At 40.0% G+C, this 70,498-nt stretch overlaps 8 protein-coding genes and 1 pseudogene across 8 annotated transcripts in view; 4 read left to right on the forward strand and 5 right to left on the reverse strand.

The window, feature by feature from the left end:
* Positions 1–188: 188 nt before the first annotated feature.
* On the reverse strand, positions 189–3,396 carry LOC121797622. The gene is made up of 4 exons (XM_042196260.1): positions 2,751–3,396; positions 2,604–2,650; positions 1,970–2,046; positions 189–697 (listed from the first exon to the last, which is right to left on the reverse strand). Exons 1-4 carry the CDS (start codon positions 2,880–2,882, stop codon positions 330–332), a joined length of 624 nt encoding a protein of 207 aa, XP_042052194.1. The 5' UTR covers positions 2,883–3,396; the 3' UTR covers positions 189–329.
* Positions 3,397–5,256: 1,860 nt separating this feature from the next.
* LOC121800392 lies at positions 5,257–6,332 on the reverse strand. The gene has a single exon (XM_042199965.1). The coding sequence runs from the start codon at positions 6,171–6,173 to the stop codon at positions 5,394–5,396; it is 780 nt and encodes a 259-aa protein (XP_042055899.1). The 5' UTR covers positions 6,174–6,332; the 3' UTR covers positions 5,257–5,393.
* Positions 6,333–14,801: 8,469 nt separating this feature from the next.
* LOC121800686 lies at positions 14,802–16,715 on the reverse strand. Its single transcript, XM_042200204.1, has 2 exons — positions 15,819–16,715; positions 14,802–15,023 (listed from the first exon to the last, which is right to left on the reverse strand). Exons 1-2 carry the CDS (start codon positions 16,713–16,715, stop codon positions 14,802–14,804), a joined length of 1,119 nt encoding a protein of 372 aa, XP_042056138.1.
* Positions 16,716–29,214: 12,499 nt separating this feature from the next.
* Positions 29,215–32,170, forward strand: LOC121801548 (protein NCA1-like). Its single transcript, XM_042201059.1, has 8 exons — positions 29,215–29,372; positions 29,924–30,180; positions 30,286–30,517; positions 30,602–30,747; positions 30,871–30,958; positions 31,063–31,209; positions 31,633–31,782; positions 31,862–32,170. The coding sequence occupies exons 2-8, from the start codon at positions 29,930–29,932 to the stop codon at positions 31,907–31,909; spliced, it is 1,062 nt and encodes a 353-aa protein (XP_042056993.1). The 5' UTR covers positions 29,215–29,372; positions 29,924–29,929; the 3' UTR covers positions 31,910–32,170.
* Positions 32,171–32,261: 91 nt separating this feature from the next.
* LOC121801570 (metal tolerance protein C2-like) lies at positions 32,262–35,583 on the reverse strand. Its single transcript, XM_042201090.1, has 10 exons — positions 35,040–35,583; positions 34,509–34,617; positions 34,265–34,304; positions 33,983–34,059; positions 33,629–33,717; positions 33,266–33,335; positions 33,124–33,162; positions 32,885–33,035; positions 32,707–32,796; positions 32,262–32,605 (listed from the first exon to the last, which is right to left on the reverse strand). Exons 1-10 carry the CDS (start codon positions 35,467–35,469, stop codon positions 32,495–32,497), a joined length of 1,206 nt encoding a protein of 401 aa, XP_042057024.1. The 5' UTR covers positions 35,470–35,583; the 3' UTR covers positions 32,262–32,494.
* A 1,338-nt stretch (positions 35,584–36,921) lies between these two features.
* Positions 36,922–41,468, forward strand: LOC121798696 (annotated as a pseudogene).
* A 366-nt stretch (positions 41,469–41,834) lies between these two features.
* LOC121798697 (putative germin-like protein 2-1) lies at positions 41,835–42,941 on the reverse strand. Its single transcript, XM_042197827.1, has 2 exons — positions 42,501–42,941; positions 41,835–42,392 (listed from the first exon to the last, which is right to left on the reverse strand). Exons 1-2 carry the CDS (start codon positions 42,613–42,615, stop codon positions 41,857–41,859), a joined length of 651 nt encoding a protein of 216 aa, XP_042053761.1. The 5' UTR covers positions 42,616–42,941; the 3' UTR covers positions 41,835–41,856.
* A 22,738-nt stretch (positions 42,942–65,679) lies between these two features.
* On the forward strand, positions 65,680–66,426 carry LOC121800497 (putative germin-like protein 2-1). Its single transcript, XM_042200064.1, has 2 exons — positions 65,680–65,750; positions 65,874–66,426. The coding sequence occupies exons 1-2, from the start codon at positions 65,681–65,683 to the stop codon at positions 66,410–66,412; spliced, it is 609 nt and encodes a 202-aa protein (XP_042055998.1). The 5' UTR covers position 65,680; the 3' UTR covers positions 66,413–66,426.
* Positions 66,427–69,858: 3,432 nt separating this feature from the next.
* Positions 69,859–70,498, forward strand: part of LOC121799303 (putative germin-like protein 2-1) — a 930-nt gene continuing 290 nt past the window's right edge. The window contains exons 1-2 of the mRNA XM_042198625.1: positions 69,859–69,985; positions 70,091–70,498. The exon at positions 70,091–70,498 is cut by the window's right edge and continues 290 nt beyond it. Of these exons, the coding sequence (XP_042054559.1) occupies positions 69,865–69,985; positions 70,091–70,498 (529 nt within the window). The 5' untranslated portion in view covers positions 69,859–69,864. The remainder of the gene's footprint in view (positions 69,986–70,090) is intronic.

The raw sequence follows: 70,498 nt of genomic DNA on the forward strand, positions 1-70,498 counted from the left end.
TCTAGAAATGGATTAGTAATTTCTGGTAGTGATGACTGACCTTTACCCAACGTTGGTTTTCTTTGCTTGTAGCTGACGTAAATAACTTCATTAATGGTATACAAATTGAATACATTTTTGTTTCCTCTTATTTTGGCCTTGAAAAAAAATTTAAGTGTGTCCACCCAAACACGACTTCAAGCTCGTCCTTATAATTAGTAGATGTTCTAATCATACAATATAACAAACATAGCAATATTAAATAGTAAGAGAGTGATTCAACATGAAATAATTAGGTTTAAGCATCTTATAATATCACTATTACACATTATCCGCAAGATTATTAGGCATCAAATTTGGCGAAGCAAACTGCTGATGGATCTAGCTTTGACAAAACCAACCTTGCGGCTCTTGTTGTGGTTTGTTAGCAAGTTCTTGCTCCTCAACCTCCCTTTCCCCAAGTGATGCTCGCAAAGGGAGTAGCCCACCAGCGTGGCTTGGCAGCACCGCCACCCGCGCCCGTTTACCCGGCTGCACCGAGACCCTTCCATGATCACATTACCCCTCTTGCTCTTCTTCCCTTTTTCTTTCCTAACAATATCGCCATATTTCTTGTTCGTTTTCGACTTCATTGCGCCTTCCTCGCTCGGATTTCGCTCGAAAATCCCTATCCTCTTCTTTAATGGCACCAATTTATAGCTTTCGACACAACACCTACCTACAATGTATTACCAATATAATCACCATCATCCATGGGCAGAAGCAGAAAATTTTGATTGTAGGGGCTTCACTATACTATCTCCGTCTTTTAAATATAGAAACTATTTCTATTTTGGTTCGACACTTAAAATTAGAAAGTTTCTATTTAAAGAAATTTTATTTTTCTCTAATGAAATAGAATTCATTCTCCACTAAAAATACTTCAATCGCTTTTTCTTTTTTATCTTTTCTTTTCTTTTCTTTAATAATTGTTCAATAAAACATGTGCGGTTTCAAAAATTTCAATTTTTCACGAAAGTAGTATGCACTCCTATATAAATTTAGTTACAATTTTTATACTTCATCCGTCCAATAAATATGAAACATTTGCTTTTCACCACGAGATTTTATGTAGTGTTGTCTTGTGAGTTAAAGAAGAAAGAGTAAAGTAAGAGAGGGGAAAAGTAGAGATAAAGTTATTTCTATTTTAGGAAACGTTTCATTTTGAAATGGGACAACCTAAAAAGAAAAACGTTTCATTTTTAATGGGACAGAGGGAGTACATAAAACTAGTTCAAAACATAAATCAAAATCTTACCATAAAGTAGTAGGTAAAATTAATTCCATATAATAAATCACAATATCCTATTTAAATTTAGTTACAATTTTAATGCACAGTTTTTCATATTTTCATTTACTAATTTCACATACTAATTATTTACTAATTTCACATAAGTACACATGAAAAATTATGAAAACTAAACAAAATTTTCCATAATTTAATCGACAATCATTTAGTTAAAACTAAGTAATCAATTTAAAATTTTAAGCCCATAAAACAAAAATCTAAATTAACAAATCACATTTTACTTTCTTTAACTAAATTAACACAACACATTTATTTCTCCATTATTAACCAAAGCCACATTTAAAAAGTACGACACGACAACTCCCGAGATAATAAAGAAAGCTTTTATTATAATAATATTATATTAATTTGATTAGAATTGTCTTCTTCTGTCGCGCTGCAGCAGCCATTGTTATTTTTTTTCCTCTGCAACTTTTTGTTCCCATGTTATTTCAGCCCTCCCCATCATCTAATTTTCAAAGATTTAGTCTTCAACATCATTAATTTAGTGAGGGCTGGTGATGGTTATCCAAAATTTTGAAAATTTTCAAAGTAGAAAAAATGGTAGAAATCTTTTTTGGGTAAGGGCTTAAGCCCTCCCCAACCTCTTACTGGGTCCGCCCCTGCCATCATCACAACAATATCAATTAATATTAACCTAACCTTGAAGAGAAGAAGATGATGGCTGCATATTTGTGTTGGAATATTCTTCTCCATGACAGACGATGCTAACTATTTTCCTTAAATGAGAAAAAAGTTGGAATTAGCAAGATATAATAAATACCAGCATTAGTGCAAGTAGCTAGCATGGAAAATTATGTCTGCACGGAAGAATATATACAAGCTGGGGACCATATATATATATGTACATGTGTAGTGTATTATCCCATGCTAACATGCACCACATGGGTGGTGTACATGTATCATGTATGCATTGTTTTTTCTCCAACAAAGATAAGAAATAGTCAAATAAAAACAATACTATCATGATACTTTTTTCTACTTCTTTAATTGCAGATTAGACGGAAGGTAGCCAAAGTTGATACAATGACACCATATAAAAATGTGAATTTTTCTCTCCCACTTTTAGTAGTATACGTATTAGTACTATAACTAATAAGATCACTCCAACACCCCTCTTTCTCTCTCTAGCCTTCCTACACTTTTAACAAGCTGCAAGAATTCATCTTTATCACATCTATTCCAAGCTGTTTCAATTGAGTATATGAATATACATGAAAGAAGTTAGCATCAATAAATATTATCAATTCATTCACTTTTTACTTTCCACAAATACCTGATATCATTATTAGTATTCATACGATCATCACGATCTCCAAACTCCTGCACACAAAAATCATATAAATAAACCAGAAACTCTAATCATAGGCAATAATCACTAGGTTCTCCAAGAGAAACTTTTAAATTTGGTGAAAGATTTTACCTTTTGTTTAATTTTTTCTTCAGTTTTGAGATCACACGGCGGCTCTGATCGTGGGAGGTGGAGATCTGAGAGAGGTGTTGGTGGTGGTGTAGAGATGGAATCACACAGCGCCAAACGCTTTCGGATCCTCATAATTTAGTGATAAGACTAAGCTCTGAGAATATTGTCTCTCGCACGCACGCACACACACACACACACACACAAGCATGAGATGAGATGATTGTGTGTTGATGCAAGAAAATAATAATGGGATAAAAGAGGACAGTTGAAAGGCCAAACTTTTTAGAGAGAGATCACAAAGAAAACATGCCCTTCCAAGAAAATGTGTTTTGGATTTGATATACATCTTTCTCTATAATTGTATTGGGTGTTTTCTCTCTCTCTCTCTCTAACTTTAATTTGTTGCACCACACACAGTCACACACACTGCACCACACACATGAGGATATATTTGTATGAGAATCAAATGAGAAATACTCCTAATAGGATTTCTTGTTGGTGGCACGTGCGAGAGCTGGTGAGGCACGTGTCGGGGAGAGGTGGGCGCCACCTGCTACCGGAATTGGGATTGGAAGGAGAGACAAGTACGGATGATGACAGCGTGGACTACTGTGTGTTTTTCGGAGGCGCGTGCGTGCGACTGAGATTAATATTATTGGAGGCGCAAATGGCAAGTTATTATTGAAATTAAATTTTCTAATGCAATATGTCTTGCCGTATGCTGAATTATTATTATATTTATTATTATAATGAAATTCACTTATATATAGAGAAAGTGAGTTGATTGATTGTTTATATTCGTTGCCTCGTTGGGAATGGGCATCTCTAGTCAATTTGTTGGTACCTTCTAATTCATGGTATGTAGCTATGTTGGATTTTTATATATAATTGCAATATTTATTTTTAAGATTCTCAAATTGATAAAATTTGTCAGCAAGCCCATTTGGGTAAGCATTATCATAAATATGTCAACTAATACAAATTATGAAATAATTTTTATATTTATTCAGTGAAATGTGACAACTTGTCATTTATTCAAGCAACTACACAATTTAAGAAGAACACCAACTTCAAAAAATGAATTTACTTTCAATATATATAGTTACATGCTTAGTAATATTAGGCACATGCCAAGTTAACTGGGCTAGTACTATGGGTTCAGGTAGAATTGTCAAACCGGGTTGGATCTAATTCGATCCGGCCGATCTTAAGCTGGGCAGTTTAATTTGAGGTGCGACTTAGCCTAATCCATGACTAAAACAAGCTCGACCGGAATGATTTTATTTCTTTGAATCTGGACTAAACCTAGCTCAGACTCACTTGAATTAAGTAGAAAATTAGGAGTATTTTTGTACGTAATTTGAATTTTTATAATACTCCTAATAAGTTAAAGTAATACTAGTATTTTTTAGATTTAATTATTTATAATATCTTATGTTTTAAATTATAATTCATATATATTCATTGACTAATTTTAAATTAACATTAACTATATCATTTATTTAATAATACGTATATTAAAATTTATCTTATTGCAATTATAACAACTGAAATGGTTAATTCCCAATCTCTCTTCTTTTTGGATGATGCTGAGGTATCCACTAATTGATCTAAAACCATGCAATGGCCGCCAAAATTGAAGTCAGACTTTACGAACACAAAGAGATAACACTTGAAGCCCAAATTCGAAGAATGAAGATGAGGCAAAGTGGTGAGTTACTTGGATGCAGGAAACGATGCTTATAAATTTCGACCAATTTGGTTCGAAAATGTAACTAGAAAGGGTGTGATTATTTACCAGGGTTTGGTTCGTGCCTTCGTAACCTTAAGGGATAGATAGCCTAATTGTGATATCGAACATGAGAAAATGTTACTTTTTCTAGCTATACCTTTTATAGCCGTGGTCCCGTGGATTAGTTTGGTTGGAGATTATATTCAAACGATAATTTTATGTATACTGGAAGATCTTTGAATCAGGGGGAATTGTAGATAATAGAACTAAATTTATCAGACCATTTGTATTGGATACTTTGTGAATTTTTTCCCATACTTTATTTCTCGAAGTTATCTAATCCCTTATGTGTTTGTTCGTATTCATTACCTCATTCATTATTATAGAAACAATATTCATAACATATGATTCATTCCCCTAGCTAACTATTCATGCATCTCTTATTTTAACATATGCGGTTTGACTGCGGACAGCAGTAGCAGCTGCCCTCGGAGGACAGCAGGCAGCCCGTAACAATGAAGAAGAGGCGCCGAGATCTTCTTTTGAGCGAGCAGATCATGAGGGAGGTTGAGAATCTAGTGTGCCGGACAGAGGACACAATCGTGTTAAGACGGAGGAGAATGAGGGTGGAGGCGCCAGTGATTAGTGGTAATTTATAAAATTAGAGTAATTTTTTTTTAATTGTAATGTAAATATGAGGGATAATTTGGTCAATTTGTAAATATTATGGAGTAATAGAAATAATATGAGAAAAGAAGTAAAAATACATAAAAATTCCAAAATTCCTTTTTCCGAAATCTCTTAAAACGAACAAGGAAAGGTTGGTGTTTGATTTGAAATTATACATAAGCAGATAACAAAAAAACATGCCAAAAAAAACCCGACGTGAATAGAGATAGACTAATGAGTAATCAATTACCCATTGCACCTTGTATCAAAGCATTCCCAATTTGATTAGCCGCTCCTTCAAATAAACCTTCAATCACACTGTTGACAACGTTGTGCACGGTGTCGTTCCTCCTCGTCGGCTGTTGCACCTGCACGTAACTCGGCGCCGCATAGACCACCGGCGGTGCAGTATTATATCTCTGCAGCTGATGCCATGCTTCGCACTGCTGATCATACATCGCTGCTGGACTTGCAACAGCAACTCCTTGTTGGCTTCTGACACTTCTCGATTTAGAATACTCCTCGCACTCCTCGCACCGGTAGAGCCAGTGGTTCGACCCGGACCTGCCGCAGACGTCGCATACGAAGGCCTTGTCTGGATAGGGAGGCTCGAAGCAGAGCTGGAGGGGGTGGTGATGGGCTCCCCCCTTCACCGAGGAGCGCGTGAACGCGCACGCCGGATGCAAGTCGAGCTCGCACTCTCCGCAGTGATAGCAGAAGCTCGTGCCAGCCATGCCGCACGCGTTGCAGTGGAAGGTTCCGGTTGAGTAAGCGGGGGACGGGAGCAGGGTCAGGCTGTGCTTCTTGTCAGCCTTGTGGTTGAGTTTCTCGGGCATCTCGGAGCAGATTTTGTGGAGGGTGTAGCTGCAGGAGTCGCAGCTGTAGGCGAGGCCCGAGGCTGGTTTCTGGCAGGCCGAGCATTTGGTTGTGTTTGGATCGGAGATGTTGATGGATTTGAGGTTTAATGGATGATGAGGGTGGCTGAAGTGAGTGATATGAGGTTCGGCCTCAATCTTGCCCATTTTCTTCTTTTTCTTGTTGTTGTTGCAAATGATGCCGCTGCTGATCCCCTTATATCAAGTCCAAGTTTGGGATGTACTAATAGAATGTGAACATGTTTCCAAGGCATCCTCAAAGTCAGCCAAGAATGTTATGTCGTTTGCAGATGGATCTTTCTTTAAACAACATTTTAGGTGGCTGAGTTTTCCATGATTGAAAGAGACATTGATGTGATCTTGTGAGTATTTAAAAGTTTGTTTTTGGATACATATACATAATATGGCTGTCACTCATCGTTTTCATTGTTGGCACCGTGCATGAGACGTTGAGCTCTTACACAATACTCCATGAATTTAATTAAATTTATAGTAATGATTTCTGGCCGAATCTTGATGTATCTGTAACCATGAATTGATATCTTCTACAAAGAAAGGTGGAAGTCCGTCTTTGAGAAGTGACATACAACATCTTCTCAATGTGCAATTCTCCTATCTAAGTTTTCTAAGAAGACATAACCCAATAACAAACTGGGATGTCAGTTTTCTTGAGAAGATCATTTTCATAACTTATGAAGGCTTACACATAATGACGGGTTTAGTTTGATTCTCATGAATCTTATTCAGAGAATCAGATTTTCAAACTTATTTTGCTCTATATTATAGTCTTTTATAGAGTAATATATTGATCCAACTTGAGGATTAATAGGGCTCTTGAGTGGCTTTTGCACATTTCAAATGAACATCAACTTTCACTCTCTTCATTTACTGATAATGCCCTTATATGTCACTGAATCGATGTGCTTGTTGAGCATAAGTTGATAATAGGCCACAATTAAGTTGAAAAATCACTTTAAGAAGAGTACATGAAAACATCAAAGTTAAGAAGGCTTAAAGATATGAGAATATCAGAAATTCAAACATATTTTTGGTCTGTGATCATTTTATATAGAAGCATGGTCTTGAGTCTCTTTTGCGCATTTCAAATGAACATCAAATTCACACTCTCCACAACGGTAGAGCCAATGATCTGAACCCGGCTTTTCACAAATATCGCACCTGAAAACTTTGTTTTCATAAGGAGGTTCATAGCAGAGATGGAGGGCATGGTCATGAGCCTTAGACAGCAAGGATGGATACATAAAGGCGCAGACGGGGTGTAGGTTGATGAAGCGGCGAATTTCTGATGTTAGTGAATGCAGGAAGATGCAGATCACGACACAGAGATTTTTACGTGGTTCGATTTACTGAGGTAAATCTACGTCCACGGGAAGAAATGAGGGCAGAGTTGTATTGCTTGATCTGTTTTCTTACAGCTTACAATACAGACTTGCTATTTTGTATTTTATCTCTAGGGATCGAGAGAATGTAACCCTATCTATCTGATCTAGGTTCTATTTATACAAAGGACCAAGATCGTGGCATGCAGCTATTTACTAGGTAGTGGATGTCGTGGAGATCGTGGCGATCTTGCATGGGTCCACTATCCTGCATGAGTTAATGACTGCTTGACACCACTAAATAGATCGTGGGTGTAGTGGAGGTCGTGGAGGTTCTGCATGAGTCCACTATCTCCCAGTTCGGTCGAATACTGAGACCGAACTGCTGAATTATTGCCGAGCAGCTTTTGCCGATCTGAGAGTAGAGCTTGATGCCGACCTGAGAGCAGAGTTTGATTGGTTGGCTTTTACCGAGCTGTAGGCTGAGGCCGAACTCTTTGGTTGTGCCGAACTGAACTCTTTAGTCATGCCGAACTGATACTCTTTCTTGGGCTTTACTGCTGTTGGGCTTGTTTAGTACGTACTCCATCACTACCCCCCCCGGAAAGCGAAGTGAATCACTTCGGCATTCTGGATAAAGGTACGGGGTAAGTTGATGTTTGTCCTCGGTCTGATGAAGTGAACTCTTCTTTGACCGGACTTGGTTTGCGTCCTAATTTGGCGAGGTTTATCGCTCGGATCGAACTTTCCGTTGTCCTAATTTGGGGATCGGACTTTCCCTTGTCCTAATTCGGCGAGTTTTATCGCGTGGATCGGACTTTCCCTTGTCCTAATTCAGGCAAGTTTTATCGCGAGAATCGGACTTTCGTTGCAGTTCGTTTCAGACGAAGTGCTTGATTTTTAAGCCGAATTGTGGTCTTGTATCCTCTTTAGAAGCTTTGACTTCACAATCGTTGGCTTATTGCAGCTCGTTTCAGACGAACTGCTTGTTTAAGCTGAATTGTGGTCTTGTATCTTCTGTAGAAGCTTTGACTCACAATCGTTGGCTTGTTGCAGCTCGTTTCAGACGAACTGCTTGTTTAAGCTGAATTGTGGTCTTGTATCTTCTGTAGAAGCTTTGACTCACAATTGTTTAGCTTGTATATGTTCTAAGAAGGGGATCAGCCTTCGAAGAACAAGATACCCCAGTAACATTTGTAAGAGACGACACGCACAGAGACAGACAAAACGCATATAGACAAAACGCACAGAGACAAATAAAGACCAAGTAAACCAAATAAAGCACATTGACTGAACAAGACTCAAGACTGACTGACCGGACTGTCTCTTACAAATGGAACTTTTTGAGGTTGGAAATGTGCCATGTTCGGGGTACCTGTTCTCCTGACATGTGAGCCAATTTGTAAGACCCTTTGCCGAGGACTTCTGACACCCGATACGGACCTTCCCATGTGGGTTCGAGCTTGCCCAGCTTTTCTGCTCGGCTTACTTCGTTGTTTCTCAAGACGAGATCTCCCACTTGAAATTGTAGCTTCTTCACCCTTTGGTTGTAATACCGGGCTACTTGCTCCTTGTACTTGGCTGCTTTTATGCATGCCAATTCTCTTCTTTCTTCGGCAAGATCTAGCTCGGCTCTCAGTCCGTCGTCATTCATTTCTGAGGAGAAATTTAGAGTTCGGGGACTGGGTACGCCGATCTCCACCGGAATCACGGCTTCAGTGCCGTACACAAGACTGTACGGAGTTTCACCGTTGGAGGTTGTGGGTGTAGTTCGGTAGGACCATAGGACTTGAGGGAGATTTTCTACCCATTGTCCTTTGGCTTGTTCTAACCGAGCTTTTAACCCTTTCACCAGGATACGATTTGTTACCTCCGTTCGTCCGTTTGCTTGTGGATGAGAGACCGAAGTGAACCGCTGTTGAATATTCAGCTCTTGGCACCAATTCTTGAACGTCTTGTCGGTGAACTGAGTCCCGTTATCCGAGATGAGGATGTGGGGTATGCCAAATCGGCACACTATGTTCTTCCAGACGAAATCCAATGCCTTCGAGCTCGTTATCGTAGCTAATGGTTCAGCTTCCACCCACTTCGTAAAGTAGTCCACGGCAACGATTAGAAATTTCATTTGCCGAGGAGCTTGAGGAAGTGGTCCCACTATGTCTATGCCCCATTGCATGAAAGGCCAAGGGCTTTGCATAGTGAATAGATCGGTCTGCGGCATCCTTGGGATATTTGCATGGATTTGGCACTTCGGGCATGTCTTGACGAGCTGCACTGCTTCTTGTACCAAGGTTGGCCAATAATATCCCCATCTTAGAACTTTTTTAGCTAAAGCTCTAGCTCCGATGTGGCTGCCGCACGATCCTTCATGAACTTCTCTGAGGATGTAGTCCGTCTCTTCTGGTCCTACGCACCGCAATAACGGCTGGAGGTAAGACTTTCTAAAGAGGACTCCTTCATGAAGTTCGTACCGAAGTGCTCGGCATGTGATCTTCCGAGCTTCTCTCTTATCCTCGGGCAATTGTCCTTGATCCAGATACTGCAAGATCGGCGTCATCCAGTTCGACGAGCTGGATACTGAATGTACCTCGGCTTCATCAATGCTTCGATGCATTAATTCTTCCGCCTTTGAGCTCGGATCTGAGGCCAACTTACTTAAGGTATCTGCTCGGCTATTTTCCGCTCTGGGAACACGGATTATCCGAAAATAGGAGAAACTTCGGCTGAGGTTTTGCGCTTTGTCCAAATACTTCTTCATTCTCTCGTCACGGGCTTCACTTGTACCCAACATGTGATTTACTATGACTTGTGAATCACAATGGACTTTGAGAGATTTGACGAGCAGACTTTGCGCTAACTGGAGTCCGGCCAGGAGGGCTTCGTACTCGGCTTCATTATTAGTAGTGGGGAATAGGAACCGAAGTGAGTAGGTTACCTCGTGTCCGTCGGGAGCGACGAGTAAAATACCAGCTCCACTTCCCATCTTGTTTGAAGCTCCATCTACGAATCCGCTCCAGCAGTCTGGCGGCTCTACTTCGGATTCCAAGGGCTGTGCTAGTTCGGCATTGGCAGAATTTTTCTGTTCGGCAATGACAGGGATTGCTTGATCGAACTTGGCCTCTGTAAGAAAATGTGCCAAGGCTTGTCCCTTGATGGCTTTCCGAGGTAGGTACTCGATTGAGTGTTCTCCCAGCTCTATGGCCCATTTGGCGATTCTGCCTGATGCTTCTGGCTTGGTCAAAACTTGCCGAAGAGGCAGATCGGTTAAGACGCATACCTTGTGAGCATAGAAGTATGGCCGCAGTCTCCTTGCTGCATTTACTAGCGCCAGAGCAATTTTTTCCAGAGGTTGATACCTTGTTTCTGGACCTCTTAATGCTCGGCTTGTAAAGTAGATGGGAAACTGCTTTAGGCCTTCTTCTCGTACAAGCACCGCGCTGATGGTTTGATCTGAAGCCGCTAAGTATAAGAATATTACTTCGGCTTCGGTTGGAGCAGATAGAATAGGAAGCTCGGCTAGATAACTTTTGAGCTCGTCAAAGGCCTTTTTCTGCTCGGCTCCCCACTCGAACTTTGGTGCCTTTTTCAACACCTTGAAGAACGGCAGTTGCTTTTCGGCTGCTTGGGAAAGGAATCGATTCAGTGCGGCTAGACATCCGGTTAGCCTTTGCACGTCATGTATGGACTTCGGCATTGCCATGTTCTGAACGACTTGAACTTTTGAGGGGTTTGCCTTGAGTCCGTCCTTTGAAACCCAACAACCCAGAAACTTTCCCGAATCTACCAAAAAGGTACACTTTTGGGGATTAAGTTTGAGGTTGGCTTTCTTGAGCACGTTGAGAGTGGACTTGAGGTTGTGCTCGTACTCCGAAGTGCTTTTGCTTTTGACGACGATATCGTCAACATACACTTCGACCTCCTTTCCGATCAGGTGCCGAAAAAGCTTGTCTACCATCCTTTGATAAGTGGCTCCGGCATTCTTTAAACCGAATGGCATCTTTTTATAAGCGAAAATGCCGAAATCGGTAATGAAAGCTGTTTTCGGAGCGTCACTCTCATCCATCAATACTTGGTGATATCCTTTGTACAAATCAAGAAAACAGAAAATTTCGAAGCCGATCAAAGCTTCTACTTTTTTATCTATATTCGGAAGGGGATAGCAATCTTTAGGACAGTGCTTGTTTAGATCGGTAAAATCTATGCACATCCGCCATCCTCCTTCTTTTTTCTTGATCATCACAGGATTGGCCACCCAGGAAGGATATTTCACCTCGAATAGTACATCCGCTTTTAGTAATTGGCGGACTTCGTCATGGATGACTTGGCTTCTTTCTGCCGCAAAGAGTCTTTGCTTCTGTTTTATCGGCCGGACTGAAGGATCAATATTTAACCGATGAGTGATTACCTCGGGGGGCACTCCGGTCATGTCCAACGGAGACCATGCAAAGACGTCTTTATACTCCTTGAGGAGCTGGATGGTTTTTTCCCGGAGTAGAGGCGTTCCTGCGAAGCCGATCTTGACCGCTCTGGATGGATCATCTTCGTATAACTGAACGGTCATTGAGTTCGGCTCTGAAGTGACTTCGGTCATCTTGCTTGCCTCTGACTCCGGTTGCTGTGATTGCTATGCTTGATGGTGCCGAACTGATTGCTCGGCACTTTTAAGCGCAACCTGCAGACATTCTTTTGCTCTCTTTTGATCACCTCGGATGACCGCTATCCCACCTTTAGTGGGGATCTTGATGGTGAGGTGATAAGTAGAGCAAACGGCCCGAACTGTGTTGAGCCAGTCTCTCCCCAGGATGATGTTGTACGGGGACCGAGCTTTCACCACAAAGAACTCGATCATCGTATTGGAGCTTGTAGGCGCTTTTCCCACCGTGATCGGAAGGCTGATAATACCTTCAGGGCGGGTGTCCTCCTGGGCGAAACTTTTCAGAGGAAGTGGAGCCGGACTGAGCCGAGCTGGATCCACTTCCATTTTATCGAAACATTCTTTAAAAAGAATGCTGACTGACGCTCCTGTATCCACAAATACTCTGTGGATCAGTTTGTTTGCCACTCCGGCTTGAATGACAATAGCGTCTTGGTGAGGAGAGATGGCTGGGACGGGATCGGCATCTGAAAATGTAATCACTTCGTCTTTCTTCAGCCTTTTATGTGTTGGCTCCTCTTGATTGGAACCTCTGCGTTCTGCTTTTAGGGACGACTTAGTCTTCCCGGCAGGGAGAGCATCAATAGTCAGGATTACTCCATCATATTGCGGCTCGTCGTCGTCTTCGGGATCCTCATGCCTTTTCGGATCCTGAGGATTGCAGTTCGCACCTCTCTGCCTTTTGTTCTTTTTCGGCTGCTTGCTTTGGTATTTTTTTAACGTTCCTGTTTTCACAAGAACATCAATACCTGCAGCCAAATCTCGGCACTCCTCGGTATCGTGACCGTGGGTTTGATGGAATGAGCAATATTGATCCTGAGGTCGCCGCGCGGCTGATTTCGTCATCCGCTTTGGTCTTTCGAACATATCGGAATGTAGTTCGAAAATTTCCGCTCTTGACTTGTTCAGCGGTACGAACTGAGCGGGCGGCTTCTCGGGATTGAGACGGGGTCCCAATCTGTCTTGCACCGGAGCCCTTTGAATTCTTTCAAATGGAGTCCGGCGAGGATGCCCCTGATCGCTATGATCGGGCTTCCTTCTGTCTCCTCGGGACGATGAGCTGTCTAACGACCGTTTGCGACGGTCTGCCTCATCGGCCCGGGAGTACTGGTCCGCAATGTCCCACATCTCTTGAGCTGTTTGCGGACTGCATTCCACGAGCTTTCTGTAGAGAGCTCCGGGCTGGATTCCATTTTGGAATGCCGAAATGACAAGTAGATCGTTGAGATCATCTACTTGTAGGCATTCCTTGTGGAATCTCGTCAGGAAGTCGCTGATCTTTTCGTCGCGACCTTGACGTATAGAAAGCAGCTGAGCCGAAGTAATTCGGGCTTCCGCTTTCTGAAAGAACCTCCTGTGGAAAGCATCCATTAGATCTCGGTAGGATCTAATGCTGCCTTGAGGAAGGCTGTCGAACCACCTTCTGGCGTTCCCGATGAGCAGCTCGGGGAACAGCTTGCACATGTGGACCTCGTTGAGACCCTGGTTCGCCATGTTATATTGATAGCGTCCCAAGAAATCATGAGGATCCACGAGTCCGTCATAGGTTATCGACGGAGTTCGGTAGTTCCGCGGCAAAGGAGTTCGGGTGATATCGTCCGAGAACGGAGTCTTTAATGCTCCGTACATGGCGAACCCGACATCTCTTCGGTACGGAGGAGATGAAGTTCTCCTGTGGTTCCGGTACCGAGGAGGAACAGGAACATGTCGGGGTTGAGGATTCTTTCTCCTGGAAGACACGTCACTACTGCGGTAGTGACTTTCATGCCTAGATGAGGAGGGAGAATCCGTCGTTGTCTTCTCCGGCTGTTGGCTCTTCTGCAGGAAGGTTAAGAACTCCTCCTGCTTCTCGGCCAAGAACAGCTTGACAGCTTCATTTAAATCGGGCTGCTGGGAAGACTCGGTGCGATGACTCCTGGAGGGGCTTGTTCCTTCTTCGTGAGAACCGGAGGTAGATGTCTCCCGAGGCCGTTTTTCAGACCTGCGAGCTGGACTAGCTTCCTCACGGTTATCACGAACGGTATTACGGGTAGTGTGTGATCTGGTATGCATTTTTTTTTTTTTTTTGGGGTGGAAAAAGGGTCAAAAATTCGCTTTTATCACAAATTTAGTTCTCTGTTTCCCACAGACGGCGCCAGTGATGAAGCGGCGAATTTCTGATGTTAGTGAATGCAGGAAGATGCAGATCACGACACAGAGATTTTTACGTGGTTCGATTTACTGAGGTAAATCTACGTCCACGGGAAGAAATGAGGGCAGAGTTGTATTGCTTGATCTGTTTTCTTACAGCTTACAATACAGACTTGCTATTTTGTATTTTATCTCTAGGGATCGAGAGAATGTAACCCTATCTATCTGATCTAGGTTCTATTTATACAAAGGACCAAGATCGTGGCATGCAGCTATTTACTAGGTAGTGGATGTCGTGGAGATCGTGGCGATCTTGCATGGGTCCACTATCCTGCATGAGTTAATGACTGCTTGACACCACTAAATAGATCGTGGGTGTAGTGGAGGTCGTGGAGGTTCTGCATGAGTCCACTATCTCCCAGTTCGGTCGAATACTGAGACCGAACTGCTGAATTATTGCCGAGCAGCTTTTGCCGATCTGAGAGTAGAGCTTGATGCCGACCTGAGAGCAGAGTTTGATTGGTTGGCTTTTACCGAGCTGTAGGCTGAGGCCGAACTCTTTGGTTGTGCCGAACTGAACTCTTTAGTCATGCCGAACTGATACTCTTTCTTGGGCTTTACTGCTGTTGGGCTTGTTTAGTACGTACTCCATCATAGGTCAAACTGGCACTTATCACAGTGATAGCAGAAGGCAGCACCAGAGGCGCCACACGCGTTGCACATGAACTTTCCATCTTCATAGGCGGGTGAGGCAAGCAGAATCAACGCATGCTTTCTGTCAGAACCATGATATAGTTTCTGTGGCAGTTTCGAGCAAGCTTTGTGGAGACAGTAGTTGCAGGTTTGGCAGATGTAACTCCATCCCTCGGCTTCCTTCAAACAAGCAGCACATGAGAATTTTTCTGTGTTTGAATTTTGAGAAGAAACCAGTTTGAGAGAGTGTTGGTGGCTGAAATGGTTAAATTCTGGTTGTGCTTCAATTATGTCCATCTCTTGTATTCTTGGTATAAAAAATGGACATACGCAATGGTTTGTGGAACTTATATTCAAGGCCGGACTGAGAGAATATGGACTCATATCATGAATGGGACAGAGTGAAAAACGCGTAAAGCTGGTCTGCAGACTTGGCCTCACCTCTGATCCTCACATCAGCTGGCCAAAGAAAATTACTTGTTTGTCTCATTGGCCTATTATAAAATTATTTCTGTCAATGTCCAAACCAATCTGAGGATTCAATGTCATGAATCGAGAGTTAGTTGATCTTATCTAACTACTGCAGAATATTCATACTTCAATGAGTCATGGTTCAAGACCCCCTTATTCTGTTAGTCCGGTGTGCAAAAGAAATCGTTTTACTTCTCATGCAGAAAGTTTGTTGATCCATAAATAATGAACTTACATTATAAAGTAAGTTTATATTAAATAGATAAGGATTCAAATTACAAAGTTTTTCCTACTGTTTGTGGACTAAAAGACTATTTCCTTATTTCAGTTTCATATCTCAGATCTGTCAAGACTGCAGCATCTCTGAATGCATCAGAAACATGTGAGAAGTTTCGACCAAAATGGACGTCTCAGATTCACCTAAAATGCTCGAAATGATCAGCCTTCTATGTACACAAGACCAAATATTGTAGGCAAAAAAAAGAAAGGTAGAGAAGTTCTTACAGTTTCTGTTTCTGTAACCTGATCCTTAAACAGCATTATGTTATTAGTTGCATTCGCGTTTCTGTTTTCATTTTCTCTTCCCAATTCATCCCATACAGGCGTGCAGATGCCGGTGGAGGGCGCTAGATTCACCTCCCTCTTCAAGTCCTTCATGCCAAAACTGAAACTCTGCCTTTTGAGAAGTTGAAGCTTTTCATTATTTTGCTTAGAATCACACTCAATCCATTCATTTCTGTTTCTCTCAATAGGAATAGACTTTGATACATCAAGGGAGAAACAAGCATCACTAAACTGACAACTTGGCAAAGTGAAAACTTCAGAAATTGCACTCAACTGATCCAGAGACTGAAGATGATGATCACGATCAAGATCAAGATTGTCTGCATTCTTCACCTCAACATGCTTCATCTGCTCAGAGAGCAGCTCCATCAGTTCATGCTGGTGGGATTTGGACTCATTCGTTCCGTCCTCCTTCAATAGTGGCTGAGCCCCTTTAACAGCACACAAAACATGCACATCGAACTCACACAATCTACAATGGTAATGCCATCCATTGTATCTAGGCCTGTCACACACATCACACTTGAAATCATAGAGAGGTCTGAACTCTAGCTTAAGCACGTGAGGATGGGACGACATGATTTTGACCGAGAGAGGCATTGCCACACACAGCATGTGATAGTAAAGGGGACATTCGGTGCAGCTGTAGTAAAATCCTGCAATGTGCCTCCCACACGCCTCACACTCGTCTGATTTTTCTGGGAGAGTAGACGGGGTTGAGAGCTTGAGCCAGTGATTCGGATCAGCAGGGTGCATGACCTTTTTAGGCATGCTGTAGCAGACCTTGTGAAGGGAGAATCCGCAAAGCTTGCACTGATAGAAGGAATTTCTCGGCATTATAGCAAGTTTGCAGGCTGAGCAGACACGGCCTCCATCAGCACTCGACTCAATATATTTTAGTGGATGTTCGTGACTAAAATGTTTCAACATCGTTGTTGGTTGTTCCAATTTTGTTTGAATCTGAACTCAATCTTGCAGAAGCTGAAATGAGAGAAGGTTGCTGTGAAAACAGAAGCAGCTTTCAAGTTTTATATATGTTTTCATCTAAATTTTGGAATGATTAAGTTATGATTATAAAGTCAACAAAACAACCATTTGGCAAGCCTATATCGATGGAATCAAGAGACTCCCAAACAAGCAACAACCAAGTCTTTATTTCAGGCTGGCCAGCATAAAATATGTTGAGATTTTTTAAAGGTTGTAGCTTCTGCTGGCCAATGTGTCTAAGACGACATCGATTATCGTAAAATTATATTCCTAGCTCAGCATCTAAGATGGGACATGAGAAAAGATGGATCTTTTTGTTGTATATGATGCCAAAACATGCTTCATTTTTCTCTACTATGCTTTTATTCTTCCATGATCAGTAAGTATATTTTTTCTATGAAATAAAAAGTAAGCAAACTTGATCAAAGTCAACTAACTACACATGTTGTTTTGTGAATCTATCTGAAAGTCAATGCCAAAATTCTAGAATAAGATCTTGTTATGTATAAACAGCTAGGCCCATTATCAATCAAGCTGTCACCACCAAACTCCAATCTTCAATCTGCATCAAAACCTTGACTGATCCAACTCCTCAACTAGTTATATAAACTGGAGAGAGATAGATAGATAGAGAGAGAGAGATGGAGTACAAGCATTTCAGCCACCAGCACACCTTGACCCTATACAAAGTCCAATCCGGGCAGCAGCTCAACTACCATGGCTGCCACCGCCTCTGCCATGACTCGATTTTTGCCTGCTGTAGCTGCAAGTTCTTCCTCCATGAGCACTGCGGCAATGCAAACAGATTTGTGAAACACCCTTCCCACAAGCAGCACCCTCTCATCCTGATGCCTAATCCCACCTACTGCAGCAGCTCCTTCTTGTGCAACGGCTGTGGTGTGGCCGGCAGCACCTTCTCCTACTGCTGCGCCCTCTGTGAGGTCGATCTCCACGTGCCATGCGCCTATCTCCCGCCAAAAGTGAAGCACCAGAGCCATGAACACGAGATATGCATCAGTTATCAAACAACACAAGAAAAAGACTCCACCCCTCAACACTGCAGGATTTGCACAAGAGAGCTGAGCTCTAAGCATTGGTCCTACCTCTGTGATGCCTGGCTGCACTTTTCGAGTCCACACCTTCTGCGCCACTGCTGAGGTTAAACTGGGCTTGCATCAGGACGATGCACCGGATCAGGCCCAACCTCCCGTTGTCTTCTACATCTGATTAAATATTATTGAGCCAATTTTTTAGTAACATCTACTACTATTAATCTTGGATGTGCATTTGTTTTGATTTGGTGCATCATTTACTCAACTCCAACTCTTGTTCTTTATCTTCAAGCTGTCATATAATTTTGGGAAAATCGGGTTTATGGGGGAGTTTACACTAAATATTACGTAAATGTACCCATTTTGTTATCTATTCCACAAATGGGAAAAACGCCAACCACATTGGCGTTTTTATTAGTAAATACGCCAACGTCATTGGCGTGTTTTAAGGTAAATACGCCAACGATGATGGCGTTTTATACTTGTGCCGTATTTTGGGTGTATGCTCTCGGATTGTAATTACGATTAAACACGCCAACTTGGTTGGCGTGTATAAATAAAAAAACGCATTTGTAAATGGCGTGTTTTCTTTGTTGAAACGCCGAACATATTGACGTTTTGTAAAAGACGCCAACCGGAGTGGCGTATTTACTTATGAAAAACGCCATTCTGAGTGGCGTGTTTAATCAGACTGATATACCAGGCGTTCCTCCCCCAAATCGCGAAAACCTCACAACACACAGCCTTCGCGATTTCTCCAGCTGCGCGCCTTCTCTCCGTGATTTCGGCCTACATTCATCAATCGGTGCTATTCTCCCCCAAATTCATCTATTTTATTCGGTTAGTATGCTTACCTTTTACATAATTATAGTAATTGGTGGATAGCTAGGGTTTGTAATGGGTTGTGAATTGAGTAGAAATATTATGCATTTTGGATTGGTTGAATGATATTATTGTTGATTATTATGTTGGATTGTGTTGGGTTTAAGTTAATTTGTGTATAAATTTGATTATAAGCCTAAACCCTAGGGTTTTTATAGCTAAAAAATTGGCAAATTGTTTTGATTTATGTGGGTTTTGGTTGATTAGTTTAGATTGTTAAATTTGTTTATATTGTTAGGTTTGTCAAATTGAAATTGGACAAATTGAAAATGTTAGGTTAGGCAAAATTGAAATTGGTAGGTTGGGCGAATTGTTAATTGAAATTGTTAATTTTGTGTAGGTGAATTGGTTTATGATTTTGAATGTGCAATGTTGTGTAACTTGCTTATTTGATGTTGGTGTTCAATTTTGTGATATTGGATTAAATTGTATCTAATTATTGAAATGGTTTATGGTTGGTTATTGTTGAATTTGGTTTATGAAATTGGATTAAATGTTATGGTTGGTTATTGTTGAATTTGAATTATGTAGGTAAATTATGGCATCATCTTCAACCTCTCGTCGTCGGCTTGCATGTGGTCCTGCGGATCCATCTGTATTATATTTTCAGAGACAACACGTCTCTAACAACATATGGGCAGGAGTTCCATCCGAAGATGTACGCTGCCGACGATTTGAAGGAAAAATTTGGGATGTTCCCATCCAGCAACATGTCTTGACAATAGTGGACCAGATGGGGTTTGGGGGTATGTTAAGGTGTGGTAAACCAAAAGAAATTGACCACCATCTTATCACAGCTCTGATTGAACGTTGGAGGCCAGAGACTCACACGTTTCACTTTCCAGTCGGTGAAGCGATTGTGACACTGGAAGACGTGGAGGTCTTATGGGGCCTGAAAGTTGATGGAGAGGCTCTGACAACTTACATCCCCCCGACGGACGCGGGATATTGGACGGACAGGTGTATGGATTTTCTAGGATTCATACCGGAAGCATCCGAGTTGAAGGAAATGGCTTTTAAGCAGACGAGCTTATCGCGCCAATTGAGGATTGAGCTGTCTAATGACCACGAACACTACATATATGCTCAGCGGGCTCGTATCTATTGTTTGCTATTACTTGGTGGTCTGATGATCCCCAACGCCACCGGAAATAAAATTCCGTTCTTCTACCTACACTTTTTCATGGATATAGAACGGTGTTCTACATATAGCTGGGGTGGGGCGACGCTTGCTTGCTTGTACCACAATTTGTGTGAAGCGGCCGTTGGTCAGAGGACGGATGTAGGGGGAGCCTTAACTCTATTACAACTTTGGGCTTGGGAGAGAATCCCAAATATTAGACCGAGGATGCTAGATCCCGTGCATACAGACTATCTACCATGTGCAAGCGCGTAAGTTGTTCATTAATTGCGTTTTTAAACTTAATGTTCATCAATTTTCGTGTTCTTCGCTCATAATTTAAATTTTTTAGATGGAATGGCCCGGCGTCATATGTAAAAGCACCCGGACATTGTGTTGAAAATTTCCGAGATCAGTTCTCCATGATGCATCCTAATCAGGTACTTCATATATTTATAAAATGTTTTTGGTTTTTTGTTTTTTGTTTTTATGGAAATTATTTTGAAAAATTTGTATCACATGTAGTTTATTTGGAGGCCTTATCTCCACCGGGAGTTGCCGGAAAGTTGTGATGCCGGTCGTCCTATATGGATGTCGATCACAACGCTTATTTGTTGGAATCTGGCTGAGCCACACCTGCCACACCGAGTATTGCGCCAATTCGGGATTGTCCAACCGTATATCCCGGATCTCCCCCGGTTCCACGGTTCTGATTTTTTGAAACAGGATCGCCGTGGAAAAGCTGGTCGGAATTGGGTTCAATGGCACGCCAATTATATACAGGAGTGGGACAACAGACACTTTACGATATGGACTGATCTGGAGGACAGTACTGAGCCTGTTGCAACGGAAGAATATATGAATTGGTTTCGCCAGATCACTGTGGTGTATTTAACCAAACCCGGCGTGCATGCTGAAGAGGGATTCCACGAAACCGCATCTTCTCATAACTTTACGGTACATTATTTATACTTAACTAAACTCTGATTACTTATTCAAATTCATATTATGATATGTACTTAACTTTGAAAAATTGTAGGTGGAGACGCTTCACAAAATACGTCACTATCTAAGTGGCCGAGCTGCGACAGGACATTTCTGTCCGGATATGGAAACCATTTCGAGGATGGTTGAAGAAGGACTGCAGATATCCGGGGAGCCTCAGCTGATGGACTACCCTCCTTCGCAGCGCTCTGCAATGGACGTGGACGTACCCATAAGGCAAAAGGCAAAACGACGAACCAAGCAGAAAACCGTCCGCGGAGAGTCGTCATCTCAGTTCGTACACGACTCCGATGACGATTTTGAGGACCCACCTCCACCGAGCTCTGCACTTCGAGGCCGTCATTCTATTAGCCATACCGGTGGTACCGGAGAAGATATTGGCCTCAGTGATGTCCCCGCTTCTCCACCGCGGTCGTCTGTGCAGGAGGATCTTGAGAACGCTGTTGTTCAAGATACTCCTCCCTCAAGGATCCCTAGATCTACATCTACTATTGGGAAGGGGATACGGCGTCTGTTTATGCGGAAACGTCGTGACGATTGAACTAATTTGAACTCTTGATATTACTGTAATTTGATATTGATGTTTTTTCATTTGATTTGAACTCATTGATTTTAAGTCTTTATGATTAAGTATTTGGATGTCTGAATTATTATTTCCTAGTAGAAATGAAAATGAAAACAGGCAAATAAAGAGATATTGGCGTTTTTGTGAATGTAAGTCTTTGTGAAAAACGCCAATGCTATTGGCGTTTTTAAGTTAGTTTATATTTTGCCCGTTTTTTCTACAACGAATGCGGACATTCTGAACAAACACGCCATTCCCGTTGGCGTTTTTAATAAGACGCCATTCCCGTTGGCGTGTTATTTAAAAACGCCAACGCTATTGGCGTTTTTAAGTTAGTTTATATTTTGCCCGTTTTTTCTACGACGAATGCGGACATTCTGAACAAACACGCCATTCCCGTTGGCGTTTTTAATAAGACGCCATTCCCGTTGGCGTGTTATTTAAAAACGCCAACGCCATTGGCGTTTTTAAGTTAGTTTTTTCGTTGCTCGTTTTTCCACGCCGAAAGCGGACATTCTGAACAAACACGCCAGTCCCGTTGGCGTGTTTCAGCAATAACACGCCATTCACGTTGGCGTTTTAAAGTGAAAAGACGCCAATTAAGTAGGCGTCTCTTTAAACACGCCACTCACATCGGCGTGTCCTATAAAAAAACGCTCCCACAGTTAAGAGTTTTTAATCATTTCATCATTATTCAATATATAAGTACATACAAATATTACCCTATACATTAGTCCAAATCTTGCTAAATACAGAAATCCAATATTACACAATGCATACGTTCAATTGTCTCGCCTTTTCCGCGTAAAAAAGCTACGGATCCCCTTCCCGATTCTGGCGGTTGAGAGTCTAGACGGAGGAGTCTCTCGCACAAAGACATTCTCTAAATCAACCCCAAAATATTCGTCTCGCACAGAAGACCGAGGTGGAGAATGTGGGACATCACTGAGACCGATGTGTTCGCCTGTACCACCAGTGTGGCTGACAGAGTGACGACCTCGAACTGCAGATCTTGGTGGAGGTGGAGGCATAAAATCGTGATCGACATCATCAGTGTGACTGACAGAATGACGACCTCGAACTGCATATCTTGGTGGAGGTGGAGGCAAAGAATCGTCAGCAGCATCATCTATCAACTGAGTATCCATCCTTGGTGGAGGTGGATGCATAAAATCGTCAGCGGCATCATCTACCAACTGAGTATCCATCCTTGAATGAGCATTCGGGCAGTTGCGCCTGTCGTGACCTGGTTGACGGCAATGTTTACATCGGCGTCGGGCTCGTGGCTGGTCAGCTTCACGGACATCCATCTGATTAGGAATCCTAGTAGTACGGTATCGACCGCGACTTTTAGGCATTAACTGAGCTCGTGAACATTGCAAAGTCCATTCAGGCACGGCCCAATAATCTTGGTGTCTGGGTGGATTGAACACCGTAGAATATTGGTGTACCCAAACACTTGTGCGGTATACGGGATCAACAAGCGACAGCATGTTGTCGTTTCTAAAACGCGCAACTGCCGCTGCATGTGAACATGGAAGTCTCCACATCTGCCACTTTTGACATTTGCAGTGCGAGTCCAAGTACTTTACCTTCCACTTATTAGCGCCGTTTCCACCAATTCGACGCTTTGTTCGAACCACATAATGCCCTGCAATTGTGTTGGGTGCTCTCACATTATGCAATTGACCTTTTGCATCATTTTTGCACACCTTTTCATGCGCCCACGGGGTAAGTGGTGTGGCACACTGTGTTGATGCAATTGACCGGTCATTGAACCATTCTATTGTCCTCCAGAATATCATATCAATGCAAGCTTTAATTGGGAGTTGTCTTGCGCCTCTCAACACATTGTTGTAAGATTCCACCATATTAGTGGAAACCTCACCCCATCTTTTGTGTTTGTCATACGCCAGATTCCATTTTTCTAACTCCACGGCATCAAGGTACTGCAAAGCCTCGTTGTTGACGTTTCGAAGTAAACGACGTCTGATCTTAAACTTGCGCTTCTTGGTAGCAATACCAATTTTCCAAACAAGTCTTTTGACCATGATACCTTTGTGATTCTGCAAAACATTCTTTCTAACATGTACCAAGCAAAATCTGTGATGACCCACATTGGGTTCTTCTTTCCATATGGGAGAATTCATTGCATCTATGATTCCCACATGCCTATCAGATATGACACATATTTCATGCTTTGCTACATGAAGTCTAATGCGTTCCATAAACCAATTCCAACTTTCTTTGGTTTCCTCATCAACAATGGCATATGCAACAGGCAAACATTTCTTATTAGCATCAAATCCAACGGCAATAAGAATTTTACCTCGACATCGTCCACGTAGATGAGTTCCATCAACCGTTAAAACTGGTTTGCATAGTTGAAAAGCCTCCACAGCTGGTCCAAAAGCCCAGAATACGTACTTGAATACCTTGTTCATACCATTGCTTAATATGTCATCGTGCATCCATTCCACAATTGTGTCAGGATTTTGTCTTTGCACTTCATTCAAATAAGCTGGTAAAACTTTGAACGACCACTCCCATCCACCGTATACAAGCTCAATCGCTGTCCTCCGAGCATACCATGCTTTCTTGTAACTAACTTTGACATGAAATCTATTTTCAATATCCGCCACAATTGCTTTTACCTTGTAGCAAGGATCGTTTTCTATCTGATGGCGAACACTCAACGCTATCATACCCGACGAAAGATTAGCGTGGCCATTATAGTTACGATCCCCCATGCAAGTATGAGCAGTGCTGAACACTCTAATTTGCCAGTGTTCATCATGCTTCCTCAGTGTTGCTCGGCACTCCCACAAACATTTAGGTAAGGACGTATCTTTCGGATTTCCCTGTGGCCACTTACAAACTGCATGCCATCTCTTTCCTTTACTTTCAACAACTGTATATTGTCGGATTTTTTCCAAATGCCAATGAGTCACAGCTGCCTTCAATTCCAACTTCGTTCTAAATTTAGTATGCAAACCGACATTGGTAGGATCCTTTTCACTCCAATAATGCACACTGGGATCATCACGCTCAAAGTTTTTGGGATCAAAACTATCATATGGACCTGGTAAGGTGCGAAAGTAGTTGATTCCAGGCTGTGGGAACTGTGGAACTACTCTTCCTCCAACTGCCCTTCCACCAACTGATGTTTCTCCAACTGCTGTTTCTCCAAGTGGAATGGATGGTCTTGAAGCAACAAATTGTTCATCATCCGACGGATCACCATCTGAGTCTGTACTAACCGTGTCGGAATCTTCAGAATTATAAGGTGATTGTGGATCAAGAAAGTCGGCTTTATCAGGACCTATTATGTCCTCCACCACATCACAATTGTCACGATCCCCTAAATGCACGCCTCCAGCTTCAAAATCTTGTGTTGCAGCTAAATATGGTTCTTCGGCTCTCGTAGACGTACCAACATCAAAATCTTGTGTTGCAGCAAAATATGGTTCTTGGGCTCTCGTTGACGTACCAGCATCATAACTTATGACATGATGACTATGATGTTGAGTAATTACCGAATACTCAACATATAATTCAATTACACCTCCAATAACCATACTCTCACTAAACATTAGTTGCATGCATACTTCTTCTAGTTGAACACCTATAAACGTGACTCCGGATCCAAAGCATATAGTACGTTTCCATATTATTTGAATATTGTTTTCATATATGCTTATCCCCATCCTTTCACAAATTTTTTCCACAAGGTCATCGTACGAAATTGTTTCATCCAACATAATGAATCCTTTAGCAAAAGGAGGATCATACGAAATAACTGCTCCGGGAATTATCTTTCCACCCCAATATAAATTGACACACCACGTCATACTATCTGCAATAATGTAAAACACAAATAAATATGTATTATTTTTACATTCATCATTATGTAGAGTCAGCCAAAAAATTGACAAAATAATTCTATTAAATACACTACAATATGTATTATCATAACAATCCATAAAATATACTATAACATATAATAGCATAACAATTGGTCAAAATATTTCCATTAAAATATATACTATCATAATAATCCATCAAAATATTAGTGTACCCATAATAATTGGTCAAACTATTATATTAATTACACTACAATATATATTATCACAACAATCAATCAAATATTGGAAGACTAATGTTTAGAAGAATGAGTCTAAAATTTGATATACTAACCGATTAGAAGGACTAATGGTTGAAAGAATTAGCCAAATTCAAAATATCCACGCTTAAATCCACCACCGGGTCGACCCGAGCGAAAGGTTTTTATGCGTTTGGGAAGGGTTTTCGCGTTTTGGGGAGGGAAAGTGTTTAGGGTCGCGATGTTGGGGGAGATCTGATAAGGATATGGTTCAACAGAAACACGCCGCTCAAATTGGCGTTTTTAAGCATAACACGCCAACCTCAGTGGCGTTTTTATTAATTAAACACGCCAACTACATTGGCGTTTTACCTTAAAACACGCCAACTTCATTGGCGTTTTTTCCCGCCGCTGTATTTGGCGAAAATACACCTCCAATACGACGCGAAGATAAACGCCAATGACGTTGGCGTATTTACTAATAAAAACGCCAATGTGGTTGGCGTTTTTCCCATTTGTGGAATAGATAACAAAATGGGTACATTTACGTAATATTTAGTGTAAACTCCCTCATAAACCCGATTTTCCCATTTTGCGTAACAAAATGGGTACATTTCATACAACGACCAACTACTCAACTTGCAAATATAGAAAGGAAAATTGGACATTCTCGCATGATCACATCAGGGTGACCTACTTGTTAAAACATTCAACTTTTTACACCAGCATCTCTACACAAATGATATAAAGAAATTACATATGGCCAGAGAGTGAGGCAGATACAGTAAATCTAAAATTATGTAATGTAACCAAAGATGTTTACTTTTTCCTTTCTAATTAGATAATAACTATTACACATGCCACAGTTGATCAGGAATCGATTCGCATAAATTACAACTTACATCGATGTTTACGTACGAACACCCACACCCTAATGTGTGATTTTTTAATTTTATGTGTTACCGTACATATTTTGATTTTACGCCAAATTGCTACAAAATCAAATTTGACCTAATTCCCTCAATCTCGCTACCTAAAAAATGACCAATTATAGTATAATTTTGACATTTTTCATAGTTGCCCCGTAGCGAAAATTTCGACATATTACGTTTCTGAATTGATTACGTATCGTGTACAAGCGTAAAAATGAAAAATGTGACTGACTAAGTGTATTAAACAACATCGTTTGAGTAGTTGAACGTTTTGTCCACATAGTATTTTTCATATCAAACCTAATTTTCCTCAATATGTCAAAGTTAAAATATAATCAATCAGTTTTTAAAATTGTAAAATTGATCAGAAATTGGCAAAACTTGATGGTTTTTTTTTTACAATATGTACTGTATTTTAATACCGTACTACAACATTTATTTTACGTATCGAGTTAGTCTAGTTAACATCTGGTATCAGTTCATTTTATTTTTATAGAGTTGGGCCAAAGTTGCGACAACGTCACATTCTTAATTTGGTATGAGTAAATAATGTAGGTCTGAATGAGCCCAATAAGTCTACTTGGATCGGATAAGCTCAATAATTTCATGAATTATTAGATCAAGAAAAGTACATTTATTTATTAAAGAATTATGAAAACGACTATGTGTAAGGCCATCCACAATATGAATAGCCCAGCAATAGCCCAGCCATAGCCTAACCACTGCCACATCATCAGCACTAAAAATCCTCCTACCACATCATCAAAACAAGCAAATAGCACAGCAATAGCCTAGCCACATAATATCCACATCACTATTAACAAATATATACAAAATGAAATAATTAACAATCACACAATATACGAAATTTAATTTACGAGACATATACGGGAAATATTAATAATACTATTAAAATTTTAAAAAGTACAATAATTAAAAAAAAATTACAATAATTTTTAAAAAAGTACAATAATTCACTCCTCGTCGCCGTCGTCGTCTCCTCCGTCGCTGTCGCCACCATCGCCTCCGCCTCCGTCGCCGCCGCCTCTACTCCCGGCGGCTTCCCTCCGTGCCGCCTCCAAATCCTCCTGCATGCTCAGGAGCAATGTTTGAAGCAAACTCTTCTCCACGGGGTCCACCGCCGCCCGCCATTCGGCCATCGTCTTGACCATCTGAGCACGCGTTTGTTGACTCGTGAAGAATTTGAGATCTGCTGTGGATTGGCCAAGGGGGATGCCGACTGGACCTCCTGTGAACCCCCGGCGACCCCCCTCGCCTCCCGTTGAGCCCACCTGTGCCCAACCGGGCGAGTACGGCGAGCAAACGAACGAGGGGTCGGGACCTCCTGGGCCGTCTCAGGGAGGTCGTGGGAACCACCGCTACTGCCGCTGAAATCACCGGAATAGTTCAACCGTTGCTTCTTCGGCCAGCCAGAGTCGACACCTACTCGGAACTTCTCGGAGTCGTTCAGCACAAGATAGCAGTTCCAGTAGGTGAATTCCTTGTACACCCCCTTCAGGGGGAAGGCTTTCTCCGCTATCCTCCTGCAGTCGTCCTCCGTTTGCCCACTGCTCATCATGCGGATGGCGTTGGTGTACAAGCCCAAAAATCGGGAGACCGCAACCCTGATTCGGTCCCACCCCTTCCGGCAATCCTCCCCATTGCGTGGCCTCCCCTCCGGGCAAAACCTCTGGTAGGCTGCTGCTATCTTGCCCCACAAGTTGACGATCCTCTGGTTGTTCGAAACGAGAGGATCGTCGCAAACACTCACCCACGCCTTGGACAGCGCGACGTTCTCCGCGTCAGTCCACCTCCTCCGTACCGAGTTGTCGTCCTCACCCGGCTGCGAGGACTCGCCGACCCTTTTCCCCTTGCCTTTCTTCTTTGGGGCGCCCCGACCCCTTCCCTGCGCCCCCCGTTTGAACGGGAGCATCCGGAACACCGGAAAGATCTAACCCCAAGTCATCGAAGGAGAAAGTGTCAAACTGGGCCGGAGGCGCAGCCTCCGTTGGCGTCGATGTGTGCGACGAACCAGTCGAAAAATCAAAACTGGGGCGATAGACGTCCCCCGGCGTCCCCTGTGTCGCGGGCGTCCCCTGTGTCGTCGGTACCCCCCGGGCATCATCTGCATCCCGGGTGCCCACCCCGGCATCTGGACACTAGGTACCCACCCCGACATCGCCGGAAACGCCCCCGGCGGACTCCCCCCCGCTGGTATCCCAGGCATCATCTGCTGCCATGGGTACATGTTGTAGTATGGGTGCATCTGACTCCATCCACCTCCCACGGGGATCGGGGGAGTTTGAGATCCGCTACTCCCTGAAGTAGGCGCGTTGTTGAGATCCATTTACCGTTATTGATCTTGTATAGAAATTTAGATAGAGAGAGTACTCGTTAATACAAGTGGTGCGAATGAAAATGACAGGCAAGTCGCGTATATATAGTGTTTCGGAAAAAAAAAAAAATTCGCGCTAGGAGGTGTGCTAGGCGATCCGGACGCTGCAATAGCGCCTAGCGCACCGCCTAGTGCCGCGGAACCGCCGAGCGCTAGGCGGTTTTTTTCCGCGAAATCCGCTAGGCGGCTGCAATAGACCGCCTAGCGCCGGCGCTCGGCTAAGCGGTGCGCTAGGCGCTATTGTGGATGCTCTAACAGGAAAAAGATATTTTCTTGAATTTTCTTCACCTCATCCTCTAAAATTCCCATTACATTTTTTCTCTCTCTTGGATTCTGGTGACTGAGTGTTTGTGCATTTTGGTTCAGAAAATATACTGGTATATCTATCTGATATCGAAGAAGCACAGAAAAATCTGGAAAACGGAGGGAATTTGAGTAAAATTGAAGAATTTAGGTGCGTGGCGATTGCACCCTTAGCTGAATTAATTGAAGCCTATACCTAGCTGTATATCTTATTTGCATAGTTTCGGAATCAATTTGCTTTTTGCATTCGATCGTGACCTAATTTCTTGCTAGGGATATCAATATTATGGGCTAGTTTTTGATTTACCTGATTTGTGATGCTTTAATAAAAAAAAAGTTTTTTCTTCGTTTCCTGATGGCTATCCTTTTTAGCAAGAGTAGGACATTTAGCAAGTATGTTATTGCGATACTAATCATGCTATCATTCATTGTATCGGAAAATGTGGTCATTTTGTTAGGTGAAATCTGCGTTCAATATTGATCATTTCTGTTATACCCACACTATTATCACTATGATGCTATGATACAACAAGACGTAAATTCTAGTGATGGACCTAGCTAACAATCAAAACCTGATATACTAAGGAAAAAGATTTAGGAGTATATATTGGATTGCATCTTGTTCTTCTTGAATTGTTTAGGTTTAGAACCTGGAGATCTATATTGTATAATTCGGATATTTTGATCGTTTCCTGGTTGCAGATCACGATGACGCCTGTATGCCCTTTTAACAAGGCTTCTCGGCCTGATGATGCATCTGGAAAGAAGCCTAGTGAAAACCAGAGTAAACAACAATCGGCGAGTGATCACAAGTTGCAGCAAGATGGAGTGATTTCACCAAAATGCCCGTTTGGATATGATTCTCAGACATTTAAGTTGGGTCCTCTCAGCTGCATGGTTTGCCAAGCACTTCTCTTTCAATGCAGCAAATGCGTGCCTTGTTCCCATGTGTTCTGCAAGTAAGCACTATATGGCCATGTCCTGTTTAATCCTGTTTTGATGGTAGTGTTTTGTTTCACTTCCTTTAGGGAAAAAAGCTGATAAAAACTTTTTATGAAAACCAGAGTATGCATATCAAGGTTCAGTGATTGTCCTTTATGTGGTGCTGACATTGAGAAGATCGAGGACAACCCTGATCTTCAGAAAACTGTTGATCGCTTCATTGAAGGTCATGCTAGGATCAAGAGGTCTCAGATTGACACCGACAAGGAGGAAAAAGAAGCTGATACGAAAACAGTAATATATGAGGATGTCTCATTCGAACGAGGTGATTTTATGATGCAGCAGGCCATGAGGGTGAGTTTTTGAGTTCCTTTGTCATGAATGGTTGATATTGTTATTTTTTTTGTTTGTTCATACTTGTCACTTTAATATGTGTAGGCTCTTCGTGCCAATAACATAGAAAGTGCCAAATCAAGGCTTGGTGTGTGTGCTGAAGATGTTAGAGAGCAGTTGCAAAAGAATGGAAATACTCCCGAGTTATGCTCTCAGCTAGGTGCTGTATTGGGTATGCTAGGTGATTGCTGGTATGTACTCAATTTTTAATTTAACCTTAGATAGGAGTATGTTTTCTTTTTTTTTTGTGCTTTTTGTGGAAGTTTCTTGAAAATTGTGTATAACATGTCTATGAATGACACTGTTTATTTCAGTCGAACTACTGGTGATACTAGTTCTGCAGTTTCTTACTTTGAGGAGAGTGTAAACTTCCTTATGAAAATGCCAAAGGATAATTTGGAGGTAGACAATTATTCAACCTGGGGAGTTGCTTCCTGAAACTTTATTTTCTCAAAACTGTAGCTTAATGCAAGTATGTAACTTGTACCTTTTTTGCATATGTGCAGATAATACATACACTTTCTGTCTCTCTAAATAAAATTGGAGATCTGAAATATTACGAAGGGGATTTACAAGCAACGAGGGCCTACTATTTTCAGGCTTTGGATGTTCGTCGCAGTGCGGTCAAGAATAATTCAACTGTTCCTTCTCAGGTGGGACTACATAAAACAACTGATTCCATTTCTTGTGATTATTTGTTCCTTTAAAGATGAATAGTAGGTTAGAGGATCTGATACTTAAGTTATGCTTGTAGTTAACATAAAGTTGAATCAATTTCATGGACCTGATAATTTCTTGTAATTATAAGGTTCTTGAATTTGGCGTTCGCTCATTATTGGTGATATTGTTATAGACTCAAAAGGTTGGGCTTGTGAAAAGTTTGTTCGTTTTGAGAGTCTTGAGAGAAACCGGTTTGGATTGATGCTTGTTTCTTTAACTACTGCCATACCTTCTCTCATTAAATTAATATAGCATTACTAGGGTGATAAATAGTCTGTGGTGTGATTTTTTTTCTGAATATTGCAATAGTTCATGCATTGTATCTAATTCTCGTTTTGATATTTCTCTTTAATCAGGTCATAGACATTGCTGTATCCCTTGCCAAAGTTGCTGATGTAGATAGAAATCTGGGAGATGAAGACACAGCAATTGCAGGTTTCAAAGAGGGAATCAAACTGTTAGAATCTTTAACAGTGAGTTCTGAAGAAGATGACTTTGAAAAACGGGTACGAATCCTCCTTCTTGGTTTTATTTTAAGGCTCTTACTACTTAAACCTAACGATTGAGCCATGTTTGCTTGCGCAGCGCCTTTCAGTGCTGGAGTTCCTAAACAGTCAGCTTGGGAAAAAATAGCATCATTCCACTTTCAAATAGCTTTTGTGTGTGAAGATATGAAACAAATATCTAGTTTGGCTGTTATTTAATATTAGTGAGCACAAGATGTTATTGTAAATGGCAGCAAGCCGGAGGGAATTTTCTGGGACTGATGATACGTGAGAAATACTCTTGTCATTGTTAATAGCATGGCAAAATAACCTTGTTATACCGAGTAAATTGCTAAATACCAGATTTCTCAATCGATGACGAAGAAAATGAAAGCCTTCAATTGGATTTCTTCTTGTGCATTTGTCTTTATATTCTTGAAGATGTTACTTATTTTGATATGAGAATCATTTTGCATCTTAAATCCTTCAAATGATACAACTTCAATTAATGAAACAAAATTTCTTTCAATAAAAGTCCTCATGTCTATGTATAATCCATAATGTATGTATATTGTGGAATCTACAAAATTTCCAGATAATTACAAACCAACACGAAAAAAAGCAATTGTGAATCTAGTGCGGTAGCTCCTACCATTAAATAAGCCAATAGTTCTTTCCAGTTTTATCAGTTCTCCTCAACTTTGCATAACCAAAACTGATTTTCAACTGTAAATCATTGATGGCAAGTACACTCAATTTGTACTGTCAAATCCTGTACGCCAAGGTCATGGTACAAACCGTGGACATATTGGAGTATCGGTCGATCATCAACTCCTTCCTTCACCTGTATGCAGACCAACATTGAGAGAATTGACAAAAAATACAAGCAATAAGCCTAAAAGATCAGTGGATCAGTAGTACAAGGCACATAAATAGGAACAATACCTGTAGTGAAATGGAGCCAATGACATGCCCTGGCACCAACTCCCAGAAACGAGCCTCACTAACCTCTGTAATGTCTTCACGAGAACTAACCTAATAAAATGGCAAGAGGATGTTTGCATGATGATGTGTTCTGGGATAACTACTTGAGAGGAAGTAGACTATGATGATGAGAATTTACCTGTCTCCAGCATTTGCTCAAAGCTGAAGGGGGAATGCTAGGTGGTGCCACTTGTAGGAGGACACCGCCGGTGGCTTTGAACAGTGGCATGACAAGCATAAAAACTGTCACTGAGACTAGTCCCAAACACAAGACTTCAGCATTGGCAACCCTACAGCAGAAATTTCAAATAAAAATTGATAAGTCGAGCAAGAATGGAATTAAACTAAACGGTATTCTGCAGAATGCAAGAAGATTACCCAAGGCTAAGCATCCAGGATGCTAGGATCAACCCTGCACTGAGAAAAAAAATGAAGCATGGAAGATTAATATCTAACAACATTACTACAATAAAGAATTTTATCTAAATAAGGAAATGAAAAGATGCATGGTTTCTCATACCTGCGAATGGAATCAGCCAGAACATGCAAGCAAACGGAGTGATAGTTCATATCTTCAGCTTTTCTGTATGCTGCAAAATGAATTCAATTGCACAATTGCACATAAGATGATCCTGTATAAGAGATAGTACTCACCATACATCAGTAAAACTAGCAGAAGCATTTCTACATGAATATTTGTTCTAGTTCTCATCAATTAAGCAAGAGATGTAACTTTAAGCAGTTAACTAATTCTGGCTAAAGAAAGGCAAGCCAGGCCTCCACAAAGATAGAAAAACTTGTTATCTTAAATTGTACTCTAAAACTTAGCACAGGATATATGGAGGAAGTTAGAAAATAACTCAAACATGGCCAAGAAGCGCACCAATACTGATTCGGGCATAATTCCTGAAGAACCAAACACCAATAAGGTTTACCAGCAAATTAGCGACAGCTGAGATGACCAAATAATGCCTGAAAATAATATAGATCGGGGATGATGATTAACATATAGCCCAACAAAACTATATTACTATTGAAAGATGCAGATGAGAAAAACATAAATGTTGCAATGCAAGAATTTACATAGAATGATGTGGTAGGCAATGGATAGACTCAAGTGTTTATTTGCATTAGGTGACAGAAATTTTATAATTCCCTAGGACACAATGAGTTGCATGAAGTTTACAGTACAGTAAGAAACTCAGATATCAGAAATAATGATGAAATGCAAACTTACTTGTGCTCGGACTCATCTTGTATGAAAGCGTGTAGTGCTTCCACAGCTAAGGAGAACGACATAAATAAAAGAAATAGCTGTCTAAACAAGCAACATACAAGCGAGTGAGTGAGGGTAAGAGAAAGCAAGACAGAGTATTTAGAGCAGAAAATAAAAATAAGGAAACGCTAATGCACACACAAGATCGAGAAAATGATTGCAGATGATATTATTAATCTGACACCAAATGACACCAGAAAATTTCAATATATCAACCTCAAAACAAATAGGTAAGGTACTTACAGCATTGGTAAAAGCAGATAAAACTTCTACCCTCTTGTACCTGCAGGATTTGTGTAAATTTTGACATATAGAACATCATCAGAACTTTGAATATTTGGATGATTTAAGCATATAAGATCATGTAGGACCAAGCAATCAAAACATAAATAGTTAAGTACGAGTCACGAAAAATCCCTTAGCTGTAGCTTGAGTTCTAATCCAGAAAAGGTTAAGCGGGAGTAAACATAAATACTAGAACACTAACCCGTATGTGTAAGTGCGGTCTGGATTTTGTCGAGAAGCAGCCATTGCAAACAATGAAAATGACAACAAGCCACAGCCAAAAGTCAAATGAAATGCATCCGATACCAAGCCTAAAACCACATATAGGAGACATATCAGCATAGAAGCTTATCAATGAACAACAAGAATCTAGCCAATGAAGCTTCACGAAGCTTCATCTCATATATCACACACGCTCATAAACTTATCAGTGACTATATAACACACGCTCTATAAACTCTTTACGAGTTCATTTAATAGTAATGCGACAGAAATATGATTCAAGCATCGGAGTGAGCCGATTACAGATAAGTTGCAAACGCTTGATACATTTCAATTAAAATTCAGAACTCAAATTCTCAAATACTATATCCGCAAGAGAAAGACTCTAAAATCAATTCAAACTTCCAATTCTTACATTTTAACACAAATAAATCATTAGTAACAGCAAAATGAAGTCCGTTCATTCAACATCTGACATGAAAAACAATAAACTAAAACCGAACTTTCGTACCGATACGCCCGGAGAAGAGGCCGAGGAACAACTCAGTAGTAGAATAGGCGACATTAAGCGAAATAAGCACGAACAACCGCCTCATCTGCTTGTTTCCAGACCTCAAACCTCCCAAAATCAAAGGAACAAACGAAAACGCGGAGACTCCATCACTCTTTTCCTTGGAATTCGAAAACCTATAATCCGGAAAATAACTTCCAGGCGGAATATCAATGCTTGAAAGGCTACGGGTCAGCTGATGCTGCGGCATGTGGGACTTGACGGGGGCGCTCTGATGCAGCGACGCTTGCCGGGAGTACGCGAATCGGCGATCCGTGCTCTCTCCGAAACTGAAATCGCCGGTGTACGATCTCGGCGAATCGGCGACCTTGCTGTACTCGAAAGCCGAGTTTTGGTACTTCGTTTGCGGAAAACGCGAATCATTATCCATTTCTAATAGCAAATGCAAGAAAAAAAAATCGAACTTCAACACAATTCAAGAATGTAAATCACACACACAAATTACATAGCTGCAGAGGTTTCTCCTTAGTCAAAGTAAACGGAATAAACCACAGTTTGGGGCAAAAATTGCCGTCCACCCCACAAATGTTACGTTTTCAGAGTTTGACCACTTAGGCCATCTCCAACCATTTACACCAAACTCAAACCCATTTTTCCAGTTCTGTCACATCAAACAGTAATTCTACTCCAACCATTTACACCAAACCCAAAACCCAAAAGAATATTTCATATTCACCTACTTTTTTTACTTTTTCAATCTTAACTACATATTTATTTAAATTACACATTCACCCACAACATTTTGTCAATAATTTTCCAAATATAATTAAATATATTATGCATTTAATAAAATATACACTAACTTCAAATTATAATGCATCAAACGTACTATAATAATATTCAAACATAAATGAAAATACATTCAAAGACATAATTAAAATACATTCAAAGACATCATGATTATATAAAACATAGGACAACACATAAAAAGTAGCTAAAATTCAAGATTGCGTATTTGAGAAATTTTCCCACAAATGATCAACTAATGCATTTCGAAGTTCTAGATGTGCACTTTTATTTCTTATTGCGGCATACCGAGTCAAGTACTCTTGAAATCGAAAAAGCAATCTGATAACTCGGAATCAATTATTGCTACTCTAGAAAAACAAAATGAGCTATATACTGCAGGCATGAAACAAGCAAATGATAACATGTCTATGTTTTTGAAACAACAAAAGAATAGCCATGATCTCAAAACTGTGAAGGAAGAAAATAAAATCTTGGCTATGGACTTGAGCTCCATAGTCGATCCTGATAGTCGTGCTTATTTTCAAGCTGAGAGAAGACGCATTTTACAAAAAAGAGCTCAGCAACAAGAACAACCAAATGACTATGCAACTGGAACATATCCCTCGTACTTCGATAATATAGGAGGTTCTGGTTCTGGTTTACCGGATTATTAGATTATGTTTTTCATATGTGTTATTGTAATATGTCGTTTGTCTTTATTTTAGTTTTATGTCGTTGTAACGTAATTTCCATTTTTAGGACGTGTTATGTAATAGGAGTACTTTTATTACTAAATATTGTACTATTATTTAATTTGATACAATTATTTATAATTTATATATATATATATTAAATATATTATGCATTCAATTGTATTATAATATTTAATATAATTTCACAAATCATACAAAATAAATAGTCAATACTAATAATTTATATAAAATAATATAATATCAATTATCTTTTTAAATTAAATATTGATGAAATCGTATATATCCTAAAACAAATAAATACTCTGCATCATTACATTATACATATGATAATTAATTAGCCCATCTCATATATATGTAATTAATTAGCACATCTCAACTCCAAAAAAACAAATACATATGTTTAAATAGCCCATTTCCTTAACTATATTCCAGTACTAAACCTAATTTACTCTTCTCTCCCGTCGCCGCTTTTATCTTCTTCTTCCCCTTCTTTGCATCTCTAAATTTTCCCCTTCTCTGTAATTTTCCCCTTCTCCAAATTTTCTTTACAAGTTCTTCAACCATCTACAACTCTTCATAATCAGGTAAGTCGTTTCTTCATCTAATTCTTCTTCTCCATTTTTCCGTTTCTGAGCATCTCTCAACTCTGTCTTCTTCAAATATCATAAAAAATGAGGGGCTCAATTGCAATTCCGGATGAGTTTTGCGTCGTGCTACAGTACTACTGCAAAGATGGAGTAATACTGTTCAAAAACTCAAAAAAGGACGATTTTGGGATGGGTTTTCCAGTATGATTGGAGCTCAATTCCACCTTAAAAATGGGTTTTCCAGTATGGTTGGGGATGCCCTTAAGGATATGTTATTTACGGGTTAGTCCTTTAGTTCTTATTTTTCACAGTTCTACCCCTACTCTACCGTTTTACTTTCGCACACTATTTTCCCGCCATGCCATGGAAGTGAACTATACAAAAATGGTTGCTGCAGAGGAAACAAGCCACTTACAAATCTCTGGTAAATCCGAGAAGAAAAGTCCTTTCTTTCTCTTTTTCGTGGTAGTTTTTGCCACTTTTCTTCCTTCAAACCAGCTCAATTTCATAAAATTGTCCATGAAATTAACGCCGTTTTAATGTTTTAACCCTTCTTTTGTTTTTCGCACTGCTTACTTACGATTTGGGGGATTACTCTTTCTGATAGCAAATGATACTTACAGAGGTCAACAGTACAGTCGAATTCACGTTGCAATGCTTGACCTTATGAAAACTATGGTTTACTCTCTTTTACCCTCCTGGAAATCCCATTTGCCAAGTATGATTTTTTTCTGAGTTGCTGATTTTTTTGATTTTCACCTCTTATTTTCTGCATATTCACATGCTTTTAGAAGCGATTTATTGCGGTGATTGACCTCGAATCTGGCTGATTCAGCTTTGGAGGACTGAAGAGGTTCCGTTCAGTAACCTGATATATACAATTAAGGTTGGGATATCTATTGATTTAGCATATACTACTAGTTTAATGCTTCTATAATTCTAGTGGAGTATATATTAGCCTAGGTGTTTCATCCAAGCATGGGAATCTGAGCTCATGTTAACAGGTATGGTTAAGCCTTCATGATATTGGCTAAATGTTGAGTTTTCATGGGTTGAAATATACTTCACTTTTATTTCCTGCAGGCTTACTGTGCTAGGGCTGGAGCAAGAAAAAGAGTGCATTATTATTGGGACCCTGTATAAGCACATGAAGCTAAAACCTTCCGTACTTGATGAGTATTCAAAGGAGGTTATGTGGTCATAATGTTGACTGTATAATAAGTAGTCAGCAATCACACTTGTACAACTGAGCAATCTTGTACACTCGGATGGCTATCTAGTTCTTGAAGACGAGAGTGGAAGAGTTAAACTCATTGGAGGCCTCCTTTTGCCTTCTGTATATGCAATAGGTAAGAGTAGTTGCCCTTGAATTCAGTAGGCTGCGGCTAAGGTCATATACTAGTTATTGTGTTTTGTTTGTGAAAGACTCTTAATCTTTGTGTTTTGGAATATCTGCAAGGATAGTGGTCGCACTGCATGGAAAAGAGATGGGAGCCGGAGAGTTTGAGGTTGAAGATGTCTTAGAAGCTGGCCTTCCTCACCAGATAGATCGTCCACTTAACTCTGGTAGAAGCCACACCACTTCCGTTGTACTATGATCCATGACAATCATACTTGACTAAGCTGCATAAATAGTCAGTTTTTCATTGCTTCTGATGAGTGGCTGGGTGAACGATTACATCAAGAGCATGTTTGGTTTGAAAGATTATATCTCATGATTGAATCTGTATTATGTTTGGTTCAATGCCCCTCCAACTAAAATAATCCTACAACTTAATCCTAGATGAGCCATATGATAATGAGTCATGTCAGCCGAATGACACCTAAGCAATGATAAAACCAAGTGAATGATAAACTCATCATTAATTTTTTTAAGCCTACTGCCTACATGATTTTTCCAAGATAGATATTGTTCTTTACTGGAACACAACAAATTGGAACTTACTTACATAGAATTAAATAAAACAGACGAAGATAAATTTGTTGTCTTTGTATCGGGTTTTAGGTGTTGGGAGCACCTCAGAAAATCCTCTCCGTTTTTAGCTCTTTGTAGACCATATAACTGGCCATCTAGGAGATGAAAAGGTAGCACATATTTCTTGTCTGCTCTCAATTTCCTTACTGGAAATCCTTAACTGAATGGTAATCCGTCTGTATCAGAAACAAGGAATGTCAGCTCAGATTGTTCGAGTTGTTATTGCTGGGAATTCTGTTGAATTTGCTTGTGGGCTTCTTAATGGTCAGGTAATCTCTATGCTCATTAGAATAATGTAAGATTATCTTTCCAAAATGGTTTTTTTTTTTACACACACACAACAGAGTTCGAGATAGCCTCCTCTTGGCTCGTAAGTTGACTACCCTCAGGCCTCAGCCCCTCGTGGTCACGTCCGAACTAGCCTCCTCTTGGCTCGTAAGTTGACTACCCTCAGGCGGGTCCCGGGCATGTAAGTTGACTGCCTCTTCCAGCCCCTCGTGGTCACGTCCGAACTAGCCTCCTCTTGGCTCGTAAGTTGACTACCCTCAGGCGGGTCCCGAGCATGTAAGTTGACTACCCTCAGACAGGTCCAGGTCTGCACGCTTGCGGGACTCCCAAGGCAACAAGCCTTAATCCCAGGTTGCGCCATCCAGGATTCGAACTCAGGACCTCCTGGATGGCGGTATATCCTTGCCTCCCTTCTCAACCAGTTGAGCTAGGAGGCTTGGATAATTTATCGTTTGAGGTTTACACTATTTAATTTACCTAAAAATTTTGGTTGGTAGAACATGGGTTCTAGGGATCAGTCAAAACTGTCAGAGCCCATAAAAGAGCTCGATATCCTAATGAGTCAGGTAATTGTCTATACTTCTCCTTGTACACAAATTCTGGCTAACTACAGTTATTAATATCACATGATACATGCAGATTGCTGCAGGTATACCAGTGGATATAATGCCAGGTGAAGCTGACCCAGCAAATTCCGCATTGCCTCAGCAGGTATATGTTTGGTGGATCCACTTCATTTATATAGACTATTAATGTTAACTTTCAACTTTTTATCCCACTTGTTTGTAAGCCTTTGCACCGATGCCTTTTTCCTGGATCAGCAGCATTTCACACTTTCAGATCCTGCACCAACCCAAATTCCTTTGAGCTCGACAATGTGAGGTAAGGAATACCATTTCGACCAAGTTTTCATCATAGGTAGATGATTTCATAGTCTTGAACATTCTTTAGGTTTCTTGGCACATTGGGTCAGAACATTGACGATCTTGCAAAATATTCTAATGCGGCGAGTAAACTTAAGTTCCTCGAAAGGACATTAAGATGGAGACTCATCGAACCAACAGCCCAAAATACTCTAGGTGAAAGCTGCTTCATGAAATATTTGTTTAACTCTGTTCAGTTTCTGATGTTTACTCCACAATTTTCTGTATATGAATGGTTGATCTATAAAGGGTTCGGGATAAAGATAAGTCATATATCAGTGATTTAACAATAACCAAATGAACTGAGTATGGTAATATAATCCCACAAGCACATATGTTTATGAGGTTTGTCCAATAAAGAATAATTCCTCTTAGTGCAGGCTGTTATCCTTTTACTCATAGAGATCCATTTTATATTGAGACGTGTCCTCATGTCTACTGTTGGAAATCAAGAAAAAATTGACGCTAGTGTATTAATGGTAATGTTTCACAGAATTATTTTGTTTTGACCTATTGCTGTTTTTTGCTCTAGAACAGAGAAATATAATTGGGGCTTCCTTAAACTGCAGGATGGCTAGCGGTAAGACTCATTTGCATTCCTAAATTTCTGAAACAGGAACTGCTGTGATGGTAAGTTCTAAAAAATGTTACAACATAAAGTCAGGCATGTTTCAGTAGGTCATTGTTTGGAATAGTTGTTACTAAAAGTGAGTCATTTGCTTGTGCAGTTGAACTTGAGGAATCTGGAATGCCATGCACTCACTATTGGGTTTCAGTTTGATTCTTAAGTGTAAGGTATGGTGTACTGAACTATCTTTGCAAATTACAACAGCTTTACTCTGGAATCTGGTTTCACAGTAATGGAATAGTTCAAGTTTTTCTACTGACCTCCTTCTTGTCTACCTGAAATGATCCTGGCAATGTGATCATGACCACAAGATTTCGGAAGTTTGCATATGTATACAGGTCCGGTAGCTCTATATGGAGCATAAAAGATTAGAGCTAAAGTGAAGCAGCTTCTTGTCAAGGTATGCAGACGTCTCTTTTTTATATCTACAAACCAGATTATTTCATCCAGTTAAAAAACATGTAACTAGAGGGTAACATAACTGCAGTTTACCATGATTTCAATAAAATTGTTTATGTACTGGTCAGTGTATATTCACAAAAATGCCCAAATTTGTTTCTGCAGTGCACTGTCATTCTACAAACATGTCTGCCTTGTGTGATAGAAATTTAAAGTTTGGTGTGTTTCCTACTATATTTTTGTCAGTGATTCGCTCCACCAATCAGGCTAGCCTATCTAAGATATCTGCTAGTATTTTTTTCCTTGCAACAAATTTTCAATAGCCTCTGAAGAAAAGAACGAATCAAACCCAATAATGATGAAGAATTGCTTTTACATCACTCAATGCTCAATAGAATGTCTATGCAACACATAAACTAAAAATCAAATTGGTACAATCAAGTTACAAAACAACCAAACACACCACGCATTGCAGATAACCTTTAAAGTTTAGGTTGGAGCCAGTTCGCAACTCTCTAAAATGTGGCCTGGAGCTTCTGCACGATGCTCGGTTCGACCTGGAAGGCCTTGGTGAGAACATCGCTACTAATTTTGGGCTCTGACCCAAAAACCGCATTAGCAATGGTGATGACACCAGGGTTCTGGCTGCTCAATGCGGCTATGGCAACAGCGTCTTTAGTTCCGACATTGCGCTGGAAGTGAACAAGCCCGATTGGGAAGGCAAAAACGTCACCCTTCTGAAGGGTTTTCGTGATGAGGTTGTTATCAGGATTGGATGTGATGAACCCAACCTGAAGCGATCCCTCAATAACCGTTAAGATCTCAGTGGCTCTTGGGTGAGTATGCGGAGGGTTGATACCCCAGGGTGCATAGTCAATACGCACCATAGAGATACCGAGGGTGTTGAGGCCAGGCAATTGGGCTACACTGACCGGAGTTACCCTCGAGCCATTAGGGTTTGAGGTGTTTCCGGGAATATGGAGTCCACTGAAGGAGAAGTCGGCAGCTCCCACCGATGATGGGTTCTTGCATGGTTGGCCATTCACTCTGGCTGCAAATTTTAGGAACTAGATTAATGATAGTTAAGCCAAAACACCCATATCAGCAGCTGTTGCGGGTCGTTGATTACAAATTACTATAATGCTGATGGAATTATTACCTGGGGTGGTGGCATCAGCTACACAAAAATCTTGCAATGGACTAGGCTCGAAGGCGGATGCCAGGAAGGCAAGAGACAAGGCTACCAGGCTTAATAAAACAATGTTGTTAGTCATGATGGATGCTTGAGAAGCTCGATCGAAATGGATATGATATAGGAAGAAGATGAAGAAGAAGAATAAATGAGTATGTGTTTCTCAATCTTAATGGTGAAGTGCATTATTTGCAGTTTGCATTCTAGCATTTATAGAGGTTTTTTTCATTGGATTTTGTATTCGATTGTCTTCGGCCTTCTTGTCCTTTTCTTTTTCGTTTGTGCTAGGAAAAGCCGTCCTTGCATGGCACTTGGAAGATGTTCATGAAAATCTTAATAACTAATTTGAATGTTTGGATAATTGCGTTGCTGATTAAATATTTTGCTAAGATATGGTCAAAAGGCCGATTAATAGTTGAACTCGTCTATATTAGCTCTATCATGTTATCGCCAATGCAGTCGAGCAATCGAATTATTTAGGATGATTTATAATCTGTGATATATATCTTGCATTTTGATAAGGGAAGAACCCTTATCAAGTGAAGAAGATAAAGAAAGTCGCGAGGAAACCGAGCCCCGTCGATCAATCTGGAAAGACTAGGATTTGAATGTAGAAAAATAAAGAAGATAAAAGATAAATACTTATTATTTCATTGATTGATTGCAAAAGATAACAATAGCTCCTATATATAATAATCCTACTAATAACCTAACTTAATAAACAAGATAATAAATATATGAAAAAGATGTGATAATATAATAATAGAGATATGCTAGATATTTCCGAAGATATACTTGTATCACATTTTGGGTCGATGATTTCACCTGCAGTTTGGGTTTGAGGATTTTATACATTCTTTCTCATTAGAAGCAAATTTTATCTGTATGGTAATTAATTACTTTAAGGGCAATTTGAAACCATTTCATGTGACTACAGCATGAATTTTGGTAGGCAAACATAATATCACTCCAATCAACCACCCGTCACCATTGCCAACTTTGAGCTTATCCCGCTGAGGTAGCCGACGACGACATAGATGCTGCAGGTGATGGTGGAGAGACTGAGGTAGTCAGACCATCTACATCCCTATTTCAATACCGTCTCATCCATTAACTATTCATGGCCCCACTGCACTTTTTATCTCATTTCTTAACTAAGAGACAACATCTGCAACCCTTCATCTCTTAATCATCTCATCTATTAACTATTCATTCAATTTCATTTTTTATTTTTATTTTCAACAAATTCAATTAATAAAAACACACTTCATTAAATAAAAGAAAATTACAATTTAAAATCCTAAAAAAAATAAAAAAAACACATAATTAAAATCTTAAAAAAATAAAAAAGACATAATTTAAAATACTAGAAATTAAAAATTGCACACTTAAATTATAAAAACTACTGAGTCGGCGAATCATCCCCCGAAGGCGGTGGCAGTGCACCCGTTTGATGCGGAATACCAAGTTGTCTTGCCGGATACGCAATGCCGATAATATGGGCTTGATATTGGTCAGATGTTATGCGGGAAGTGTCAGCCATCGTGGCGGTGAAGTACATGGACATTAGGAGGGCGGCGCCGTGCCTTGGGAGCCCGCCTGGCTTGATTTGCCTTGGCCCCTCCCTGTGCGAGCTCTAGCCGCCTTGTTCCCTTGCGGCCGACGTCGTGTACCGGAGGAGCCCCTGCATCGGATGTCGGGAACTCAACCTCTTGTGAGGCGTTGCCTTTCCCGCCCTCACTAGACGAGTATTGGCCACCCGTCGTGTGCTTCGTGCTTTTCGAGCTCGAACCCGTGCTGGACTGAACACCGCCAACCTACCTATCAACCTCTTTGACTGACTGCCAAACATCGGCATATTTGAAATCTTTGCCGGTGTTGGCTTTAAAGACTCACAAAGCCGCTCTCAGAATGTCGGCTCCACTGGCTCTGCTTTGGTAATTCTCTGCTTCATGCTTGTAGATCCTACAAAATATTTTGATATCTTTGTCGGCTCACTCAAAATGACTGCGGAACATCTTCATTAGGCATGTACAAATCGAACCGGACCGCCGGTTCACAAACCGGAACCGGCGCCGAGGTTCAAATCGGACAGCGGTTCGACGGTTTAAGCGGGCCGATTCAGGTTTAAAAAAAGCGTGAACTGTAACCGGCGGTTCGCCGGTTTGAACCGGCGGTTCAGCGATTCCAACGGTAGGATTCCGGCTAGGGCGTAGGTTTTCAGGCTAGGTGTGCAGAAAAACCGGCAGATTACGTAAAAAACCGGCAGTTTTTGCCGAAAACCACCGGTTTCTGACTTAAGCCGCCGGTTTTCGACGGTTCAGGACCTTTTTCAGGTGGCAGCGTATAGGTGGCAGTGTATAGGCCTGAAAATCGTTCAGAAACCGTGGACTGAACCCCCGGTTCAGGCGGTAAACCGACCGAAATTTGAAATTTGAATTTTTTCTATTATTATTTTTTATTTCTTCCAATTTTACTCCTATAAATACCACTTCCCCCATATTTTGACTCACCCTATTCTTGTGTTAACAAGGATTTCCTTCCCAATCTCAATTTCTCTATTCTCTATCCTCATTCTCTCTAATTGCTCAAGTTGTTTACTACTATATTTGTTGTTGTGTTCGTAATTTACCATTTATTCAATACTCCATATTCCATACTACTTTCATTTTGCATAATGTCTTCTTCTCGTGGTGGACCGGGACGTGGTGATCGGGGCAAAGGAATTGCCCAAGATCAAAGTAGTTGTCCCCAAAGATCAAAGCGACCTAGTCGTCGAGAAGTTATGGAAGAGGTTTCCCGAGTGGCGGCTGAACGCATGCAAGTAAGTTCTAAAAAATAAAATTATTTTTACAATTCATAATTTCATAAGATTGAGTTTTTTAATTTTTTTTTGTGTTCCTAATTAAAACTTCAACTTATATAATATTTATAGATAGAAGAAGATCATAAGACCGCCATGCTACTCGCTCAAATGCATCAAGGTGGGGGGAGGGGCGGTGGTAGTTCCCAACAACAAGATGACGAGTACGACGTGTCTATATCGTCGAACTAGGACAATAATGATGATGGATCTCATTCTCGTATTCCGTCTAGCACCGGCGAAAATGAGGACATGCCTCCCCCTCCACCCACTAAAAAAACATTGAAATCTGATATTTTTGTTACACACTACAAGAAAGTCCCGGTGGTAATTCCAAGTCCTAATGATCCGCTCTCTCAAGAAGAGACATCGGCGTTTCATGCATATTGTAACTATTGTGATAAAGTCTACAAATTTGCGAGTGGTGGGGGATATGGCACCCTCCGTCGTCATTTGGAGACAAAGCATCCGGTAGAATGTGGCACTGCCTCTACCCAAACCCAACTAAACTTCCAACCTGGTGGCTCAGGTTCGTCAGGTACGCCTCTTTTTAAATATGATCCTAAAATTTTTGCTGACGTTATGACTAGATGGACTGCAATGAAGCATTTTCTTTTTAATGTTTATGATGACAAAAACTTTGAGGTTACTATGCAAAGTAGTTTAAACGTAGCTGTCAAAAGAGTAGGTCGAATGACCGTTCAACGATCTACCGTTCGGTAATGTTTGGAGAAAAAAGTTGAATTATCACGTTATTTACTCAACTTGGGACACAAAGTGAACATTTGCTCAGATGTATGGACTGATTCTTTTAATAGACATTCATACTTGGGCATTACGGTTCACTTTGTGGACAATAGTTGGACTTTGAACAAGCGTTTGATTGATTTTAGAGAATTTGAGACACCACACACTGCACCCGAAATTGCTTATTTAATTATTCAAGTTTTGAATGAATTTTAATTATGCAATAAGATATTTTCTGTTGGTTTTGATAATGCAACTGCTAACACTGCAAGTATTAATGACTTGATTGCGGTTAGTGCTCTGGTTATTGGTGGTAAGTATTTTCATCAAATATGCATATGTCATATTTTGAATTATATGTACAAGATGCGCTTGAATTATGGCAAAAGCATGTTAGTCCTATTAGAACTGCAGTTAGATTAATCCATTAAAAGCCGCCTATTGGCAAAGCTTGGAAGAAGTATTGCCATCAAAAGAAGGTAAGATATACGAATTTTACCATGGATGTGTCTTATAGATGGAATTCGACATATGATTGTCTGAATTATACTTTGGCACATAAAGATTCTTTGTGTGATTTTTTAGAACCTATCCCGTTTCTGATTTATATCTGCCGCATAGTTATTGGGATCATGGCGTGAGTTTATTTAAATTGTTCAAATATTTCAAAAATGCGACTATTGAATTATCAGGTGTTTATTATTGCACTGTTGTTCGTGTTTTGGAGCATTGCATGTATATATCACTTGGTTTTAAAACTGCGATGAAAATGCTTGCTCTTCTCCTGAATTGATGTGTGTTTTATATTATATGATTGACAAATGACTTAAGTATTTCAGTGAGATTCCAACGGTATTTTTGATTGCAAAGGTCTTGGATCCAAAATGGAAATTAGCCGGTACCTCTAGGATTTTAGATTTTTATTATAACAATTTGAGTTCTATTGATCTTGGTCCACTTCAAACATTGCAAGCGGATACCAATGATCAATGAGGAGTAAACCTAACCGAAACATTTCAAATAAACCTCTCGGACCGGCCAATTGTCCAACAAACCTTCGAGTTTAACTTGCGTGCTCTCTACACCGAATATGAAACTAAGTATAAAAGTACCCACCAAGTCAGAAGACCTATCCCTCCTCAACAACATAATTTTGGCTTCGAATTTCAAATTGATTATGATGATCCCGACGCGCAATCCTAATTAGCCGACCTATACAGCTACAACACCGGCAGAAGGTTGGCCTCAGGTATGGTAAGTGAGTTAGATTTATATTTCGATTCACTCTTTTCCTTTGGTGATGAAGGTCCTACTTCTCCCGCCCAAATCGATGTCCTCGATTGGTGGGGAACACACCAGAAAGATTTTCTCATACTTGCGTCAATAGCCAAGTAGATTTTTTCGGTTCCGGCTTCCATTGTCGCCGTCGAGTCCGCTTTCTGTGTTGGATCACATGTGTTGGATGAATCAAGAAGTAAGCTCTCATTGAAAAATATGGAAGTCGTGATGTTACTTGATGATTGGGCCAAAGCTGACGTCAGAGAACAAGAAAATGATTAGGATGATCATCAGGAGGAATCACAAGAAGAATTCACCGGGGATGAATCGTAGGCCAACCGTCAACCGCCGGCCAAGCCAAATAGGTAAGTAAGGTAAGAGAACTACGTGGGCTTTGATTCCCTAATGCAAATGAGCATTGGGGATACGTAGGCACCTCAACTTAAATTTTAAATTTAAGTTGAGCTCGAGTCCTTTTTCCTTTATTTCTTTTTTTTCCATTTGTTTCTACTTTAAAAATATGCAAATACAATTAAATAATTGTATTTGTATATACTCTAGTCGGTTAAGTAGATTTCTCTATAAGGCTAAATCCGGGAAACTTTTGACAGTTCTACTATAATTATTGATTGTTAGACTAAACTCAACATTTAAGGTTGAATTGCTAAAGGTGTCCTCAATTTAGTTATGTAGAAACATCTCCTTCGCGGACTAAGAGTATATATACTTATAAATTTATTGTTCAGAACTTCAAGTCTTTTTTGTAATTTGTAATTAGCTTCGTTGTAGACTAGTAGTGTCGTTGTATTTAAATTTTTTGTTTAACACTTCAAGTTTTTTGTGATTTGTAATTGTTGTAACTTGTAATCTCAATAAAATTGCAATTTTCATCGTGATTTTTTGAATTTTATGTACACACAATTCATAGATAAATAAATAAGAAAATGCAAAAAAAAATTACGAACCTCCGAACCGAGAACCGGCGGTTTTGAACTGCCCCATGAACCGATGGTTTTTTGAACCGGAACCGGTTCCGGTTTTTGAACCGTGTGCATGACTAATCTTCATGTTGCGCTTGAAGGTCCCCCTCAGCTTTTGCTCGTTGTATACGGCGTGACTTTATCCCAAAAACACTTGCGGCATTGTTGATTCCCGACAATGGGATCGTACGACGAGCTGATCCAAGCGTTGAACAGAGCCATCGTCTCCGCGGAGCTGTATGGATGACGGCCTACGTCCTCTACTGCCTCGTCCTCCTCCTTGTTTCTGGATCCGCGACTAGCGGAGCTTCCACCACCTCGTCCTCCTCCTCTTCTAGCTCCGGTCGAAAGGTTTTCCGGAGTGTGTTCCTCCGAAATATTCTCCCTAATTTGGGATAATCCATGCGTTTGCCCCTACCTCGGGACCGAAGGATGATAGTATGCATCAATTGAAAAATATGGTGTTTGGTATGCCGGCGTCGACGAGCCTTGGGTGCCCGGCGACGAATTGGAAGCACCCAAAACATTGTACATGCCCCCAGTCGACAAACGCGTTCAAGTCGTAGCCACCCTCGCCGCCGGAGTTTCCGTCACCGGACATTTTTGCAGAAATTGGAGAGGAAAGAGAGATGATATGATAGTGATGAGAAGAAAAAAAGATGAGAGATAGTGTGTTTGTATGTAAAAATGAAAGAGGTAATGAGAGTATTTATATAATAAAAAAAGAAAAAAAATTTAAATTCAAACGGTAATATTACCGTTTTAAATTTTTAATTCTTAATTTTTTTTTTCGGAAAATCGATTTTTGAAAAAAATATATTTATTGCGTCACCATGACGACGCTCACTTGCGGGCCGGCAAGTGGGCGTCACTCCGCGTGCCAGAGCTCGCCAGCTTCATCGCCCCAGAGAGACAAGCGACGCGACAGGGGGCTGCATCGCTATCTCGATGCTGGCTCGTCTCGCCGATACGAGACCGAGCCCGCATCGAGATGGCGATGTGAATGCTCTCAAGGAGTTGGCGATATTTGTGATGTACATAAATTAGGGAGTATATTTCTCCACAAAAAAAGCTATATTTATCCCTAAATTATTGCAAGTTTACAATTGAGGTTATAGTAGAAACTACTTGGGAGTAGAGGTGTCAATTCAATCCGGAACGTATTGATCGACTTGATTAGCCCAATAATTTAATAGGGATAAGGCTGTCAATTTATAGCCTGATAAATTACAACCCAAACTATCCTATATTGAATAGCCTACAATCTAATATTAAACCGAACCCAGTAGGGTTGACATGAAATGAGTAAATTCTCATTATTCAATTTTCAACTTTCATTAGCTTTTCAAATATGTAAAAGTTAGTAAATAAATCATTTTTTGTGTAATAAATTGATTTCCATTATTTTATTATTGTATACCTTACTCCAAATCACAAAAAAAATCTGTGGTGCTGAATTTGATTTGTGATGTTTAGTCCGTGACTTCATAATATAGCAGTACATGTCTCCTTAACTTGGAATTATGATCAAATATAGATTGGAATTCTTGGGATAGAACTGCTAGTCTAGAATTGGACCTTAATGCTATTTGTTTTAGAAGTTAGTGTAGCGTGTATTGTGCAACTGCGAGGGCAATGAGTCGATAAGTTTAGCCTAGGTGATGTGCTCAACTTATTCCTATTCCCCCGATTGTGTTCAACAGAGATGGATCGTAAAACTAAACACATGGAATTATTTATGCATGTAGCCCATGATTATGAATGAATCTGAATACATGGAATCAACCGAACAATTTACGAGTAGTTCTCGTCTCGTCTGAATTTCCTCAGCTCAATGTTATTTTAGTCTCTCCAACATTGTTCTTCACCCAGATTTATGGTTAATCAAAGTTATCGATTTTAGTTAGTTTTAGAGATTTTTCAGTTCATCTGTTTTCTTGTGGGTTATTATACTGCTTTTAAATCTGTTGTCTTGATACTAGTTTTTTGGGAATTTCTTTCTTGTTTGTGTAAATTTGTGTTGCATATTTACACCCTAAAAATCACAACCACCCTCGCCCTTGATCCGTGATTCTTCTTCTTAATTAGTACTCCCTCCGTCCCGTGCTACTCGCACGTTTGCTTTTCGGCTCGTCACAAAGTCCTTACACTATTTATAATTTAAGTTAGAATTAATGCATTTAATTAATATGTTAGTTTAAGTTAAGAGCTCTTTTATTAAGTGATGTCTCATTACACCTAAAATTCTTTTTTAATTACACAAAAAAATCAATCCCAAATTTACGGCCTAAAATGAAAAGTGCGAGTAGCATGGGACGGAGGGAGTACTACTATTTGGATTATGTGACGTTCTTTTCTTTTGGTCTTGGTGAAATATAATCCGCACAAGTTTCGTAGCCGAACATTCTCATGTTGGAGTTCTAGAACAAATCCAATTAAATTTTAAGGCGTGTTTTTTTTTTAATTTATAATTTTTCTACTAGGTTTCGAATACTTAAAGGAGATGCATATCTGAATTGGAGTTAACCTCTCATCCCACTCAATCCAAATAACAATAATAAACACTTTAGAAATTAAAATGATTAGTTTTAAATAATAGGTGCCGTTCACGTTAGTATGCAATCTATTTAAAATGTTCATAAGCAAACTTGTGTTGATTTTTATCTAGGGGTGAGCAAAAAAACCGGAAACCGAATATCCGAACCGAAATTTTGAAATTCGGTTCGGTTATTTCGGTTTTTCGGTTCGATTCGGTTTTGAAAATACAAAAAATTCGGTTTTTCGGTTCGGTTCGGTTCGGGCGAAGAAAAAAACCGAAAAATCGAAAAACCGAATTATATATATATATATTCTATTAATTTAATATATTATATATAATATATAGTATATTCTTTTAATAAATTCTACTATATTATATATATTATATGTATTATTAATTTTATATTATATATAAATATTCTATTAGTATATATAAAATAAAATAAATTACACACACATATATATATATTAATATTATATTTATTTTTTCGGGTTTTTCGGTTTTTTCGGTTTTGTTCGGGTTTTTCGGGTTTTTAAGTTCGGTTTTCGGTTTTTCGGTTTTTTGGGTTCGGTTCGGTTTGAATTTTGAACTAAATTCGGTTTTTCGATTTTGGTTCAGTTTTGATAAAAAACCGAACCAAAACCCGAATGCACACCCCTATTTTTATCCCAAGTTGACTATTTTGTTATGTTGCGTTTCATGTCTTAAATATGAATGCGTGTTGATTCAAGGCAATGACGTAAAGCCACCATGATGACATATTTGGCAATATCATATCCTAATTAGCAGTAATAATATACCTCCAAATAACACACTTTGTTTCGCACGTTTTCTGGATATAATAATAGTTCTTGTGTTGAGACGACTCACATTCATTATTCAAATCGCAATTCGCCTGCGTACACATTACATAGAGTTACAATATATAGTTCTGTTCAATTAATTCAACACATACTTTAAATATAATCTCACTTAATTCTGGAAAGTTTCTTTACTTAATTTCAATGTTCAAAGTATAATATAGCATACCTTTGCGACAAAATATACTTCTTCCATCTGCCATTAGGAGTCTCATTTTTTGATGGCACGTGTTTTAAGAAATGTTAAGAAAAATTCGTAGAAAAAAGTTAGTGGAATATGAGTCTCACATGTATATATTAGTTTTAAATGAAATGTGAGTAGAATGAGTGGAATATGGAACCCTATTACCATTGTGACAAACTCATATTTTCATAGGTGTAATTGGTATGTTGAAGTGCTAAATGTCAATTTTATCACTCGAAATTGTCTTCATCTAACCGATTATTCTACCCTCTGGAGTTTTATGTGTTTTGTTGAGTGTTCTAGGAAGGATAGCTGAAAAGAGGAGAAAATGGGGCAAAAAGCGTTCAGAAGCAGGAGAGGCACGACAAGAGGGACCCGGCCGGGTGAATTTACAGTACAATAATTCAACCCGGCCGGGTAGATTTCCAGTATAACAATTCAACCCGGCCGGGTACTGTAGCTTGAAGCGTCTGAAAGCTGAAAACGCGATTTTTGAAGTGTATGAAATAGAGAAAAAGCCTAGGGTTCGAGACACACGACACCTACCGCCTACCACACCTACCACAGCCCCCAAGAACACTTTGGAGAGAGAGATTTGAAGCTTGAAGAGTCCACATCGGAAGATTGAAGCTTCATTCCATAGATCGATTTCACAGGAGTACTTAGTATCTTTAATTCATGTTTTTGTTGAATTCCTATGTGTTGAACATGGTTTTTTATCATGAACATGAGTAGCTAAACATTTCTTGTAGAATTTTTGGTGATAATGCACTAATTTCATAGTTCTTATCCGATTGATTTTGTTCTTGCCTTGCTCTGGTAGTTATTTGATTATTCTTGGGTTTATTCCTTTCAATTGCTTGATCACCACTTGATTGTGTAGGATTAATTAGATTAATCGGGAGATGAAATAGTTAATCCGGAAAGAAGAATAAATCACACCTTAATACAATAGAACTCGGGAGAGTTGAGGTTTTGAGTGAGGTCATTAACCTAATCAAACTTTTGGGAGTTAGAGGTTTTAGGATTAGAAGGGGACTTCAATTCTAGCATCTAATCTGCAGGTTTCTCACCTCGGGAGGGGGTTTAATCTATAATCGTGGTTGACTTAGTAACTCTAGAGACACCAAAAGGTAAGGCGAATCAATTGGATAAGAGCTTGGAATTGTGCATCGGATCCTTGAGTTCTACATTTTCTCCATATTATCTCTCATATCATTATCGCACCGCCTTTTCTAGTCCTTAATTGATACTTGCTTATTATATGCTTTTATTAGTTGTTAGAACAAACAAAACTGCACTTGATTGTCTAGATAGTAGTTGATCTTTGTTCGTGGTAGTTAAGCTGATACAAAATTGTCTCTGTGGGATACGATACTCTTGCTTACTGATTGCTACACTAGCCCCGTACACTTGCGGGTACTACTTGTGTTAAAATAAGTTGAGTCAAGTTTTTGGCGCCGTTGCCGGGGACAATTGTGTGTCATTATAGCTTAATATCGTGATAATAATTGAGATTACTAGTCTAGATTTTACTTGCTTTATTTTTACTTTTTTTTTAGTGCTCTAATAGATGTGTTTCCTTGTTCAGGTTGTATGCACACGCGTTCTAAAGGTCCACCTTTAGAGCCTATCGATCCCGAGATCGAAGCAACCAACAGAAGGAGGAACGCACAGAGAAGGTTAAACCAAAGGAATCGGGTTTCTTCACCCGCTCATAGGCGACTACCTTCTCCTATTCAGAGAACTCCATCGCCCGCTCCATCTCCACCTCCATCACCTATCCAGTACGAGCCTCATTCCCCAATTCTAATGGATAACGGGGAGGAGAACAACAATGATGATCCTGTCATTCGTGCACTCCGTCTGCAGTTGGCTGATATGCAGAGGCAATTGGATGAGCAGAATGTGAGGCCAGTGCCCGTACATAATCAGTTTGCCTACAGACAGGTCACTAATCCCCCTGTCAACAATGCGGGGATAGCGGCCAACAGTTTCGAATTGAGGTCGGGGTTGATAGACAGGGCAGAAGCAAATGCATTTGGTGGGACAGGCTCAGAAGATGCCAACAAGCACCTCACCAAGTTTATACAGATCAGCAATACAGTGAAGGCGAACGGGGTCACAGATGAGCAAGTTCGCCTCAGATTATTCCCATTCTCTTTGAAGGATGATGCAAAGGACTGGTATGACAACATGGGTCCTAACTCTGTGCCCACATGGGATGCAATGGTGGAGTTGTTCTTGGAGAAATACTATCCACCTAGCGAGGCACTCAAACGCCAAGCTGAGGTCATTCAATACAAGATGCACCCTCAGGAGAATATCATGGAGGCGTGGAAAAGGTTCAAGCAGCTGATGAGAAGATGCCCCAATCACGGGCTAACTCCGGGACAACAGATCTTAACCTTCTACAGGGGAGGCACGCTGGAAGCAATGCGTGAACTAAACATGAGCGCCGGAGGATCTCTCTTGAAATTGGGGGAAGCTGAAGCACTTGAAGTGATTGAGAGGGTGGCTTCAAATGATGATGGATGGAGAAACGACAGAGGCAAATCTTATAGGGTGGCATCCACCTCCGATAATGATAGAATGGATGCAATATCCAAGCAGCTGGAATTCATAACTGACAAGCTTGGGTATATGGGAACGAGTCAGGTTGGGACTGAGATGCAACCAGGAGTCGAAGATGTGAACTACGTTCATCAAGGTGGCAACAACAAAAATTTCAACAATTACCGCCCCAACCAAGGAGGAGGCAATTACAACCACTATGGGAACAAGGTGCATCCCAACTTGTCCTACGGGAACCCGAATAATGCCCTGCAACCACCACCCGGATTCCAGGTATCAAATGGCCAAATCGTAGAACCGAAGAAGGATGAGCTGAAAGATGTGCTAATGGCCTTTATGAAGCAAACGGGAGAGTGCATGAAGGACTCCAACAAACGGCTAGTGCAGGTTGAAGCTAATGTGAATGACCTGAATATTCACATGAAGAGCATCGATAACCAGATGAGCCAGATTTCACAGGCCGTGGGTATTCAGCATCAACCGGGCCAATTTCCGTCACAAACGGTTGTAAATCCTAAAGACTTTAAGGATTGCAAAGCCATCAATCTTAGGAGTGGAAAGAGCTATGAAGGCCCAACCATGCCTACAGAGAAGGAGGGGATCTCTAGAGAAGAGACAGTTGTAGAAGAGGTGGTGGAAGAAGAACAAGCAGTGGAAGAGGTGCCGCCTCCTAAGGCGAGTGCCGTGATACCTGCACCCCCTGCTGAGGTCAAGATCCCTTTTCCACAGCGCGTGCAGAAGAAGAAACTAGATGATCACTTCTCTAGGTTTCTTGACATATTCAGAAAGGTGCACATCAACATTCCGTTGGTAGAGACGTTACAGCAAATGCCTAGCTATGCAAAATTTTTGAAGGAAGTGATCTCCAAGAAGCGGAGGTGGGTAGAGCACGAGACCGTCAATCTGACAGAGAGCTGCAGTGCTATTATCCAGAAGAAGTTGCCCGCTAAGATGAAAGACCCTGGAAGCTTCACTATATCATGCATCGTGGGGGATAGCCAAGTGGGGCTCTTATTATACTGATGTTATTGAGCCTAATGATGATTTATTGAATTTTGTAGGGGCTCTTAACTCGGCTGAGGAAGTCCCAAAGTTTCGACAGAAATTCCAGCCATTAAGGGATCCGAATGAGGAGGAGAAGAAAGAAGAGAAGAAAGAGGAGCTTAAGCCGTTGCCTTCACACCTTAAGTATGCATTTCTCGGGGAGAATGCTACTTATCCGGTAATTGTATCATCCTCACTCAATACTAATGAACTTGATAAATTGCTGAGAGTGCTTAGGAAGCATAGGGGTGCAATTGGGTGGTCTATCTCGGACCTTAAGGGGATAAGTCCTACTGTTTGTATGCATAGAATTCTCTTAGAAGAGGGGTCTAAACCCAAAGCTCAAAACCAAAGGAGACTTAACCCCATAATGCAAGATGTTGTTAGGAAGGAGGTGTTGAAGTGGTTAGATGCCAGGATTGTTTATGCTATATCGGACAGTGATTGGGTAAGTCTTACCCAAGTGGTAGCTAAGAAAAGGGGAATGACAGTAGTGAAAGGGGGAGATGATGAAATGATAGCCACTAGGTTGGTGACCGAGTGGAGAGTATGCATAGATTATAGAGCCCTAAATGCTGCGACTAGGAAAGACCATTTTCCCCTCCCATTCATTGACCAGATGTTAGATAGGTTGGCGGGGTATGAGTATTATTGCTTTCTAGATGGCTACTCCGGATATAATCAGATCTTGATTGCCCCAGAGGATCAGTATAAATCTGCTTTTATTTGTCCTTATGGTGTCTATGCTTTCAGGAGAATGTCATTTGGCCTGTGCAATGCCCCAGCCACCTTCCAAAGGTGCATGATGTCCATCTTTCACGACATGGTGGAAGATATTATGGAAGTATTTATGGACGACTTCTCCGTCTATGGTAGTTCATTTGATCATTGTTTAGAAAATCTAACCCGTGTTTTGCAGAGGTGTGAAGAAACAAACTTGGTGCTCAACTGGGAGAAGTGTCATTTTATGGTGAGAGACGGTATTGTGCTTGGGCACAAGATCTCTGCAGGAGGACTCGAGGTGGACAGGGCCAAGATCGTGGCGATTGAGCAGTTGCCACCACCATCCAATGAGAAGGCTGTGAGGAGTTTCCTTGGACACGCCGGGTTTTACAGGCGTTTTATTAAGGATTTCTCTAAGATAGCAAGGCCTTTATGTCATTTACTTGCCAAGGATGTAAAGTTTGAATTTTCTCTTGAATGTGTGCAGGCATTCGAGACATTGAAGAAGGCGCTTGTGAGTGCGCCCGTGCTCATCTCACCGGATTGGTCACAGCCGTTCGAGATAATGTGTGATGCAAGTGACATAGCCGTGAGATCGGCTTTGGGGCAGAAAAGAGACAAGGTATTCAGGGTGATCTACTATGCAAGCCAAACACTGGATCCGGCACAGACAAATTATACTACTACAGAAAAGGAGATGTTGACGGTTGTATACTCGTTCGACAAGTTCCGTCCCTACCTCATCGGGGCGAAGACTATTGTGTTCACAGACCAAGCCGAGGTTGATAAGATGGGTCCTTTTACTGCAGGAATTTGATTTAGAGATCCGGGACCGGAAGGGATGCGAGAATGTGGTGGCTGACCACTTATCAAGATTGGAGCACTGTTTTGAAGGTCAAAATCTGAAGCTGCCCATCAATGAAGAATTTCCCGATGAGCATCTTTTCTTTGCTCAAGGCTCATCTCCGTGGTACGCTGATATTGTGAACTTTTTGGTGGCACGAGTCATCCCCGAAGAGTACAAGGCATATCAAAAGAAGAAGTTCTTCCACGACGTCAAGTTCTACTTTTGGGACGAGCCGTTCTTGTTTAGGCGGTGTGCCGACATGGTGATAAGAAGATGCATTCCCGAAGATGAATGGGAACTTGTGATGAGGAAATGCCACTCTAGTCCTAGTGGAAGACATTTTGGAGCCAACCGAACGGCGATGAAAGTGCTTCAATGCGGTCTTTATTGGCCGAGTATCTATGGAGATTGTCAAACATTTGTGCTTCATTGCAATGAATGTCAAAGGACCGGGGGAGTGTCAAAGAAGAAAGAGATGCCTATGACTACTATAGTGGAGGTGGAGCTTTTTGATGTATGGGGGATCGACTTTATGGGTCCCTTTCCACCTTCATCCGGGCATCAATACATACTCTTGGCGATTGACTATGTCTCAAGGTGGGTAGAGGCTATCCCCACCCATGCCAATTCCTCCAAGGTCGTGATTAGCTTTGTGCAAAAGAACATCTTCACGAGGTTCGGAGCTCCAAGAGCTTTAATTAGCGATGGGGGGTCCCACTTCAAGAATAGGTGGCTCGAGCTTGTGCTACAAAAATTTGGTGTCAAGCACCGAATTACTACCCCCTATCATCCTCAAGCAAATGGTCAAACGGAGCTAGCTAATAGAGAGATAAAGGGGATACTTGAGAAGACGGTGAATGCCAATAGGAAGGATTGGTCTATGAAGCTCGACGATGCTCTTTGGGCATATAGGACGGCGTACAAGACGCCGATTGGCATGTCACCATATCAATTGGTGTTTGGCAAATCTTGCCATCTTCCCGTGGAGCTAGAACATAAGTCTTATTGGGCGGTGAAGCAATTCAATGCCGACTACTACAAGGCGGGGAAGGAGAGACAACTCCACCTTAACCTTCTCGACGAGTTTAGAAATGAGGCATTTGAGAACTCTTCCATCTATAAGGAGCGTCTCAAAAACTATCATGACAAGATGATCGAGAAGAGGGAGTTCTCCCCGGGAGATTCCGTGCTACTCTTCAATGCACGAATGAAGCTCTTCCCCGGAAAGCTCAAGTCCAAGTGGTCCGGACCGTTCAAGGTGAAGACGGTGATGAAGAATGGAGCCATAGAGCTTCAAGGAGATGATGGAAGAATTTTCACGGCCAATGGCCAAAACTTGAAGATTTTCCATAGCTATGAGCAAAAGGAGGAGGTGTTCGTGCTCACCTTGGAACACTCCCAATGAGCTTGCAAAGCGTCGAGCATGCGACGATAAAAAGTTGCGCTATAGGGGAGGCAACCCCTAGTAGGTACTTTTTTGTTTTTGTGTGTGGTTGTGGTTATTGTTTTTGGCTTGTTTTTTTTTTTTGTTCCTTTTTCTTTTCTTTGTGTGTGTGTGTGTTCTTTTGTTGTTTTGTTTTGTTTTGGGCTTGGTTCCTTTTGTTCTTTTGAGTATGGTGCAGGCTTGGAAAGGAAAAGATGCATTAGGCGGCAGAAACCACACAAAAAGTTCAACCCGGCCGGGTCAATATTTAGTTCAGAAATATAACCCGGCCGGGTCCGTTTGCAAACCAGTCGAGGTCAGGAAGTGGTCTAAAATTGCAACCCGGCCGGGTTAATTTTCAGTTCAAAAATTCAACCCGGCCGGGTAGGAGGGACGCGTCAGGAAGTTTTCTTAAAGTGCAACCCGGCCGGGTTAATTTTTAGTTCAGAAATAGAACCCGGCCGGGTCCGTCTGCGCGAGCCCTAGGTCTCTTTAAGGTACGATTTTTTTTTTAATTTTTTTCTCTCCTCTTTCGACCAGCCGCTGCTCTCCTCTAAAAGGTACTAGTTTCTCTCAATCTCCTCTCATACCACAATACTCTCTCAATCCCACCCACAATTTCCTCCACCCAACCTTTATACTTGTGATTTGGAAAAGTTTCACCGTTTAATTTGTGGATTTCAGTCAATAACACAAAGAGCACAAGAATTTCAACATTTTTCTCCTTCTAAACACTCAAGGTATGTTTTCTCTCTTCCAACCTCCTAGTACATGCAATTATTGCTAGACATTGAGATGGGTTTGCAGACTATGGAACATATGAGTTGATTTGAGAAGTATGGTGCTTGAGATGTGAAATATGCCAATATGCTTGACTTGAGTTATAAATTGATTATGTGAGCTTGGTATAGGAATTGCGTCTAGCTTCATTTTTCTGAATGAATTGCGTTGGAATTGGGCATAGGGATTGAGTCTATCTCCCTAATTCATGCTAAGTGTTTTATTTGAGTTTTAGGAATTGAGTCTATCTTTCTAAAGTTTATCTTACTGTTTGCCCTATATGATTGAGATATCAATCTAATTGAGATTGAAAATTGGTTTGTTGGGTGCTCGATGAAAGGTATAGGGATCGAGTCTATCTCCCTAATTTGATGTTATAGCTGTTGATCTTAGGAATTGAGTCTATCTTCTTCATTTCACCATGTTTTGTTTATAAATCTTTAATTGTGGACTAAAGTTTGGGGGAGTTGGCTCCTTGTTGTGGTTGATTTCAGGTACAATTTTAGATGGCCAACTTTGCTAACCCTCGGGCTTTGAATGTGACCTTAAGAAACAGAGATGAGAAGAACAGATGGGCAGCATTGACACTTTTGGATAGTATGCCGTCCCGGTACCCGGTGGTTGACTTACTCACCGATATGGGCATTCAGGAATCTTGGGAAACGCTCAGGGAAGCGGGCCACCTTAACTTTCTCTTTGCACACCGCTCTATGGATCTTACAAGGCCTTAACCTTGGAGTTCCTATCCACTCTCCAAGTGAATTACGTCAACAGGGTATTGGTCTCCATCACTTTTGCTTGGACAATGTCGCCCACACTCTCACTTTGGCGGAGTTCAACTCTATCTTTGAGCTACTCGATGATAATGAGGAAGGATATACTGAAGAGCCTCAGGATTATAACAGGCACGACTTCTGGGGTCGCATTACATTAGATGAGGCTACGTCTAGCCAGGGCCCTACTTTTACCCCATCCAGTGCCAAAATCAACTCCATTCGGAACCCGGTGTTGAGGTACATGGCTAAGGCTTTGGTTTGTTTCCCGTTAGCACATAAGGAACTGGGAAGCATTTCCCAAGATATACTCTTCATGCTATGGGGCATGTTGGCCCATCGAAGGATCAATACTGGATACTATATGATCAAACATTTGGAGAGGCATGCGAAGAAGAAAAGTGGGAAATTATGCTGTGGAGGTGTGATCACCCGCTTGGCCCTCCATTTTGAAGTTGACATAGAGGAGCGTCACCCAGATTCGGGGAGCATGTCAATCGATTGGGACGTTCTGAAGAAATCAGGCATAATCACTGTGGACAGCAGGGGCGCCGGGTACTTTGTTATAGACCCGAATACGTTTTTCAGATTCCCCTCCCCTCAGCTAACCGCGGTTGGAGGGTGGACCTATCAGGCCAACTGGAGGATGAACTCCGAGGATCATATGGCGAGAATAACAAGTGACCCCCCACAAGGCGAAGGATTTACAGGACAGCGGCCAATGCGTGTGGGCATACATCACTTCCCACGCCCAGAGATACCCGACGAGCCCCTACCCATTCAGGATGATGATCCAAACACGGAAGCAGATGAAGAGGAGGCCGAGCCCAGCCAGCCAAAGAGGAGACGTCCGGTTGGCCGACCATCTAGGGACAGCCAATTGGCGGAGATAGCTGACGGGATTCGAGGCATACATCTTGAACAACAACGGGTGAGAGAGGAGAACCAAATCTGGAGGGCCCAGCAGGAGTCCCGACTAGATTCCTTTGGGAAGCGAATAGACCACCTTCAAGCTCAAGGTGACGCTAGGTGGGCGGAGGAGCAGGCCTTCTACCGCGCCTACTACGCAAGATTTCCTCCACCTTCCGACTAGAGGTATCACACCCCATCCACCTCTTTTCAAACTTATTCATTCCTTCGTATTGAATAAGTTTGGGGGAGTCTGACGTGGATTGGTGGTGCTTCCCTTCCTTCCCCGCTATCTCCATGGATGTTTTGTGAACTATTTGCTTTATTTTGTTTTTCTTTTTGATTCGTGTACGTCCCTGCTGTGGGACTTGAATATGGGCATGTACTGATCATATAATTATTCATATTATGAGGGGTTTATTTTGGGCGCTTATGACGATTTCTTCTGAGAATGCTTTGTAAAAATGGTGGGGATATGCGTCATTGGTTATGATTTGCTTTTGAGTGAATTGCTTGTTTGCTTGTTCAATGCCGATTCCCAGTGAGATTTGAGCCGAACCTTCATTTCAGTGTGATACTATCATATGCTTGTTGTTGTTTCTAGAACTTGCTCCCGATCATATTAAGTCTACATAGTGAATGTGAGTTTAGGAGATGACGTTAGGCCCTCTTTGTTCTCCCTTTCACAAGTGTACATAATTGTCTTAATCCCTAGTCAGCCCTCCTAGCCTAAAAAGTGTTCCGATGATGAATAACTATAAACTACCCTCAAAAGTGATAAGCTTGTAAAGAAAAAAAAAGAAAGAAAGAGAGAGGTCAGAAGCACATTTTGGGCGAAATAAAAAAAAAAAGAGAAAAAAAAAAATAAAAATAAAAATGGAGGTATAAGCTAGACGAAGTCTAGAGGGTCATTGGTTGGGTTCCTAAATAAATGGGGACAGGATGGCAGGAAGAAGTTTGACACTAGTCTTACTTTTCTGAGATGCGTTTTGGGAACTGGTTGTTTGTTGGTAACTGTAATTTGTGGGATACTAGTGCTTCCTATTCTTTTAGCCACTTAAGCCAAAATATTCCCTACCTTCCAAAGAGCCACGCTACAACCTTAATAAAGTCCTTTCCGATCTCAAACTCACATTCACAATCTAGTAGAGGAGATGCTTGATTTTGAGCAAGCCTATGGTAAACACTGCTTGTATTTTGATTTGAGAGATTTTTATTGAATTTCTATACACTTGAGAGTGAGTGTTCTAAAAAAAAAAAAACTATTACACTTCATAAACCTGCGAGGGCATTGGAACCAAGTGATACACGAGACAGTAACTCAAGGTAATGTTTGATTGATTTTGCATTCCATGCCGTTATTTTTAAAATATGAATCTGAAGCAAAGCCCAATTTCACCCTTCATATGAGTTTATTATTTGTGATCTTCTTCTTGTTATTTGAGGACAAATAAGGTTTTAAGTTTGGGGGAGTTGACAAACTCATATTTTCATAGGTGTAATTGGTATGTTGAAGTGCTAAATGTCAATTTTATCACTCGAAATTGTCTTCATCTAACCGATTATTCTACCCTCTGGAGTTTTATGTGTTTTGTTGAGTGTTCTAGGAAGGATAGTTGAAAAGAGGAGAAAATGGGGCAAAAAGTGTTCAGAAGCAGGAGAGGCACGACAAGAGGGACCCGGCCGGGTGAATTTACAGTACAATAATTCAACCCGGCCGGGTAGAGCCTGAGGCCAGCAAGGAGTCTGAAAAGATGACCCGGCCGGGTAGATTTCCAGTATAACAATTCAACCCGGCCGGGTACTGTAGCTTGACGCGTCTGAAAGCTGAAAACGCGATTTTTGAAGTGTATGAAATAGAGAAAAAGCCTAGGGTTCGAGACACACGACACCTACCGCCTACCACACCTACCACAGCCCCCAAGAACACTTTGGAGAGAGAGATTTGAAGCTTGAAGAGTCCACATCGGAAGATTGAAGCTTCATTCCATAGATCGATTTCACAGGAGTACTTAGTATCTTTAATTCATGTTTTTGTTGAATTCCTATGTGTTGAACATGGTTTTTTATCATGAACATGAGTAGCTAAACATTTCTTGTAGAATTTTTGGTGATGATGCACTAATTTCATAGTTCTTATCCGATTGATTTTGTTCTTGCCTTGCTCTTGTAGTTATTTGATTATTCTTGGGTTTATTCCTTTCAATTGCTTGATCACCACTTGATTGTGTAGGATTAATTAGATTAATCGGGAGATGAAATAGTTAATCCGGAAAGAAGAATAAATCACACCTTAATACAATAGAACTCGGGAGAGTTGAGGTTTTTGAGTGAGGTCATTAACCTAATCAAACTTTTGGGAGTTAGAGGTTTTAGGATTAGAAGGGGACTTCAATTCTAGCATCTAATCTGCAGGTTTCTCACCTCGGGAGGGGGTTTAATCTATAATCGTGGTTGACTTAGTAACTCTAGAGACACCAAAAGGTAAGGCGAATCAATTGGATAAGAGCTTGGAATTGTGCATCGGATCCTTGAGTTCTACATTTTCTCCATATTATCTCTCATATCATTATCGCACCGCCTTTTCTAGTCCTTAATTGATACTTGCTTATTATATGCTTTTATTAGTTGTTAGAACAAACAAAACTGCACTTGATTGTCTAGATAGTAGTTGATCTTTGTTCGTGGTAGTTAAGCTGATACAAAATTGTCTCTGTGGGATACGATACTCTTGCTTACTGATTGCTACACTAGCCTCGTACACTTGCGGGTACTACTTGTGTTAAAATAAGTTGAGTCACATTTATAGCAAAAGTGAACCGGAACTCCTATTCGCGGAATGAGGGAGTAGTACTTCGTATAAAAACAAATAATAGTATAAATACCTATGAGAGTCAAATTATTCCTCTCTCTCAAATTTTGTTGCCATTATAATTACTCCTTCCATCCCATAAAAATATGAGCATTGGATATGTCACGAGAATTAAGACAAAACTGGTAAAGTAAGAGAGAAGAGTAGAAAGATATAGTAAAGTAAGAGAGAGGAAGTGAATGGTGTTAAAGTAATGTTAGTGGATAGTGAGACCTATATTATTAAATTGATATGACTTTTTAAAAAAGGAATGCACATATTTTTTTGGGGCGGATGAAAATGAAAAGTGCACATATTTTTATGGGACGAATGCAGTATTAAAATGTGAAATCTGGAAATTTTATCCGTATGAAAATACTGTTTCCATCGACATAAAATGGTCATATTTTTCCATTATACTTAGGGATGTCAATTGGGCTAACCCGCCCGGGTTCGGGCCAATCCACTCAGGCGCTTTCGGGCTATATGGGTGCGGGTTATTCGGGTTGTGAATTTTTCAGGTTATAAATTTTCGACAATAACCCTAAATCTTCGGGTTTCGAGCTAACCCACGGACTATTCGGGTCAAAAGTGATCTTACGTGTTACTTTCTAGCCAATCCAATATTCTAACTTATAAAAAAAATAGATTGTCGCAAATAGTAAAGTATTAACAAAGTGATCAAGAGAAAGAAAATAATAACAATTGAAAATTGAAACAAAATACATAACCATATCGCTTATTTAGTAGCACACTTGAATCTGACTACAATTAAATGAAAATCATGCATTTCAATGGAGTTGAATGACATTCTTAATTGTATACCTGAAAAATAAATTTTAAGCAGTTAAAAAAATAGTATAGAATATCAACCATATTCCATATAAACCCTAACTTTCAATTTGATAGAGGAGACATAATTATCATATAAGTATATACTTCATAATAATGTTGTGTTTAATATTGATATTACCATATATATATATACACTTAATATAGATATATAATCCAAAATTTTAATTATATTTTTATTTTAAATTCTCAATCCATGGGCTAACTCGCAACCCGCCCGGGCCAGCCCGCATAACCCGCTGACCCGAACGGGCTAGCCCACGTAGCCCTATTCTACATTTGGGTTCCGATTTTCAGGCCCTAACCCTATGATTTTACCAGGTTATTCAGGTCGACCCGCGAGTTTCGGGTTGGATTGACATCCCTAATTATACTCATGTTTATCAAAATTAATCTATATTATTTATGATAACTTTCTGTTTCAAATGAGATGTATATCATATTTTCCATTAATAATATTTTGATTATTTTTCTTTATATCTCTCTTTTAATTCATTAGTTTTATATCAAGATCTATGTCATTTACTACTAAGATTATTTCTTTTAGACGGAAATAATATTGGTTCACATTGGGCGATCGATTCTGAATGCAAGAATATTCGTTTGACTATCTCCAAATCTTCTCATATTACAATATGTGAACACAGAAAAAGATTCCATTATGAATTTGACTTGCTCCCAAAAACACAGCTTCTACAACTTGAAATAGAATTAGCTGCATTTATGGATAATAATACAACATTATGCAAATATCAATCCTCTTACTCCAAGACTCCTATATAAACAGGGTACATTCCATTCTGTTACTCAATACAAGCTTCAATTTGCAATTAGTTATTAAAAATCCAACATTTTCAACGTTTTAATTCAAAATGTCTTCAATGTCAATATTATTCATCACATTAGCCATCATCAATTTCATGTCCATCGCCTTAGCCTTCGATGCTAGACCTCTCCAGGATTTCTGCGTCGCTGATCTCACCAAAAAAGGTAATTAATTCCCTCTCTAATTCTCATTAATTTGACCACAAATTTGTCACATTCACATACAAAAAAAAGTCAATTCATATAAAGTTGAAGGAAATACTAATATGGTTTTGACAAAAATTTCAGCACAAATTGGCGGCGCAGCGCCATGCAAGGACCCTGAAAGAGTCACCGCCAACGACTTCATCCTCAGCGGCTTCCATTTGCCGGGAAACACCTCAAATTCATACGGCGTCTCAGTCACCTCCGCCTCCGCGACCACATTGCCGGGCCTCAACACCCTCGGTCTCTCGTTCTTGCGCGTGGATCTGGCGCCGAACGGCTTCTTCCCGCCGCACTACCACCCGAGGGCGACGGAGCTCGTGGTGGTGCTAAAAGGTGCCTTGGAAATCGGATTCATAACCTCCAACCCAACCTACAACTACTTCACCAAAGTTGTGCGGAAAGGGGATGTGTTTGTGGTGCCCGTGGGGCTCGTGCACACCGTGCGTAATCACGCGAGAAGGGACACCGTGGCGATGGTGGCATTCAACAGCCAGAATCCCGGGGTTACGAATCTTCCGAACGCCATTTTGGCAGCCAAGCCCGCCGTCGACAGCGTGTATCTTTCCAAGGCGTTTCGGATGGACGTGGACACTGTGAAGCATCTGCAGAGCATTTTCTAGATGTTTTATTCTCTGTCTCTTCGTGTAATTATTCATTGCTTCGTAAGTGTGAAAAATGTTCCAATTTTCTTTTAAGATCAGGTAATGTTACTATATTTATGTGTAACGTATATGTACATAACAGTTTCATTTATTTTTTAATGAATAAAAAAATTGTCATCTATGATTGAAAAAAACAAATGTAGTGTGGTTGACTTGGTTCTATGGAGAGAAGATTGTTCGGATATATTTATGTGTAACGTATATGTACATAACAGTTTCATTTATTTTTTAATGAATAAAAAAATTGTCATCTATGATTGAAAAAAACAAATGTAGTGTGGTTGACTTGGTTCTATGGAGAGAAGATTGTTCGGATCAAGAAAAGCCGTAAGAAAATTAGGTTGTTTTATAATTAGAAATGAAAATATCAATAATAGAATAATGTGATTGTATTAATTAACTGATTTAGTAGACTTAAGCCTAGGAATGAGTTACTTACACCAATTTTAAAATGACAACATGCTACCAAATGGAGTACCAATTTTGTGTTGCTACATAATATGTTATCTTACAATATTAAGAGCGTATTCTGCAATATTCATTAATAAACAAAATTAGATTGTAAAATACTAGCAAGTTAGTGATAGACTAATAAATTCTATTATAAATAAAATAATTAATGAAAATTAGATATGAATGAAAAAAAAAGTTTAAGTGTATGGATTAAAATAAAGCTCATTTACAGAAAGTCAGCATAAAAAGAAGAGTTGTAAAAGTCATGTTGGGCTTTAACCTTGGCCGCCAGTTGAACAAAGTGAATATGGGTCACCGGTTGAACTTTATTAATAAGTTTAAATATGATACTCTTCCGTCAGTATACATTTTTTTATTAGATATAAATTTTATTGCATAATTAGTAAAGTAGTGACAGATTAAAAAAATAATAATTAAAATATTATTAGTGGATTATAGATCCACCTTAATATTAAAATAAAAAGACTTTTCAAAATTAAAAAGTGCATATAGTTGTGAAACTGATTAAAAAAAAGAATGCATAATATCACAAAATATTAGTGGCACAACTGTACACATGTTCTTATGTGTGTCTGCTGGTGGTGCCGTCTCGTGCTTAGTAGTTAAGCACATATTGTCATCCTTTAAAAATGTAATTGTGCAAGCTCTTAAAATGATTTATGAACAAATTAAACCATGAAACACATTCCTGTCAAAACTAACTTGGAGTTAAAATGACATAGTAATAATTTTTATGTGTTAAATTTTATTAGACTCTATTGTCATGTGTATAAATTGAAACCATTAGAATTTCAAATTGATCAGTTACTAAATAATTGGTCTTAGTTCTGAAATAAAGATGAAATAAAGATGAGTTCGGATATGAATACACCCAACAATATTCTAACTCTCAATCAATGATTAAATCCGTTGAACTATAGATGGACATTTCATGAGTTTACTTATTGATACAATTTTCAAAAATGGAAAGAACTATAGATGGACATTTCATGAGTTTACTTATTGATACAATTTTCAAAAAATGGAAAGTGATATATGTACATAAATTCCACATATATAATTACAGAGATGTGATAATTACTAATTAATTAGTAATTTAAAATTAAGATCAATTTTTAATCATTAGAGTAGGAGATCTAGTGGTTTATAATGTCAAAATAGATTGTATTTTTAAATTTAAATAATTATTAAATAAAATTAAAGGGTATATTAACGCAATTCTTATTAAAATTATCCTAAAACTTTAAATTTACGTAACTCTTTTGATTTAAATTATTTTTTCGCAAAAAATATATCAAATTAAAGGTAATTTTATAAGGATTATAATGAGATCTCAATTGCATATGTTCCGACGACGTTGAGATGATGAAATTTGATGTTTTTTATTTCAGTTTTCGTATATGTTGATAAGCAAATTTTTTTATCAACAAATACATCAAAAAAATTCAATATAGTAAAATCTCAATATAATGCATGTAAAATCTCAATAAAACTGTGCTGATATTTTCGTGTACTTGTGTTAAAATACGCATGTCATTGTGTTGATAACAGAATGACAATCTTATCATTTTGTTGATATTTTGTCTACTATTTATTGAAATTCGTAAGATTTAATCTCATCCACTCGATTTAAAATACTCATGTCTAAGGCTATAATAGGACCCTATAATTAGATATTTCTAATTTAAAACCGGTTCATTATTTTTATTTAATTTTAAATAAATTTTTATATTATATATTTATTCTTTAATAATATATCAGAAAATTTAAATAATGGAAGAAGGTAATTCTCCGTCAAATCAAATGTTAGTTAAAATAGGCTCTGCAAGTTAAAAACAATGGAAGAAGATCATGCTCAAAAAACAAGAAAATTTTGTTTTATATTTTATAAGATGCTATGCTTTATAAGATGTTATGCAATAAATTGTATAACCATAACAATGACTAAGAATTAGATTTCATCATGCTTGTTAAGCATCACCAAAGCCAAACCAGTTATGGCATGACATTAAAGATAAGTTATAACTATATAAAAATAAACAGGTTTAAAATGTGTGAAAATAGCTGACTTTTAAGATAAATTGCAAATACAAATGTGAATCGGATTTGTATTGTTTACAAGTTATGGAGTATGTATGGACTGTAAGTTGTGACAAAACTCGACGTTGACCAGTCACGCACAGCCTGTGTGACCATTCAGAGCGCCATTCCTTGTGTTTATATAACCAAAGATTTGCAGATTTTATTAATTAGAGGATATGCAAGTGTATTTACTGTAATTCCAGTGCTTCAAGTTTTTTTTTTTACAAGAATAATTGATTTGTTAAATCACGAAATAATTCATAATTTAGTATATTTGAGATTTAATTCATACTCGGTATATTTACGATTGAAGTTGTAATTTATACTTGGACAAATTATTTTTTAGAATAAATGTTAGAATAAAATAATAAATAAACTGCAATACGTTATGGGACCAAAAAAGAAAACAATTAACAAACCTTTACCTACGTTATGGGACAAAAAAAAACAAACCGTTTATCGAGAAGCTCAAAATCATGAATAGGGAATATGGGTCAATGACGGCAATGGAAACTTATGGAGACAATTTCGTTAACGATAATTTACGCTATAATACAATGAGGTAAGTCGTGATGAATTCATAATTGGCGCAGACACGATAAATAAAATAGAATATCAAGATGTCGTTCAATCTCGTAATTCAATTAAAATATTCATTAACTTGAACAGAGATATGAGAGCTGTCACAGCCGTTGGAGGTAGTTGATGAATTAAATCATTTCCAAATTCAAATTAAGAAACACGTATCTTGCCAACCCCTAGCCTAGCGTGTTAAATAGTTGACCTTTATATTTCAAGACACCTATAAATACCTCATATTAATTCACAACTATAACACAACACTTACATTTAAAATGGATAGTAAAACTTTGATCTTATCCACCATTTTAGGCCTCGCTTCCTTCTCAAGCATTGTCTTCGCCTATGATCCAAGACCTTTACAAGATTTCTGCGTTGCAGATCTCATAAGCACAGGTAACAATTCCCTCGTTTCTTCAATTTTTTTAGGAGAAAACAACAACAAAAACAAGTTATTTAAACATGGAGAGAGCCTAACTTTTATTTATGATTGATTTGTAGTAAGAATCAATGGATTGCCATGTTTGGATCCTGCAACGGTGAAAGCCGACGACTTTTTCTTCCGTGGGCTGGCGCAGCCCGGTAACACGTCAAACCCTGCTGGCGCGGCTGTGACACCCGTTGGCGTGAGCCAGATTCCTGGGCTCAACACCCTCGGGCTAGCCATAGCCCGCCTTGATTACGAGGCGGGCGGGTTTTTCCCGCCTCACTACCACCCCAGGGGGAGCGAGATTCACACAGTTCTAGAAGGTTCCATGGAAGTCGGATTCGTCACATCCGCCCCCGGTTTCAAATTCTACAGTAAGGTTCTAGAGAAGGGCGATGTGTTCGTCGTCCCCGTAGGCCTCGTCCATTATCAGAGAAACGTCGGCGCTGGAAAAACCGTCTCGATTGCGACGTTCAATAGCC

The sequence above is a fragment of the Salvia splendens genome, chromosome 4, assembly GCF_004379255.2.
Source record: "Salvia splendens isolate huo1 chromosome 4, SspV2, whole genome shotgun sequence".
Classification (NCBI taxonomy): domain Eukaryota; kingdom Viridiplantae; phylum Streptophyta; class Magnoliopsida; order Lamiales; family Lamiaceae; genus Salvia; species Salvia splendens.

Bases quoted from the DNA above. Each gene is read 5' to 3' on its own strand.
- LOC121797622 (XM_042196260.1), bottom strand. From the start codon at position 2,882: ATGAGGATCCGAAAGCGTTTGGCGCTGTGTGATTCCATCTCTACACCA. The intron at 2,651-2,750 runs GTAAAATCTTTC...TTTTGTGTGCAG, and splicing joins AAGAAAAAATTAAACAAAAG to GAGTTTGGAGATCGTGATGA. The intron at 2,047-2,603 runs GTATTTGTGGAA...TTCTCATTTAAG, and splicing joins AATACTAATAATGATATCAG to GAAAATAGTTAGCATCGTCT.
- LOC121800392 (XM_042199965.1), bottom strand. From the start codon at position 6,173: ATGGGCAAGATTGAGGCCGAACCTCATATCACTCACTTCAGCCACCCT.
- LOC121800686 (XM_042200204.1), bottom strand. From the start codon at position 16,715: ATGCCGAGAAATTCCTTCTATCAGTGCAAGCTTTGCGGATTCTCCCTT. The intron at 15,024-15,818 runs GTAAGAACTTCT...GCTTGTTTGAAG, and splicing joins AGGTTACAGAAACAGAAACT to GAAGCCGAGGGATGGAGTTA.
- LOC121798697 (XM_042197827.1), bottom strand. From the start codon at position 42,615: ATGACTAACAACATTGTTTTATTAAGCCTGGTAGCCTTGTCTCTTGCC. The intron at 42,393-42,500 runs GTAATAATTCCA...TAAAATTTGCAG, and splicing joins AGCTGATGCCACCACCCCAG to CCAGAGTGAATGGCCAACCA.
- LOC121801548 (XM_042201059.1), top strand. From the start codon at position 29,930: ATGACGCCTGTATGCCCTTTTAACAAGGCTTCTCGGCCTGATGATGCA. The intron at 30,959-31,062 runs GTAGACAATTAT...GCATATGTGCAG, and splicing joins TGCCAAAGGATAATTTGGAG to ATAATACATACACTTTCTGT. The intron at 31,210-31,632 runs GTGGGACTACAT...CTCTTTAATCAG, and splicing joins ATTCAACTGTTCCTTCTCAG to GTCATAGACATTGCTGTATC.
- LOC121801570 (XM_042201090.1), bottom strand. From the start codon at position 35,469: ATGGATAATGATTCGCGTTTTCCGCAAACGAAGTACCAAAACTCGGCT. The intron at 34,060-34,264 runs GTAAGTACCTTA...TTGTTTAGACAG, and splicing joins TATCTGCTTTTACCAATGCT to CTATTTCTTTTATTTATGTC. The intron at 32,606-32,706 runs GTATTGTTCCTA...GTCTGCATACAG, and splicing joins TTGGCTCCATTTCACTACAG to GTGAAGGAAGGAGTTGATGA.
- LOC121800497 (XM_042200064.1), top strand. From the start codon at position 65,681: ATGTCCATCGCCTTAGCCTTCGATGCTAGACCTCTCCAGGATTTCTGC. The intron at 65,751-65,873 runs GTAATTAATTCC...CAAAAATTTCAG, and splicing joins CGCTGATCTCACCAAAAAAG to CACAAATTGGCGGCGCAGCG.